Raw genomic sequence first — 72,089 nt, 5'->3', positions numbered from 1 at the left:
GAAATAGCAACAGAAACACACACAGTGTGTGTGTCTGCAGCCTCACATATGTTGTCCTTGTACTGTGAAGGAAGCATGACATCATCAGCGTGTGCCCAGCCTAATGTAATTAGTGGACGGCTCTACTAATTACGTTGAGTAATTGACTCAATATGTGTATTTTCACTTAATAAATACACATATTGACATGCAGAGCAAAAGGCCATTTGTCTATTCCTGCTTTTTATAGTTGATAAACACATTCCTAGTTCAATATTTCTCTCTGACCCACATTTTCTGTCTCGCGTCTCTCCAGGGTTACCTGCATATGAGCCAGGTGCAACCAGCCCAGACATCCAATCAGACGACTGCTCGTGTGTCTTGTGGTCTAGAGCGCGCTTCAAGCTGCTAAAAGAGAGAGCTACTGGTTGATAAGAGAGAATAATATATAAACATGTTTCATCTGCACATGTGACATTTGAAGCGAATACTCAGGTGTTTACTTGAGAAACGTGTCAGTGAGTCTTCAGAAGTTAACCTGACGGTCACAGACGGTAAGTGTGATGTTGTGGTTCTTACTTAATACTTATTAAACATGCCATCCGTGAATGAACAGAATCTTTTTGTGATGAATGAAAAATAAAAAACAAATAGCAAATCTTCAGTATTGGGGCTTTGGACATTTTTAGCATTGTTTCTTTGAAAAAGACTAAACATTAATCTCTAAGAAAGATGCAACCAACCTTCTGCTAACTAAATGGTTTCACTCCGGCTACGGGCTTCATACGCAGAAGAGGATTCACTCTCTTTACTTCTGCATTCAAGATGTCACTTCAATAAATACGTCTGGAGGGAACCAATCAGAGCAGAGAGGGGCGGCGACCTTCTCCTGACTGTGGAAACATAAAAAAACAAAACAGTGGCAGAGCGCTGCATGTCCCAGCATGCCCTCTGATCATAATTAGATGCTTTCGGTAGACAGTACGTCAGGACCTGGAGCAGGTGAGGAGCAGCTGAATGCAACACTACTATTTGTAGCATGAAGGTTAGTAATTAACATGTTGCTCAACCACAAAAAGAGCTTGAGGGCTCATTTTACACGTAACACCAAATTAGACTGGCAGCGGATCATCTGAGAAAAGTTTTGGTGAACTTTGTTGAAGTACTTTGATCCTTGTGTTTCACAGGCAGACAGTGTCAGACCATGTCAGTGTCAGAGTATACTTATATACTTCTATATACTTCTATACTTCTATCCAGGATGCTGTGAATGTCAGGAGACAGAGAAGAGAAATCCATTACGGAGCCAGCTTCAGCATTCATTAGTTTGAATCTGACAGCTGTCCTCCAGGAGTGTGTGTGTTTGTGTGTGTGTGTGTGTTTGTGTGTGTGTGTGTGTGTGTGTGTGTGTGTGTGTGTGTGTGTGTGTGTGTGTGTGTGTGTGTGTGTGTGTGCGTGTGTGTGTGTGTGCGTGTGTGTGTGTGTGTGTGCGTGTGTGCGTGTGTGTGTGTGTGCTAGTTTGGGTTGTAAGTTGGATGAAAAAGTGAAGAAGAGGAGTCTTCATGCTTTGAGCAAAATGCTAACGCGATAAAAAGCACCGACTGACAATGATGTCATGTTTGTTTCCTGAAACTGCAATAACATATTTATTTATTTATTTTTATTTTGTATTATTTATTTATTTTTAAAAACAATTTTTTAATGAATATCAGTCCCGCTGATAATAATTTTAACCCTTGAATTATCAGTTTGTTTACAGAATGCACTATTGTATTTTTAGTCGGAAACACACGCAATAATTATTCTTGTGTTCTAAATATTATTATTATTCTTTTTACTGTCTTTAATATGTCAATTAGCAACAAGATTTATTTTTCTATGCATTTCAATTTTTTGTCCAGATAACCTTCTGATGCTTTTTAAAAAAAATTTTTTTTAAAGATGTTTGATCATAATTCAAAGTATTGGTGTTATGAAAAAAAAGAAAGTTATGAAAATAATCCAGGATAGGACACGACAATTGAAACCCAAATCAGTTGGACCTTGAATCTTTGTCAAAGATAAATGAAAACCTTCACATATTCATACGCGCTAAGTGAATTCACAGGTTGCCATCAATATCCCCGAGACGTCAATCCATCCTGAAGTTGACCTTTTAGCCTCCGAGACCAAAGTTGTGGAGCAAACAACTTCATCTCATCTTTCATCTGTCCTCATCTTTATGAGCATTATCGGGGGGCTGAAAATCAGGAGGAAGCCAGAATCCTAACAGATGCATGGAAGGAAAGGTTTTATGAGACTTTGCCTGGATCATAACCTCTGCTTCCCCAGTTCACAGTTGCAGGTACTTACATAGTATTTCATCACTGTACACTCAGCCCCCCCCCCCCCCATGCTGAGTGTCTCACAAGACTCTCCATACTGCTCATGTAATGACCTGAGTGTGTCTATGTGTCTGTATGTGTCTGTATCTAAGAGTCTATGTGTCTGTATGTGTCTGTATCTCTGTGTCTATGTGTCTGTATGTGTCTGTATCTCTGTGTCTATGTGTCTGTATCTCTGTGTCTATGTGTCTGTATGTGTCTGTATCTCTGTGTCTATGTGTCTGTATGTGTCTGTATCTCTGTGTCTATGTGTCTGTATCTCTGTGTCTATGTGTCTGTATGTGTCTGTATCTAAGAGTCTATGTGTCTGTATGTGTCTGTATCTCTGTGTCTATGTGTCTGTATGTGTCTGTATCTCTGTGTCTATGTGTCTGTATGTGTCTGTATCTCTGTGTCTATGTGTCTGTATCTCTGTGTCTATGTGTCTGTATGTGTCTGTATCTCTGTGTCTATGTGTCTGTATCTCTGTGTCTATGTGTCTGTATGTGTCTGTATCTCTGTGTCTATGTGTCTGTATGTGTCTGTATCTCTGTGTCTATGTGTCTGTATGTGTCTGTATCTCTGTGTCTATGTGTCTGTATGTGTCTGTATCTCTGTGTCTATGTGTCTGTATCTCTGTGTCTATGTGTCTGTATCTCTGTGTCTATGTGTCTGTATGTGTCTGTATCTCTGTACCTATGTGTCTGTACCTATGTGTCTATGTGTCTGTATCTCTGTGTCTATGTGTCTGTATGTGTCTGTATGTGTCTGTATCTCTCTGTCTATGTGTCTGTATGTGTCTGTATCTCTGTGTCTATGTGTCTGTATCTCTGTGTCTATGTGTCTGTATGTGTCTGTATCTCTGTACCTATGTGTCTGTACCTATGTGTCTGTACCTATGAGCCGGCCCTGTGAGGCCTTGAAACTTGAAATATCTCCGCGTCCATTCAGCTGCTGCTCTTGTTTTCCGCTGCGACACAAATCTTCGCCCCAGAGAAGCTCAGCGGGTTATTTTGGTCTTTCCGTTCACGGGGAGGAAATGGAATAATAACAGAGGGAGAGAAACAAATCATGCGTGACCCTCGGACCGACTTGCAGTCTGAGCAGATGTCAGGAGGCTTTTGTGTGTTTTCAACAAGATACCCATCAGCATGTTTTGAGAAAGACACACATTCATGCCCCAAAACACACACTTTCCTTTGCTGTTATTGTTCAGTGGTGAGCAAAGAGAAAGCAGCTTTTAAGCACTTTACTCAATAGACGCTCTGGCCTACTTTATGAGGAAACTGTGGAGAAACACAGACAGGAAACCGATGTCCATCACCTCAGCTCTCATGGCCCACAGGCTGATACATGCATCTTCTGTGTGTGCACGTGTGTGAGGACGTGTGTGTGTGTGTGTGTGTGTACGTATGAGTGTTTGCAGGTGCTTTCATCTGCTGACAGGAGGACTTGAGGCACCTGAGACTGAGAAACAAACACACATTTGATATCTGAGAACACCTTTTCCAGAAAGTGTAAAGTTTACACTGCCGTCATATATCAGTGTTGAACACAGGAAGTGGTTCCCAGCACTCAGAGGCATTGATGAGACAAATCAAACCTCCATTTGATTTGTCTCATCAATGCTGGTCCGGTGGTACTGGTTCAGTGGTACTGGTACGGTGGTACTGGTCCACTGGTACTGGTACGGTGGTACTTGTACAGTGGTACTGGTTCAGTGGTACTGGTCCGGTGGTACTGGTACGGTGGTACTGGTTCAGTGGTACTGGTCCGGTGGTACTTGTACAGTGGTACTGGTTCAGTGGTACTGGTCCGGTGGTACTTGTACAGTGGTACTGGTTCGGTGGTACTGGTCCGGTGGTACTTGTACAGAGGTACTGGTTTGGTGGTACTGGTCCGGTGGTACTTGTACAGAGGTACTGGTTTGGTGGTACTGGTCCGGTGGTACTTGTACAGAGGTACTGGTTCGGTGGTACTGGTCCGGTGGTACTTGTACAGTGGTACTGGTTCAGTGGTACTGGCCTGGTGGTTCTGGTTCGGTGGTACTGGTTCGCTGGAGGCTGAGTGCAGCATCTTCCTCCATGAGCGTGAACATGTCGACGCTTCTCGCTGCTGCAGAAATAAATCACTGAGGTCCAAACACAGAGTTCACTCGTCCTGCTCACTATTCATTTCTACTATTACTAGTTTAGCCTCTTTTAAATCCAGTTTACAAACATAACAGAAACGTCTTGCTGGAGACGGGCTCGCCTGTCGACACTTGTACTGTCCTGTTTGTTACTCTGAACAACTTCCTCATGTAACTTTACGGGTTGGAACAAGCCAAGGCTGCAAAGCTAAAACTAAAACTAAATAAAATAATATTATTTAAGGATGCCGAGACTGACTTGTTATTTATTTACCCACATAAGTTCTTCAACGCATTAACATAATATTTACATTTAAGTAACTTGATTAAACTTAATTTAAGTTTGTGATGTGCACAACATGTAAATAGCTTTTACAAAAACTAAAGTATCACATTTGCATATTAGACATGTTTCAGATTTCAAATCCTCATATTTAACCATCTTGCATCGTCACAGTCTGTTCTGAGGTAGCAGAAGTCGTGTTTCCAGCAGCTTCGTGCTGCTTCACACCACATCACCTTCTACTTAGCCAGATGGCAGCTCATCTCCTCGCAGCCTTAAAGCCTCTTAAGACGCAGCCATGAGCTCCAGGAAGCAGCAGAGCGACCTCGCTGGACGCTCGGCCGAGCTGTAATCTCAGCCTCCCTTCAACTCTGTCTCCAAGGAACAGCAGGCATGGAGTCACAGGAGCGACAGGAAGCGCTGCTCGGCTGCTGCTGCTCGGCTGCTGCTGCGCCGCGTCGTGGCTGTTTACCTGGAGATGAACCTTCAGGTGACAGAACGAGTCCTCTTGATGGCTGCTGCTTGCTGTTAGTGAGATACTTTATAGATTCTCCTCAGTTACTGGACAGAAGTTCAGTCAAGCCTGTTATTGCACGTCATGCAGCTGCAGCTTTTCTTTTATTTCATCCCCTGTTGCTGCTGCCAAGAACATAAAACACATCACTTCCTGTTCACTGGGGGATTTTTCACCTTAAACTGGATGCTGAGAGCAGCAAGTCTTCCTGAACCGGACTTTGTGTGGCATAGCCCCTCAGAACATTTCCTCTTGGTGTAAGCGTGACTGACTTTATTTCTGTTAGTACATTAGAACCCAAACTGATCATGGTGTTGTAATCTCCATCTTCATTTAGTCTGTCCTTGGTTTTCATCCACGTGGCACAACGTGTAAAGTGATTGTCTCACAGAAAGTATTGTTCTGTCCTTGTGTCACACATCCATCCATCCATTTTCCGCAGCTTATCCGGGTTCGGGTCGCAGTGGCAGCACCCAGCAGACCGACCCAGGCTTCCCTCTCACCCGCAACATGTTCCAGCTCGTTCTGGGGACCCCGAGACGTTCCCAGACACACACAAGATGAAAAGCATTATGTCCTAAAACACACACACACACACACACACACACACACACACACACTCATGCATACAGTATCCCCAGAACCCAGAACACAAACTCATGGTTTTTATACATGTCATACATGTTTTCATATGTTACTGCTATCCTAACTTTCTGTTGCCAACATAATTTTGTTGTATGTTTTTTTTACAATGACAATAAATATATCCTTATCCACACACACACACACACACACACACACACACACACACACACACACACACACACACACACACACACAAACTAAAACAAGATGTCAGCTCTGAAGAGCTCGCAGGCCCGAGGGGGAACATTGTTTTTCTGTTCCAGGATGATGACAACGGGTCCTGGATGCCTTTGTTTCCCAGAACAGACGAACTCAAACAAAACAACATTGTTGAGCTGAAGATAAGACAGACATTTCTTCAAAAGTGTGTGTGTGTGTGTGTGTGTGTGTGTGTGTGTGTGTGTGTGTGTGTGTGTGTGAGTATGCATGAGTCCTCACACACACACTGACATACGCGCATTTGTGTGAAAATATGTGATAACGAGCATAACAATGACATTCCTGCAGTGACCTTTGACCCCGTTCTGGTGGCCGGTGTTGTTTCTGTGTTAATGTCCTGAACGTCTCTTCTCTGGACTTCTGTCACGGCACAAACCACAGAAACATCTCTGGTCCACTTCGATCCAGCCAGTCTGGATGTTTGTCATGTGATCAGAGTTTGTCACGATCAGTGATCAGTGATCAGTGATCACTGATCACTGATCACTGATTGGACTCATATGCTGCCTCGCTCTTAAGCTAATGTGCATTAAAGCTTTATATGGCAACACATTTGCAATAATCATTTTATTTGTGCATGATTGATCAGCTCCCAATCCAAAATGTCTCTTCCAAGACGGGAATATGAAAATATGACAAAATGAATGCTGTTATGAAGTTTCTGCTTAGAAAGAAATGAATGCAAAGTAAGTATTAAGTATAAGTATTATAAACATTTCAGACAGTTGCAATTTAACTTTTGCTGTGCATTCAAGTCGGATGTGTATATATATATGTGTATATATATATATATATATATATATATATATATATATATATATATATATATATATATATATATATATATTTATATACGTCATGTGTGTTTATATCTTCCCGCATCCTTGTCCGGACACATTTTTCCTTTTTTTTCTTCCACTTGTCTTTTGTCTTTTTTTTCTTCTCCCTCGTTCTCTCTCATTGTTTATCATCCTGTGTCTCAGATCCTGTGTACCCGAGTTTTCATCACAGTCACAACAACAACACGCTCTGTGTGTGTGTGTGTGTGTGTGTGTGTGTGTGTGTGTGTGTGTGTGTGTGTGTGTGTGTGTGTGTGTGTGTGTGTGTGTGAGTCCAAGTTTCCATAGAGGACGACAAAGGGAGAGTGGCAGTTTTGTGGTTTCAGAGAGCAAGCCTCCGTCATTTCCTTCCCGTTTCCTTCTTTTAATTCTCTGGTCCCTTGCTGCAAGCTGCCCCCTCTTTCCTCCACCTGCAAACACACACACACACACACATACACACGCACACACACACACACACACACACACACAAAGAATCCAACACGCCACACAAACAAGCTCACAAAGTCATTTTCATGCACATCGTACTTTGCCATGCAGGATCTTTAGGAATATAAATCCAGACCTCGAACAACGTCCACTCATGAATATGAATACATTAAATCCATATCCATGAATATGGCTTTAATGTATTCATATTCATGAATATGCTTCTACATTCAAATAATGGGTACGTACATGTGGATGTTTTATGCTTTTTAAGGTTTGCAGTCACTGGACTGGATGCAGAGCATCAGCACATCGCTCTGCTAGCTTCAGCTTATGAACATGAAATTAACAGATATGTTTGCTCTAATAAGCAAATCGTACTAACTCTGTGCAACAGGAATGCACCCAGTCAGGATTCTTGTGATTAAATGAGATTGTACAACCCTGAGTGTGTGTGTGTGTGTGTGTGTGTGCGCGTGTGTGTGTGTGTGTGTGTGTGTGTGTGTGTGTGTGTTTAGGGCGTGCTTTTTCAAAAGAAGCTTTCACAAACCTATTTTTGAAGCAACCTGAAATAAAGCACAACAATAAATTGTACTATGATTTTACTTTCTTGCAAAAAAAGAAAACCTCAAAAGTTCCCAAAAAAGTATAACTTTAAAATATGAGTTTGTGTTGTTCCCGTCTCCTAAAACATGTGTTTATGCACACATGATGTGAAAATAGAGATTATGTGTGTTAGTGTAATAATTTATATTGAACATATGTGCAAAGTGCTGATGCAAAATGTTCACGTTGAAGGTTCTGCGTGCCGTGTTAATACCAGTAATATGTTAATATCAGTAATATGTTAATACCAGTAATATGTTAATACCAGTAATATGTTAATATCAGTAATATGTTAATACCAGTAATATGTTAATATCAGTAATATGTTAATACCAGTAATATGTTAATATCAGTAATATGTTAATATCAGTAATATGTTAATATCAGTAATATGTTAATACCAGTAATATGTTAATACCAGTAATATGTTAATATCAGTAATATGTTAATACCAGTAATATGTTAATATCAGTAATATGTTAATACCAGTAATATGTTAATATCAGTAATATGTTAATACCAGTAATATGTTAATATCAGTAATATGTTAATACCAGTAATATGTTAATATCAGTAATATGTTAATACCAGTAATATGTTAATATCAGTAATATGTTAATACCAGTAATATGTTAATACCAGTAATATGTTAATATCAGTAATATGTTAATACCAGTAATATGTTAATACCAGTAATATGTTAATATCAGTAATATGTTAATACCAGTAATATGTTAATACCAGTAATATGTTAATATCAGTAATATGTTAATACCAGTAATATGTTAATACCAGTAATATGTTAATATCAGTAATATGTTAATACCAGTAATATGTTAATACCAGTAATATGTTAATACCAGTAATATGTTAATATCAGTAATATGTTAATACCAGTAATATGTTAATACCAGTAATATGTTAATACCAGTAATATGTTAATATCAGTAATATGTTAATACCAGTAATATGTTAATACCAGTAATATGTTAATATCAGTAATATGTTAATATCAGTAATATGTTAATACCAGTAATATGTTAATATCAGTAATATGTTAATATCAGTAATATGTTAATATCAGTAATATGTTAATACCAGTAATATGTTAATATCAGTAATATGTTAATATCAGTAATATGTTAATATCAGTAATATGTTAATACCAGTAATATGTTAATATCAGTAATATGTTAATACCAGTAATATGTTAATACCAGTAATATGTTAATATCAGTAATATGTTAATACCAGTAATATGTTAATACCAGTAATATGTTAATACCAGTAATATGTTAATATCAGTAATATGTTAATACCAGTAATATGTTAATATCAGTAATATGTTAATACCAGTAATATGTTAATATCAGTAATATGTTAATACCAGTAATATGTTAATACCAGTAATATGTTAATATCAGTAATATGTTAATATCAGTAATATGTTAATACCAGTAATATGTTAATATCAGTAATATGTTAATACCAGTAATATGTTAATATCAGTAATATGTTAATATCAGTAATATGTTAATACCAGTAATATGTTAATACCAGTAATATGTTAATATTAGCAATGTGAAAACTAAAGAATGATTCATGTTGGTGATGTTTACTTTGTTCAAAGCACTAAACGCTTATCACGGCACAGAAAGGACTGTCTGTAATATTCTGACCTGGAGGGACAGAAGATGAGATGGTTACCTTAAACCACAAGTTCAGCCAGGGTCAATAATAATATAATAATATAATGATATTAATGATAATCTTTCTCTCCTTCTTCTCATCCCCTATGAAGGCTGAACGCTGCCGTGGCTGCGTACGAGACGAGGCTCCTGCAGAAGAGTCCACCGTGTCCAACGTGTCCAATGTGTCCACCGTGTCCACCGTGTCCAACGTGTCCACCGTGTCCACCGTGTCCAACGTGTCCACCGTGTCCACCGTGTCCAACGTGTCCACTGTGTCCACCGTGTCCAACGTGTCCAACGTGTCCACTGTGTCCACCGTGTCCAACGTGTCCAATGTGTCCACCGTGTCCACCGTGTCCACCGTGTCCAACGTGTCCAACGTGTCCACCGTGTCCACCGTGTCCACCGTGTCCAACGTGTCCACCGTGTCCAACGTGTCCACCGTGTCCACCGTGTCCACCGTGTCCAACGTGTCCACCGTGTCCACCGTGTCCAACGTGTCCAACGTGTCCAACGTGTCCACCGTGTCCACCGTGTCCAACGTGTCCACCGTGTCCACCGTGTCCACCGTGTCCAACGTGTCCACCGTGTCCACCGTGTCCAACGTGTCCAATGTGTCCACCGTGTCCACCGTGTCCAACGTGTCCACCGTGTCCAACGTGTCCACCGTGTCCACCGTGTCCACCGTGTCCAACGTGTCCAACGTGTCCACCGTGTCCACCGTGTCCAACGTGTCCAACGTGTCCAACGTGTCCACCGTGTCCAATGTGTCCACCGTGTCCACCGTGTCCAACGTGTCCAACGTGTCCACCGTGTCCAACGTGTCCACCGTGTCCAACGTGTCCAATGTGTCCACCGTGTCCACCGTGTCCAACGTGTCCACCGTGTCCAACGTGTCCACCGTGTCCAACGTGTCCAACGTGTCCAACGTGTCCACCGTGTCCAACGTGTCCAACGTGTCCACCGTGTCCAACGTGTCCACCGTGTCCACCGTGTCCACCGTGTCCAACGTGTCCAACGTGTCCACCGTGTCCAACGTGTCCAACGTGTCCAACGTGTCCAACGTGTCCACCGTGTCCAACGTGTCCAACGTGTCCACCGTGTCCAACGTGTCCAACGTGTTCAAGGTGTCCACCGTGTCCAACGTGTCCACCGTGTCCAACGTGTCCAACGTGTCCAACGTGTCCACCGTGTCCAACGTGTCCAACGTGTCCACCGTGTCCACCGTGTCCAACGTGTCCACCGTGTCCAACGTGTCCAACATGTCCACCGTGTCCACCGTGTCCAACGTGTCCAACATGTCCAACGTGTCCACCGTGTCCAACGTAATGATTGATTTGGAATTATGAATATTAATTACCAAATCAATACATTTAAAATGTATTGTAATATAATTATTTTAGGAATAATGCATGACTGCGTTCTGCGCCCATAATAATCTGCATGATACACATGAAGCTGATGAATGACATAATGAATACCAGCAAGCTCTCGTATTCATATGGATGTCACATTTGATGGTACAAAAAGAGAAGTGTGAAAAATAATCTAAACAGTCTATCACAGTTTGATGGATACATGAACAGGGATTCAACCTAATTGCAGGATTCACACATTTATTGGTGAAAATATGTCTTGGGGCAGTTACCTGGACCGGCAGGTAACAGGTAACCACAATGCACCCTGATGGCTGATGGAGAGCAGGTGGGCTGAGAGCAGGTGGGCGGCCATGTGATGAGAACAAAATAAAATGAATATGAATTTTATTGAATTTTGCTAAAAACCGGACGAGCATGAAGCTGCTGCTCTGAGTGTTCCCTGAAGACTTCACAGCGTTCTATTGTTGAAGTTCATGGTCTGTCTTCATACTTCTGGTGGACAAAAATAGCCGTCACATCGCTGTAAACAGGAAGCAGGACAGAGGTTTTAACTATGTGCTCTTTACGTAAGTGTGTGTGTGTGTGTGTGTGTGTGTGTGTGTGTCCGTTTTTTCAACTTCCTCTCGGCCACCTCTCCTTCTTCATGTTATGTCTCAGTTTATTTGCCATCTCTCACACATTCGTTGCTGTCACTGAGTGTAGATAAAGAGTGTGTATGTGTGTGTGTGTGTGTGTGTGTGTGTGTGTGTGTCTTGACCTCCCTTCCTCCCGACCTCACACACACTGCTGCAGCGTCAGCTCGATGTGGCGCGATACTATTTGGATGTAAAACATGAACTCTCACGTTGTGATGCACCGACGAGCTTCAGTCAACAAGAGAAGACGATGACTCAGGAACTGATCTTCAGGATTCTTACGAGTCGGGTTCCTGGAGAGCAGCCAATGAGGAAGTAGTGAAGGAGTCCAAAGAATGTGCTCTGTCTCGTCCACACGCATGTAAAAGGAGTGCTGCTGTGCACACACTCAGACAAACACATGACCAGATGAAGCGGTGTCCCATCTGAAAGCTCTGTGTTGAAATGAAACCAAACATCACATCTGTGGTGTCCGAGCATAATTACACCGTTTTATTGATTAAGGTGTGTTAAAGAAGAAAGAAGTTGACTCGTGCCACTCCGATGTCTCCTGTCCCCATGTGAACACCGAGAGAAACGCCCACATGGTGGTCTGGCTCCTGTCCCGCCTCCTACTTTGTCTGATTAGCGCCCGGCTGAGGAAGGAGGAGGAGACGACACCGACGGCGCTCTGCATGTCTGGGCTATTTCCAGCCGCCGCCTGCGAGGCCTCAGGATGCGGCTCAGAGCGAAAGGAGAGCAGAGGATCCGACTGTCCTCTCGGGCTCGAGTCCTGGCTGTTTGAGTCAGAGAAAAAGAAAAGAAACATACACTTTTATTAATCCCCTTGGGGAAATTCTTCTCTGCATTTGACCCGTCCTTGATGAAGGAGCAGTGGCCCTGTGAGGCGCCGGGGAGCAGCGAGGGGTTAAGTGTCCTGCTCAGAGACACTTCCACATGTGAACTGAGGGGGGACTGGGGATCGAACCGGCTACCTTGTGGTAACGGGACGACCTCTCATCCCCCTGAGCCACAGCCGCCCCCGAAAGAGCGTCTTCTGAACACAAGAACCTGGCCGTGAACTTTTATGGTTCAACTAATATGAAAAGGACGACGTCTGTTTCACCTCCTGTTACTCGTATTTCCCTATTTTACTTACAAGTTTACTCATTATTTTCCTTTGAGTTTGACACCCCCACACTCACGTACACACGTACACACGTACACACACACACATCAGTTCATCAGGATGTCCATCGTCACGAGGCAACACCTGCAACACGCTTTAAACCGCTGTGAACAACAATGACGGCACGAGGAACAGGCTCTGCTTCGTGTCACTTCACTTGTTTCCTGCTCTTCTTCTCACGGAGCAGAGTGACTCGACATGTCAACACTACGCTCTGGTTGCTGTTGTGACTGTTAGCATGTGTTCACCTCCTGCTGGCGACCAGGACGCTCTGCTGCCTGTAAGAAAAGTCTATGATCAGTGTGACTGGATTCAGTCGGTGGCAGCGTGTTTGCTGCTCAGCAACACACTGTGTCATCACCGTGGCAGCGAGCGGCTCGGTGAACCTTCCTCACAACACAGTCGCTGCCACCGCTAAAGTTATTGTTATTGCTACCGCTAAAGTTATTGCTACCGCTAAAGTTATTGCTATTGCTAAAGTTATTGCTATTGCTAAAGTTATTGCTATTGCTGAAGTTATTGCTATTGCTGAAGTTATTGCTATTGCTAAAGTTATTGCTATTGATAAAGTTATTGCTATTGATAAAGTTATTGCTATTGCTGAAGTTATTGCTATTGATAAAGTTATTGCTACCGCTAAAGTTATTGCTATTGCTAAAGTTATTGCTACCGCTAAAGTTATTGCTATTGATAAAGTTATTGCTATTGCTAAAGTTATTGCTATTGCTGAAGTTATTGCTATTGCTAAAGTTATTGCTACCGCTAAAGTTATTGCTATTGCTAAAGTTATTGCTACCGCTAAAGTTATTGCTACCGCTAAAGTTATTGCTATTGCTAAAGTTATTGCTACCGCTAAAGTTATTGCTATTGCTAAAGTTATTGCTATGGCTAAAGTTATTGCTATTGATAAAGTTATTGCTATGGCTAAAGTTATTGCTATTGATAAAGTTATTGCTACCGCTAAAGTTATTGTTACCGCTAAAGTTATTGCTATTGCTAAAGTTATTGCTATGGCTAAAGTTATTGCTATTGATAAAGTTATTGCTACCGCTAAAGTTATTGTTACCGCTAAAGTTATTGCTATTGATAAAGTTATTGCTATTGATAAAGTTATTGCTATGGCTAAAGTTATTGCTACCGCTAAAGTTATTGTTACCGCTAAAGTTATTGCTATGGCTAAAGTTATTGCTATTGATAAAGTTATTGCTACCGCTAAAGTTATTGTTACCGCTAAAGTTATTGCTATTGATAAAGTTATTGCTATGGCTAAAGTTATTGCTATTGATAAAGTTATTGCTATGGCTAAAGTTATTGCTATTGATAAAGTTATTGCTACCGCTAAAGTTATTGTTACCGCTAAAGTTATTGCTATTGCTAAAGTTATTGCTATGGCTAAAGTTATTGCTATTGATAAAGTTATTGCTATGGCTAAAGTTATTGCTACCGCTAAAGTTATTGTTACCACTAAAGTTATTGCTATGGCTAAAGTTATTGCTATGGCTAAAGTTATTGCTATGGCTAAAGTTATTGCTACCGCTAAAGTTATTGCTACCACTAAAGTTATTGTTACCGCTAAAGTTATTGCTATTGATAAAGTTATTGCTATTGATAAAGTTATTGCTATGGCTAAAGTTATTGCTATGGCTAAAGTTATTGCTACCGCTAAAGTTATTGCTATTGATAAAGTTATTGCTATTGATAAAGTTATTGCTATGGCTAAAGTTATTGCTATGGCTAAAGTTATTGCTACCGCTAAAGTTATTGCTATGGCTAAAGAGAGCGCGGCCGCAGGAACAGTCACAAGGAAACAGAGTCTGACGTGATTTGCAGAAGCCTGGCGTTTGTTCCAGTAACTCCTCAGAACGATGACGTCGTCGTTGATTTACTGTCGGGTGATCATGAGCAGGCCTCTTCTGCAAATTCCAGCTGGCTTTCTAAGTGAAATTGATGTGGAGGATTTCCCGGGTTGCGTTTATTTTTGGCCATCAACACCAGTTTGACAAATACAGAAAAATAACCTGTTTAATCTGCGCCTGTGAGAATACCCCATGTGTTTCCAAGACTTTTATTTTAAAGGCTATTACAGAAAGAGTATGGATCCATAACATCCACGTGTGTCTGTGGTGCTTTGCTGTAACCTCTGATATCATCATCATCATCATCTGTGTTCTTCTAACAGCAGATGTACACCCTTAAGACCTCCTGCTGTCTTGGAGTTTTCTGCGTCACTTCATGTTTTATTTTGTGGATACGATGATGAAGAGCGTTTCATGAAACAAACAAGTGATTTGTTGTGTATTCATGATAATCTGATCCTGTGATTCATTTTCAAATAATGCAGGTGAATAAACAACTTAAAGTATTTACATGTAGCAGACAAAAAGCTACTAAATGATGTGTTATAAAGTCAAATTGTTTTCTGAAGCAGTCGTGTATCTTCTCATGTTTTTGGTCCTCAGGCTTTTTTAAATGTTCTGATTCAGGAACTTCTTTTGGGAAAGAGGACACTGCAGTTCTGGTAACGACAGCGAGGGAGAACAGGTTGTTCTGATATCAGTAACTTCCAGAAATGTCACGTTTGTTGACACTTTGCTGCACATCCCACTTTTACTACTTTTACTACCAAGTGATGGGCTGAAGATCTTCTGAAGTTCAATAATAGGGCGTCTCTGTCTTTCCTCAACACGGAGGAAATCAAAATATAGCAGACTGTAAACACAAAGAGGCCTGAAGGGAACCTGCAGACATGCAGACTGAACCTTGAAGGAAAAGTGAAGGAATGAAGCTGAATGAAGACCAACACACACACACACACACGCACACGCACACGCACACGCACACGTACACGCACACACACACTGTTATAAATAACCACACATTAAAATAGCTTTCCATTCATATTGACAAAGTGCAAAAAAAAGCTTCCAAAGAGGATGAAGTCATCTTGAAATGCAGAGCATGCAACAGCCAAGACAATAATATTTGTTTACAGAAAGATGGTCGTGGTAGTTTCCTGTTGTACTTTTTCCTGTTGTACTTTTTCCATGCTGACAACCTGCTGAAGCAGCACAAAGTTGATTTAGTTTCTCACTTCTGTTTGTGAAGCCGTCCTGGTTGAACAGAGAGGGAGCAGCTGTTCTTCCTCTCAGGAAAGCAGCAGCCGATCATAACATCTTCTTTTTTCATCTTGATTAGCAGATTGTGGACGCTTCATTTCTTGTGAGGTTTTTTCTTCCAGAGAATCACCAAATACTGTAGTTCTTCTTCGTCCTGTCGGTATATAAATAGAACGCGATAGTTTGGTTTACAATCACAGCTGAACAACCTTGTTACACCACAACATATTAGCTTTAGTGAAAAGAAGACATCTTTTCTTTCCAGAAAGACATTTCAAATAATCCTGTTGCTTTCTTATTGTGGGTCAGCAAACAACAGGACACTTTGTATCTGGGTCAACACGTCTGCCATAACAGATGTGCAGGTGAAGGAGGAAGATATATTATAACAGAGGAGATGTAGGTCAGTGGGGAATGGAGGTCCAGAAATCTCTTTTCTGTTCTACCCCCCACAAATCAGATTGTATTTAAAAAATACAATTTCCTGGGTGAATGCTAAAATCAAGGAAACATTGAAAACTCTGCGATCCTTTCACTTTGACATCGACTGGACTGAATAAGACAAGCAATGCTTTAGTTTAAAACACTGGTGACTCTGATTTGTTGTATTATGAAGTGTACAGATGAAGTCCTTGTGGACGTTTCAAAGAGTTTTATTATTATTATTAATAATAATAACAATAATAATAATAATAATACACGTTACTCTTTGATGCACGGATGCTGAGCTGCATCCACGCAATATTTAGGGTCAGTGGGACTTCCCATTACCAGGGTCGTCATCTCCTCGTTGATGATGTTTGATTACTCGTGTGCAGCGACATACAAACCAAACCTCCAGCTGAATGGAAAAGAAGAAGAGAGACGTCGTTACTTTCTCTAATTATATGTGTGTGTGTTGTCCAGGACGTGACAATAGAAGCTGATTGAAGTGTACCTGTGTACACGGAGTACTATTTCTGTGTCCTCGTCCCATCTATTAGCCCACCGTCACATCCTCCATCCCTCCCTCTCTTGACCCAGAAACCTTCTCCATTCAGAGAATGAACATGGTGGGTTCAGTGTGAAGTCACAGCTCCTGTCTGTCTGTGTGAGGGCTGAGAAACTGCTCTGGCTCCTCTGTTTTACATTTTCTGCTATAACATATATATATATATATATATATATATATATATATATATATATATATATATATATATATATATAGATATATCTATATATATACACATACGCACGTCGACATATGCTGAGTAGAATGGGAGAGAGGAGGACAGTGAAGGTACGTTAGCGTTAGCTACAGGTAGAGTCATGCAACTTCTCCTGAGGATGCTACGGGGAAACAGTGAGAGGGTTAGCGGTGCTGCAAAACACACAACATTCACAAAACACACAACACAAACCCATTTCCATTCACTTATACTGCTGTGTCTTTCTCAAATATACATGCACTCTATGGAGTACACTCAATACGCTCTTCTGCACAATGTCCATTCAGGAAAGATGGACCCAAAGACAGAGTCCGGAGATGTCAATCAAATGTCCATAATTAAAGTAATCCACTTAAAGGATGAGTCCAGAGAAATGCTCATGAGGGGATGATGGAGGGTGTGAATGTGTTGAGGGTGGCAGATCCTTTCAATGAATATAGTGGATGGAAGGCAATATGAGCAGGTTGATAACAAAGAATGAAAGGAAATATTGTGAGGATGATGTTTGGAAAAATCCTCGAGACGTATTTCCCCAACGTCTAAAAAAAATAAACCACGTGAAAACTTTTTGTTCCCTGTTATTACCTATGGACTCGCCACCTGTAATAATAATAATAATAATATAAATAAACACAGGTTTGTTCTCTTATGATTTGACTTGGTTACTTCTTTATTTGCCCACATGTTGTATAATTTAGTTCGAAGTAAATCATTTGTGTTGGCAGGTTATAGATTCAATTAAAATATATATTTGTTTTAAACGATGATAATGTAGTTAATATATAATATATATAATGAAATATTGGATAATAGGTTCCAGTATAAGTTAAGTCTTTGACCCCGTTCTGACCCGCACATATCAAACTTAGCATTTATCCATCTTATTGATACTGATGTCTTCTTTCTTTACACTGACGAGTGTTCTTGAACGTGATCGTCTCTTCATCAACGTCATCCACCAGAAGTCAGACGGTGGAGGAAACAACTTCTGGTTGAATGTTGGTCTTTTGCTTCTTGATGCTTTTGCTTCAAAGCCGTCAGCGATCTCCTTCATGACGTCTGAGATCAACAAACGTCTCTTCAGGGCCAAGATGAGGGTTTCTTCTTCATGGAGGTCCCGTGGATTAATGTTACGATTCCACTTCAAGTGAGTACTAAACACAAGCTATGAAGCATGGAGGGATCCATTAAAGACATGTCCCTTTGCAGCCTGCTGCCTTTCAGACAAGAGGCTTCAGGTATTTAGATGTTTTCATGAGGTTCAACAAAGGGCTCGCTCAGCCTTTTCTAAAAATGAATCACAGAGGGAGGGAACTGCTTCTGATGGCTTCCATCCTGGATCAATACGCCGGCTCTCAAAAGGCTCACATTGACCGGACGGTGCGATCACAGCTCCTGCGGGATTTCAGAAAGACAAGGTCACCTTGCACATAAAAAAACAGCCTAAAAGAGGCCAGAGCCAGTTTTCTAACAAATCCATCCTCCTAATGTTTGGCCTCTGGCAGATTTAGACCTCACTGCTGCTCAAGGACTTCAGGTCTTTGGTGAAAAAGGACAAACTGTCACAGCTCTGCATGCTTGCATACACCTGTACTGTATGCACAAGTATTAATAGACATTGTGAACTATTCATAATGTTAACCGTGTTGACTGCACACTAATGAACACAATGGGGCCAGACTGTTCTTCCTCCTGTAATTACAAGCCAGGAATAGTTGTCCCTGCAATGAAGCATCCTTCAGTTTCACTTATATCATGTGGTGCTTTTCATCAATGCCTTTAGCAAACTTTAAAACAATTCCTGTCTTAAAGTGCCCAACATAGGAGATCACATCTCTTTCATGGTACTATAACATCACATCACTCCCTCACTGCAGGAATCGATATTAAAATCAGCTGCAGATTAGACAGACAGCATCATCGGCTCCGTCCACAGATGATGATTGTAACCCAGCTGTGATGTTTTTTTTTGTCCACGAGGCGTTCCAGCCTGCTCGCTGAGCCGCTCGTGAGTCAGACGTGTTGTCCTGCATGAGCCCAGCTAGAGACAGCAAAGTCCTTCTGGAAGAGTCTGCAACGCTCTGATCTTATGAAGAAGCAAAGAGAAAAACGCTTCATTCATCAGTGAAGTGACAGAATCTGAAGTCTTACTACTTTTGCAACGTTGAGAGACTCTGTGAAGAGGAACATGTTGATGGGATGTTTCACATCATAATAAAATAAGGTAATTGAATAATTGAGAAAATAATAAGCAGATTAATCGACAAAGAAAATAACTGTTGCTGCTTGAAACTGAACAAAAACAGTGACACATTCTTAAAAGACGTCACAAAACACCTGGTCAAAGTTCAACAATCACACGCGTGTGCGTGTGCTCTTGTGCAGGCGAGTGCACACGCAGCTGTTTGATCTAGCACATGCTTATTAAGAGCACTTGACTTCTTGACATCTTATGACTTATTAAATCTCCTGGCCGCTCGAGAGAGATAATCCCGGGGAAGTGGAGTCGCCCTGCGGGAGAGAGAGCTTCTATCAGTCGGAGCCAGGCTGCCGTCCGGCTGCAACCTGCAGGACCTCCTGCAGCTGGAAATGAGTCGGGAGGAGGAGGAGACCTGATCCAGGGGATCTAGCGGTTTCCATTTGGCCCTGCAAGAAGCCCGCAAGGTCATTTCCAGTGAAGATGATTCCACACAGCAGTCCACGAGCAGTTCAGCTGCGAGGAAAGCTCCGACGTGATGAAAGTGCTCTTTGGCGTTCTGAGACGCAGATGAGCCCTGAAGTGGAGGGGAAGTGGAGTGAAGTACTTTTCTCTTAGAAGTGCCAAGAACAGAATTCAAATAAGTGCGAGAACAAAGAGAGTTTAACTTCAAGCTTTCAAGGATTTTTCCAGGATCTTTAGCTCTGGCCTCGTGTTTCAGCACTTTGAGGTCACACACTCCACACGGAGGAGCTTTCATGAACAACATACAACTGAGAATTTAAGTGATTAAAGGATTGAAATGAAAACCTGTGGCTGATCATTGTTTTGCAGGTCAAAATGTAAATGAACAAAGTCTATGTGAGAAAAACACAACCGTCATGGAAAATAACATGCATAATATTCTGGGCTGAGCTCCCTGATAAAGCCTTGAAGGTGACATCATCTGAAGCTCGGGTCACATTCTCCACAACAGTAGACGTACAATCACAACATGACTCACTTTCATAGCATTTAGGTCGAGGAGCTGACTTCAGATGTGGACTGGACGTCATATACTACATAATATACTAATCAATAGACTAACTCGCTGGAAACAGATGCCTCTGGTGACACAACTGAGTCTCCTGCATCAGTATCAAAGAGACAACTTTATTTAAATAAAAATGAATGTGCATATAATAACAAAAATGAGTAGCATTAATATTGTAAATTGATTGGTAAATACATCTTGGAGTGTTTCTCCGTGGAAGATAATAATTTAAATGTTTTTTTCATTCTTCAATGGAGGGAAGGTTTCACAAACAATCCTGTTTGTCATCAGTATGAAGATGAGTCATATTGATATTTGGGAGCTGCCCTGAATAACTATAACTACATATAACTATAACCCTGAATAACTACATTCCTCCACCGGTCACCACGAGTCATGGATCATGTGACCAGATGGTGTTTTCAAAACATCTAGACTAGCATCCTCCATAATAGCTGAAGTTAAAGGATCTGTATTAACATTCAGAACATTAATATATTATTATTATTATTATAGTAGTGCAGTCGTGCCGCTGCTCTGCGCTCACATGGCGGCTTCAGATGAAATTGCAGGTCGCAGGTCACGATGCCCCGGACCAGAATCCTCTCTGCTCGTTCAGCTTCTGTCAATTATGAACTGATGGAAAAGTACTTTGGAAAAGTACTTGGCTGAGTTTTCTTCTGGCACATTGGCCAGATGTTGTGTTCAATATCAATTTACAACATGAGCTTAGACATGTCTTTCATTATATTTTACCCATGAGGCTGCTGAAGGTTTTGCCATGTCATGGTTTAATGGTAAAATAAATGTCTGTATGTAAGATGTAACAGAGAGAGACTAGTTAGACTAGTTAGACTAGTTAAACAGCTTCAGCGGCTTTGGGTGTCACTCCAAATGGTCCTGCTAGAATATTGTATTAAAAACAGGAATATCGTTCCATAAAAAAACTGTTTTTATTAACCCAGATGTTCTGACAATCTGCTGCCAAAAGGGAAAATCTCTTGAATGTCTCCAGTTTGAAGGAAGTGCTGACAACATCATCGTGGAAGCAAAAAGATTAAACAAGGTTTTATATAATAACTGTGTTTTGGTTTTAGTAAGAAATGACATATTGGTGACTCGTCCTTGCAAAGTTATTCTGCGATAAAAATAATTTTTAAGGTTTTGGGATAACTGAATCCTGATGTCATGATTTTCTTTCTGAAACCAGATTGTTACATATGACAGGAAAGAATGACGATCTTTTTATCATTTTAACTGCTACAATCATCTAACATAACACATTTATGAATACCATAAAGTTAGTCACTGCCGGGACAGAGTGTGTGTGTGTGTGTGTGTGTGTGTGTGTGTGTGTGTGTGTGTGTGTGTGTGTGTGTGTGTGTGTGTGTGTGTGTGTGTGCATGTTGTGTTGCTCCAGAAAATCACAAATGACAAATATTCCTCAGAGCTTTTCCATCTGCAGAGCAGCGTCTCTCCCCCAGCAGCACAATCGAGACCATGTGACCAGAATAAACAACACATAAATAATTATTGTGTAATGTTTTCCAGGCGGGTTGATGTGACCTGTCCAATCATCTATGAAAAAACGCTTCTTTTATGGCCTTATTTCTACTGAAACGTGATCACTCAAGAGTAAACTCATTATGACAAGCTGGAGGTCGTCTTTTGTTGCCAACTGTTACCTTGACCCAAACTCCCACAATGCATTACTGTGTCTACAGTATAATTGAGCTTTGTGTTCCTACAGACGCATTAGCTCGCTAACGATGAGCTGCTGACGCTAATTAGACCCGCGAGTCGACCTGTGTTAATGTGATCCTGCAGAAACTTTATAGAAATATGTCCAACCAATTACTGCGAGCAGTAAACTTGAACAATAGAGACTTTCCTCCTGCGGAGAGGCTCTTCTGCCTCAGACGTGTGGTGGCTTCTCATCCTGTTGATACAAACAGGAATCTGCTCAATCTAGCGCACGGCTCGCCAGATGTATTTCTGAACCATATGAACAACATCCACAGGGCTGTCTGGAGCCTTTGGAGGCCCCTCCCTCCATTTGTCCTCATGGTTCATCACAAAGAAGTACCGCTGCACCTCCCTCAGGTGTCAGCGAGTGAAGATAGATGCAGTCCCTCTTTATTTGCACCATGCATCAATGAATAATGACGAGCAGCTGTCATGCGCCCAACACGTGGCGCAGCGTCACCATTCAGTCATCACAAGGGAACCACTGCTGGCTGCGAAGCAGCAGGAAATGTTTGTTTCCAGAAGGGAAGTTCTAGTTGCTCGAGTGCTTTCAGCAGGTTGGTGGAGAACAACCAGCCGTTCTCAAGAGTTTACAGGAGCATTAAAAGTGACCTTCATACTCTATGAGAACAGATGTCATATTGTCCATTGATGATTGAAACCAGCCCACAGACAGGCTCAGCTTTGTGGTTTAGTGTGTAATAACAGAGAGCTTTCTATTTTAGCAGCCCTGTGTCATTTCTGAACAACGCTAAACGGTTCCCTGCAGAATGAATGTTGTATTTTTAGCCTCACTATCAAATAAATTATCATCCAAGGCCACATCCGATTACTTTTCAATGTCCAAAGATCAATATTGCTGTGAGAAATCAGAGGTAGGAAAGGCATCGGATAAGTTTTTTTCCATCCAATGTAGTAGTCTGATTACTTAAAAACCTCAGATTACACCCACTTCAACAATACAATAACACTCCCTCATGCAAACCTTTTTCTAACCAGATTGGCAGATCTTAGTGTCATGAGTTGTGTTCCTATCTTGATTTTGCAGCTGTTGAAAGCAACAACTTTATAACTATTTAATAGCTTGAAGCTTAAATTTCGAACAGGATAATCAATGCTGTTTTCTACACTTGCAGCCGGAGTTTGGGTTGAAATATTGTGGCTTCAGTACAAGTATGTACTTTAAGAATCCCGCTCGTACATTTCCGAATAATCAAGTTTCTCCTTAAGAACTCTGTTTATCTGGGTTTTCCTAATCCTTCCAGCTGATGAGGGACCCGGGTCGTGTTGCTCATCAGATGTTGTTTCACAGATTTAGGCAACAGCTAAATGCATCAAATGATCGTATTACTTAAGCGCATGTGAATGCAGCTGTGTGTGAGTGTGTGTGTGTTTACACATGTCTTCGTGTCCAGTAGGAAGTCATGGTGTCTTTTCACAGTGCTGAGACGAGTCTGCAGATGTTGTGTTGAGGGATTCATCTGCACTTCTTCCTGCTCCTCGCAGTGAGTTCTGGTCCATCAGAGTGTTAAATCCTCCACAGTGGGTTCCTTGTTTCATGATGTAACTAAAACCACAGCCACGCATTCCTGACAGCGGCTGATAGCAGATCGTCGTCCCGATGCCTCTTTCCCCAACGAAATATAGACGATTCAGATGCATGGATGAGCCGGTCTTGCTTGTGTTTAAGTATTCTAACATTTCTGTTCAACCGACCACGATTCAGACGGGCCGAGAGATAACGTATAAGACGTGGTTTACGTTCTAAGAAGTTCTTCTGTCTTACATATTTATTTGCACATATTTAGCTCTTTTAATGTTTCGGCAGTGGAACATGTGAAGCATTTCTTTCATTCCTCTCACCTGAGAAGGTTTCTTTTCTCTCCTCTCGCCAGAGCTCACTGACGAGATCAGCTTCGAGACGAGAAACATGAGAGAACACCCTCCCATAAATATTTGAAGGTCAACTCACAACCGCACACACAACCACACACACACACAACCACACATACAACCACACACACACACAACCACACACAACCACACACACACACACACACACACACACACACACACACACACAACCGCACACAACCGCACACACAACCACACACACAACCACACACACACACAACCACACACACACACAACCACACATACAACCACACACACACACAACCACACACAACCACACACACACACACACACACACACACACACACAACCGCACACACAACCACACACACAACCACACACATAACCACACACACAACCACGCACACACACACACATACAACCACACACACACACAACCACACACACACACAACCGCACACACAACCACACACACAACCGCACACACAACCACACACACAACCACGCACACACACACACACACACAGACCACTATCAGACAAAATAAAGTGGTTTCACATAGTCTCTAACCCTCAAACAAAGACGTACATCATCATCTCTCAGCACATTTACATCCTTCGTGACGTTGCTGCTGTGAAGAGTTTTCAGAACGTTGATGATAGAGACGCACCGATCAATCGGCACCGATCAATCGGCACCGATCAATCGGCACCGATCAATCAGCACCGATCAATCAGCTGTTTTATGTTTGGATCCATTGTATTTAACACACGTGTGCCGCCGCGTCACAAGATGGTTTGGACGACTTCTTCCGACACGTCTTGTTTCTGCTCGGTGCGTTAAACTGAGATCTCGTTGTGATCAAATGGAAACAGATCAAATTGTACATTTTGGTGAGAAACTTAAAGAGAGACAGTTGTTTAAAGAAAATGTTCCCCCAGCAACAGATCATATATATTAGAGAGGTAATTACAGGTAACTGACTAATTGAATAAAATAAGTGTGTTTTTCATCAACTTTTTCTAATAAATATTTCCCATCACTGCTGCCTCCCTTTATCTGCAGCGAGAGGGAGAGCAAACCGTTGTTCGAGCGTTATCCGACCGTGGTCCTTTACTTTTGGAAGATTAAACACCAACATGGAGCGAAGCACAATCTGTCATGGATTCCTCGTCACATGAAGCGTTTCCAGCGTTTAATGAACTCTGTGATTTCAGATCCCTCATCCCCGTCACCTGGTCCTCCATCTCACCTGCAGCCCGTTGCCTCGTTAGCCCTCGTTAGCCCTCGTTAGCCCTCGTTAGCTCTCACTGTTCAGGTCTTCTCACTGTGCCAAACTCTCCAGTGAAGCTTTGAGTGATCGTCCTGCCCACTTTGCATTCTGCTTCTTCTTGGATTTGTTTGGATGTTCTGGTTGATCTTTTGACTTCTGCCTGAAAACACGACTGAAGAACTTTGCCTGCCATCTGCCTCTGAGTCGTGCGTTTGAACTCATACCTGCTGAGCCTCACAGAAAAGAAAAAAATGTGAATTTTTTAAATTACATCTATCTTTTTTCAATAACTTGACTTTTGGTGTTCAACCCTCTTGAGGTAATAGGACACAAGTCTGAATCAATCTTTGAGCATATTGGCTAAATTTAGCTTCCCCTCTCGTTGCCCTGAAAACAGAAAACGGCGTTTCAGGTTGTTTTCACCGCGGTGATGCAACAGGACAACAACACTGGCAATAAATGTCCACAAGTTGCCTTTACTACTGCACTAAGGTTGAGTTGTGTGTCCTGGGTCTTTACAACAAGACGTGTGTGTGTGTGTGTGTGTGTGTGTGTGTGTGTGTGTGTGTGTGTGTGTGTGCGTGTGTTTCAGTGCTATCAGCAGCTTCCGCTCATTGGTAAACGCTGCAGGCAGCTGTGACTCATTCTCATTTCATTCACACTCATCCACCTGAGAAACACACTCACGGGGGGGATTTAGTGTCACATTTATACTTGAGCATTGACAACACACACACACACACACACACACACACACACACACACACACCTGATCTTATTTTAATTCAAATAAACAAAACCTCTTGATTAAATCAGACTGTAAGGTGGTATTTTGTGCGTGAGCGGTCTGATGGTTCTATTAACGGATGTTTGCTGCTACTTTTTATTACCAATTCTTGTTATTATGACACTGGATTTTCTGATGCTGCAAAAGCCATTTCAAGGGAACCAAAGATTCCTGCAGAAAACCCCTGACAGCAAACCCTTATGTTTTTCTTTTAAGGGGAACATTATTGATGAACTCTTAGCTTTGTCTATCATGTGATGGCTTTCTGTTTTAGAGTTTGTTAGAATAGTTGAAGTGTGGAATTTTCATAGTCTTTTTAAAGCGATATTAGTTTACATAATATAATACCAGGGACTTTAATTTGTGCTGGTGGTTCATACTTTTTATCTGTTGATATCTTTAGGTTTTATATAACTCATTATGACGAGTTGAATACACATCCCACCTTGCAGAGCTTGTTCTCCTCGTGCAGAATGAGAGATTAAAATCCCTGCTTTGTGATCCTTATTGAAAGTTACAACTTTAAGTGACAAACACTTCTATAAGAATAACTAATAATGATGCTGATGGAGCAGACGTTCGTGCTGTCACACAATATTTTACTCGTATGTTGCTACCGACCTAAAAATTGTGAAATTCGATATATTTTTATGCTTTTCATTCCATTTTTCGGCCGTACTTTTGATTTATTGAAGGGTTTTTTTCCTGAATAAAAGGACAGCACGGTCCCATTTTAATAATCACTTTGACACGTGAAAGCACTCAGTACTTGTTTTAATCTCCAGATTAGATGTTCACCTGCTGAGTGCATCACCTTCATCCCCATCTAAAAATAATCCCTTTGCTGCAGTTTCTCAATAACGACAACACTGATGGAAAGCATTTACATAATTATTTTGATGTTTCGGACATTTAACTGTCAGGTTTCTAAAAAACAAGCAATGAGTGAAAAACGTCAGTGGCGTGTTTAAAGACACTGATTGGTAAAGGATTCCTTCCCCGTGTGGATCATGTGACCCGTGTGCTCGTTCACATGGAGCAGCACAAAGAAAAGTCAAAACGAGGAGCAGAACAACTGTTTGCAAAACAAAGCGGAGGACCCGGCTACCGTCTGATGAGTTAGATATTAAAATAGTCACGTAAGCATAGAATAAAAGCTTCTATTGAGAACTTTGATTTGTCCGAGCCTCACTTCGTTTGTGCCTGCATTTAAATGTGGTTTTGAACTGTAAAAAATATGGATTAAAGAAGAAGATGTCGTTAAATAAAAACATGTTTTGAAATCTGAAATGTGTGTGTATATATTTATAATAACAATATAGATGTAACTGGAGAAAAGCAAATACCGTCTTGTGTGGTGCAGTATCATCTTGGTACAGAAGTATCTCACACACACACATACACACACACACCCACCTCGTCACCTGTTAGCCACACCCACCTCGTCACCTGTTAGCCACACCCACCTCGTCACCTGTTAGCCACACCCACCTGCCGAGACCTCGCCTTCTTCCCCTGAGCGTGAGGACTCAGCGTCGTCCTTCTCCTCTGACGACTTGATGCTCCAGCGACTGGTTTTCTCCACAGGCGCTGATCCGAGATGCTCACCTGTCGTCTTCTGCCCGGGGCGAAGCTGTGTTCCAGGTTCCGTTCTGCTGACATTATTTTGACCCAATCGCTCTCATTTATTGCACAATGAGCTCGTCAGTGTTTAATCTCAGGGCATTAGTCTGAAACGCCAGCGTCAATAAACCAGATTGCATCCAGCTCCTGGATCAATATTCTCTGGAATACAGCAGAACCCCAGCGGACCGACTCTCACCACAAACAACGAGAAAGAGTCTTTCATCATTTTTTTATGAGCTCAGTGACCTCATTCGGAGTGATAGGAACTCCGATCCCGACCGTCTGTTTTATTAAGTTGGTTCTGCTTAATAGGACTTTGGTGAGATATCGTGAAGGAGCTTTGCGCTCTCTCTCTCTCTCTCTCTCTCTCTCTCTCTCTCTCTCTCTCTCTCTCTCTCAATCTTCTTCTTTATCTACGCTCTTTCGCTCACAGCTGAAATTAAATTACCCTCAGATGCACTGGTGCTACAGATTTACACCCAGCTGACCCTAATTGCTTCCCTTACTTGTTGGTATCAAATGAAGCTCCTAAATGCCTTCTGGCAATAGACAAAGAACAAATACACCGACTAATTCCCGAGGGGCGTTTGGCTTTGGCCCCGTTTACACGAGGGGAAAACGCATGTATCTTCATGCGGTTTTGACTTTCATTGACACGAAAACGGAGATTTTAATCACGGAAAACGATCATTTCGCAAAACTCCGGCCAAAGCGGAGATCTATGAAAACTCTGTTTTTGTGTTTGCGTGTGCACGAGGTCAAACGGAGTTTTAGGTCCTCAAACGTCACCGTAAGCGACTAAAAAGGCATCACGTCATATGAACGTCCTCTGTTTACGGTTTGCTTACTGGTCACGGCGCTCGGTGGCGTATTCATGCGGGTTCATGGAAACAGAAACTTTTTGGAAAACAATCATGTGTGTCCGACGTTATTTTTGAAAACGGAGGGGCAGAAATATTCATTTCCGTAAATACCCGGCTCCGTGTAAATGTGGCCTTCGTGCTCACACATGAAACCCCAACAGTCGCTGTTATGTAAGTGAACTTGGTGAGTTGTTTAAGTTCATGCAGTCGCATTATGCATGCTCTACAAAGCCCCGAACACAGCCGCATTACAGAGGACTGGCTTTATATAACAGACTCTAATTCTGTCGTAATAGAGCCGCTTATTTGTGAGCTCTTTTTCTCTTCTGTTGATCATTTATTCATCTGTTTTGTATCTACTCTTACAGGCACACGCATGGTGTGTGTTACAGGCAAACCCAAATGTACTCCTGTGATCGTGCAACATGTCACTCACACGCAGACACAGCGTCTTTGAGCAAAGCATGAAATGCTTCTTCAGGTTGTTCTTTGAGGATCCTGCAATCAGTCAACTGTGGGTGGATTCTGTAATAAAACCCAGAGCTCAGACCGTTAACCAGTCTCAGAAATCAGCCGTAGGAAAAAAAGGAAAACAGACGTTCAAGTGGCAAAACCTTCCAACAAAATGACTGTAAAACCACTGATGGCTTCATATTTGCTGCAGTTAGTCAACACTGGCTTCTTTGAACCAAATAGTTATTATTCTAACCATGACGGTGCAGATCCCCTAAACTGTTTGAAAAAAAAGACTGTTATTTTACCAAAACAATAACCTAATTGTTCTTCTGCCTGAAGCTTACCAAACCTGCTGCTGTGTGAAATCAGAAAAACAGATCATATCTGCCTATATGTGTCATTGTGGAGGATCATCTTTTATCATTTAGTTTGGAGGATGTTGAAATAAAGTGTATTAACTTGGTATGTTCCCACCAAAACGTGTCCCAAGAAACAGTGGAAATATCTAACCTCTGTGACCATAATCAGACTACGGGGAGTGGTATAAAGATGCTGTATGCGGCTCTACTCGGGTAGAGTAGAGAGTAGCTTGCACTACACATACCCTGCTTTTGGGCTTTCTTACCCTAAATGGGACTATACTTTACAAAATGAACATCACTCTGTATTGAAAAAGACTTAAAACACCATGAACTCATGTTTAAACTGTTAACTTGTGAAGTAAAGTCATTTTCTCGTAGACTTCCATACAATCAGACTTCTTTTTGCAACCAGAGAAGTCGCCCCCTGCAGGCCACGAGAGAAAATGCACGTGTAAGACTTTACTATTATTATTACTACTGGCACTTCATTATTATTCACTTTAACTGAATCTCAAGTTGAATACAGAAAAACTCACAATACAAGTCATAGAGTCAATACAACAGATGTCTGCCTCCATGTCTTTCATCATCAGCTGTAGCCGCATGCGCTAGCGGCATGCGCTAGCGGCTCCTCACTATCTCCAGACGAGGAGCAGCCGACTCCTAAATGAGACCATTGTGTCCCTTCATCAATGCTGTCTCACAACAGCTTCGTGTTACACAACCTTTTCGTGAACTTTGATCTGGTAAATTACATCTAGGAACCATAACGACCGCGCTAACCCGCGCACACAGCCGGCTTTGTGGTAATGTTACTCAAGCCTCCATCTCTGTAACGGCTCACAGACGCAGTTTTAGTACTACAGCAAACTAATGGGTGTGTGTGTGTGTGTGTGTGTGTGTGTGTGTGTGTGTGTGTGTGTGTGTGTGTGTGTGCATTTGGAAAAGCATCTAAATTGCAGCATGCTGACAAAACGACTGATCAATCAATGAGTAATCAATCCAAAGTTTGTATCGCTTGCATACAAAATCCACCTGCTAGCAGAGAAAAGAAAACGTTGGCTCTGACCTGGAAGTGTCATCCTGTCCTCGTGGATGTGTATTTCTGAAGCTTGTTACACAAAATGTGAGAACAGATTCTACACTGAGCGTCACATGAAATCAGTATTTTATTCTGCACACCAGACTCTTTCTTAAAGACACAAGCTTCAGTCTGATAGGAGCTTCAATGTCAAAGAACAGTCTTATACACCTCTATACATATTGGTGCACATTTACAGTTTTGATTACATATTGATGAAGTCCAGACCTCGACTCGGATCCCACTGGTTTACGCTCTGCTGTCCCCCAGATGCATCCTGGGTCCCTGAGGTCCTCCAGACTCCCTTCATGAGAAGAAATACAGGGTTTATTTGGGTAATGTTACCACGTTGTTGCCATGAAAAAGACACTCAGAACAAGTTGATTAGGGAAAGAATAGCAGGATTAAAAGTGAATGGTGAAGAAAGAAAGAGAGAAAAGAGAAGAATACGAGTTGAACTAAATGACCTAAACTAAAGTAACATGTTCAAAATGTCACTCAGCTCTTTAAAGCTCACCACAAAGCGTGCAAACCACAGGTTTGTGTGACAGTAGATATGTGATATTCCGTAATATATTATTCAGTTCAAGAGTTATCAATTACCAAAATAGTTTTTACATTTTTTAGTTTAGTTAAATTAACCCATTAAAAGTGACTCAAATAGCGACCAAACTAACAGCAACTACTGTTTTCCCTTCATACCAGACGCCTCATCATTATCCTGTCGAGAACCGTCCATCATATTTAATGGCACATGAGGTTCAGTCACATTCTCAGCTAATAATGCTCTGCTACCTTTCAGAGAGGATGATTGAACAAACACAGTAACACCCAGCATGAGACACTCACTGACTGATTTCCCCACGTGCTTCCAGGTATTGATGATGGACATCACAAGTGTCGATGGAAAGAGTTGATTAGGATTTATAGTTGAAATACAAACTGAACTAAAGTAAAAGCACCTAAATCTCTTTAAAAAAAAGTATTCCAGTGAGCTAGAAAAGATACTTCCGACAATGTAGACACTGGCATTCTGGAGGAAAACAGTAGACCGGCTCATGTAAATACTGGAGGGTCCATATATATCCGAACATGCGGATTCTTGACCTTCGACATAAGTGAAACCAAACAAATGTTCAAAAACATCTGCTCACTAACTTTTATACAGCACCTCACGGCCTCCAGCAAATATAGCGACAGAGCTTTGACTTCAGAGGCCTGTGACCTGCTTGAAGAGACCTCATGAGTCCTCTCATGAGTTTTAACAGTATATGGTCTCTTTTATATATATATATATATATATATATATATATATATATATATATATATATATATATATATATATATATATATATGACACATGCTGTTTTGTGAGCTCCATAATCCAAAATTGACGGTCAGCGCTCATGAAGGATTTCCAGTATGTTGATCCAAAGTTCTGTCCTGCGGCTTGTGTTGTGCTCTCTGCATGGGTGTGATCCCTCACGGTCTCATTGGCTGATAATAGAAGGCCGGGTGGATACCAGGTCACCAGAATGAGAGAGAGCTCTCCTGAAGCCTCACTGAGGATGGTAATTGGTGCTCCAGTCAGCCAGGGGCAGCGATCCGACTGTAATTGGGCAAAGCGGAGAGTTGGCCAGGCTGGTCACTCCTCTCACTCTGTCATAATTAGCTGGCTCTCAGTCACCACTTCACACGGACAATTTGACATGAAAGCAATAGAGTCAGATGAAAAAGAGTCAGAGAGAGAAAGGATTTTCAACTCAGCAGGACGGAAATATGCCTGCAGTTTCCAAGATGATAATGAAGTGCTAATTATGGTTGTCACTTTCCCCATGTTACATTATTAAGTGGCCCTTTTTTGATCTCAGCATCTCTCATTCTTTGCATCTCGTAATAATTTCCTCTAATCTGGTTTCTTCAATCCATGAGGAGAAATGGTAAAGTTTGGGTATGATACACGAGACGATGAAAGAATGAGAAAAACATTGTCAGTGAGGACAGAAAATCCACTTGAACAAAAGGTATAAAGGTATTGTCTGTAACCATGTGAAGGAAGGCTGAGCAGGCGTGCACGTGCACACGTGCGCACGTGTTCACATGTTGTGCCCAAATCAGTGAAAGCTGAATCTGGAAAATATATTAGAAACAACTTTTTTTTACCTTTTTACTCCCTTTTGATTTTCCTCAAACCGCATCATCATCATCATCATCATCGATGTGTGAAGCTTGACGTACTGAAGAGGAATATTTAGAATAATATAAAGTTGATCAGGTAGTGGGTTAGAGAAAGATAAGCAAAAAAGTAATAAGTCTAACCAGAAGAAGAAGAAGAAGAAGAAGAAGAAGAAGAAGAAGAAGAAGAAGAAGAAGAAGAAGAGTGAGTGGGCTGGACTATGGAGGACGAAGCCTGTTGAAACACAACTTATAAAACATGTGAGATTTTAGTTCTGTGGCCAGCTGGCTGCACACAAAGTGCTGCCAAGTTTTTTTAAACAAGGCTTTATTGTACATGAAAATGATGAAGAGGATAAAGAAAGATGAGTTCTCGTTGTTACAGTTGCACCACAATTGATTTGCATGCAGTGGATGTGCTCAAGATATTTTGAATAGAGAAAACATCCACCGTTTAGTAGCAGAGTTTTAGAGACGAGACGAGTAGAATAGACTACAAAGCAAATTACAGTTAATGTTCAGTAATAAAAGTTCATTTAAATACATTTTACAATTACATGTGAATACAACTGTATATATTACTGTTCTTGTAAAAAAAAGAAAACTGTAGAAGAAAATTTTGTGATTGGTTCAAAATTCATCATCAAAGTCTGACATGAACAAGCTAGAGGACACGTGGGGGGGGGGGGGGGGGGGCAATAGCACGTGTCATGGCCGCCTGCTGTGGCGCATTGATCACCTGCTGCAGAGAAGCTTCAGTCAGCAGCCATTCAGCACCACAGAGACTGAGGATGATAAAGGGAAGAAGACCGAGCTATATATATATATATATATATATATATATATATATATATATATATATATATATATATATTTATTAAGGACAGTTCCATTGAAGGAAGCATATAAAGTTAAAATTAATAAATTAATACAGCCCCCATCAGGATGTCACAGCCAGGAGTTACATCAGCTACAGGTGAAGGTGGAGAGACCAAAATATCTATTTCCCCTCGTCAGGTGATCCCACCTGGAAGGAGCAGTTGTGAAATTGTCAGAATACCCGCTGCCCAAAACGTCAGTGTCAGAATAACCCGAACCCGAACTTTAATCATGTAGGAATGTGTAAAACAGAAATGGGACGCTCGGTGTGGGAAACGGAACGAGAGGGAGACAAAGAGAGAAAACAAAGAGAAGGATGAAGAGGGAGGGATGAAGGTTTTGACGTTGTGAATGTAGGTCACAAATTGTGAAATGTATGTCAGTGTCGAAGGAGTGAAACTACTTTAGAGAGCAAATGAAACCTAAACAGCAGACGAGTAATGAGAAGGAAGAACAGGAGGATGTGAGTCAGAAGAGAGGTAAAAAAAGGGGGAAAGGAGACAAATGAAAAGAAAGAGAATCCTGCAATACACTTTGAGGGAAATCCATCACCTTTTTAATTATGTAAGGGAGCTGCATCGCTCAGGGATCACTGTGTGTAACCATGCAATTAACTGTTCAATACGACCCTCAGACACACTGTCAATCACATAAAGATAGGCTTTGTTTTAAACACAACTACGCACAACCTTTAAAATTCATTCAGCAGCGATTGGACTGATACGGAGTAAGATTCCTTCCAACAGAGTCAGTGATCTAAAGAGCTGCATTCATGAGCAATATGGCAGAGAGCTGACATTAAAACCAGCTACAGTTAAAAAGTGTCCACCACCTTCTTCAAATCAAGTGCTCTGTTGTTTCAATGCAAAAACATCTGCTCTTTATCTTTTCCTCGATGGAAACAATGAGCCTTTTACATGCATGACTGTAGTAATGAATGAACACTTGCTCCTCCGTGAAACTTTCAGTCATCTTTCTTTCTCACTGTGAAGCCCATCTATGTGAAGAACATAAAATAGCATTGGCCCTTTTATTTGAGACTTAAGTGTAGTTACAGGACCATCACCAATGCAGTTTACAGACATTTTACAAGAAATGCATGTTTACATCAGAAAACAAATGCATTGTCATAAGGCAAAATGGATTGAAATGATCAATGACTTAGAACAATGAGAGAAGGTGGTTGGTGATGAAGGAATGCCTGTCCAAAAAAAACAGGAGCCGTCTCTTCCAACAACATTTCAGCTCGACACATACACTGGATGCGTCTCGCTCTGCAGATAACACAAACAGCTATTACATCATGCTCCACTCTCACATTACTGGCTGGAAGAACTAGGCTGTGTGCATGTTAAGGGTTTGTCATTTCATAAGAAGCACCGAGTGCAGCAGTGCCTCCTATCGGCGCCCACAGGATCCGTGGAGACTATTTTCTGCATCGTGTGAACAGAACACAATGTACAGCAGAGAGAACTGCTGTCTGTTTCTGTACATCCTCTGGCTCAGCGCCATGATGTGGAAACAGTGTCAACGGGCCATCTGTCTGTCTGTCTGTCTTTCTGTCTCAGTCTGTTTGTGCTGTTATGACCAAAGTGATGCAGTGATGAAGCCGTAACAATAACTTCATTTTATTCGAGTCTGAATTTGTATTTTTTCTGTCTCTGTGTGGCTCACAAACCACATGAATAACCATGCTATGAATACATTATGGCTCTGCAACACTTCTGCCAATTTGCAGCCTCAACATAGTTCCTGAAATGATTACAGTTGATAATTTAGGGAAAATATGAAATATGAGATTTTCTGAGAACTTCTAGATGTAAATGTTTTGAAGAAAGGAGTGCACATCCTCCTTTAAGTGATGTCCAAACGGCCACGCAGCTTCCCAGCAGGCTGAGCGCATCCAACAAGAGACAAAACACACAACCGACGTGATGTTCTGACACTTTCTGACTCAAAAGCTTGTTGCTCAAACCACTGAGCTGGCAGGAAGTGGAAAGAGAGCAGCTGCTTACAAACCGGCATTGATAAATCAAACTTCCCCTGCAGAGGATCGCAGCCGTAATGAGCTGTGACCAAGTGATGTCACTCAATTCACTGGAAGCACGGCAGCTTTCAGAAGAGACAACTACGCTTGTAACTGTGCAGGAGCCATGATGGTCGTGGATGAGAACCTGTGTGTGCATTTGTGATGTTTGAGATGTCTTCAAATAAATAAGCAATAACACAGGTTAATGACAGCAGATCGTCTGTATTGATATTCAAAATAAGTGATCACAGATAATGCCAGAGGTGATTGAATCATAATGACTATTAGCTATCGTCCATCGGATTGTGTGGAGATTGTCTCTCAGCACCAGCACTGCACATCCCTCTGACCCTGGCAGAGCAGGACCACAACACACACACACACACACACACACACACACACACACACACACACACACACACATTGTGTGTTTCTGTAGGCAAGACTTTAGGGTTGTGTGTGTGTATTTTGCGGAGGGGAGTGGGTGGCTCTGGCTGGACGGGGTGTTGTGCTATCGGGTCATCGGGCTGGCAGCCTCAGTGGGCAGACGGAGGAAGCTGCTGTTCCCTGTGAGATAGTCTGAGTGTTTTGAGGCAAGTAAGACTTTGATGAAGTCAGATCCTCAGCAGATGTCCCTCAGCTATGACACTATCTGTTCCTGATAATGAGTCATTACTATAAGCAATATTTCAAGTCTTAAGCCAGATCAACATACGGGTTAAAGCAACGCAGCGTTACGATGATGAGAGGAGGCGAGAGGGGCAGTGGATCAGTGGTTTGCAGTGTTGCCTGAATCAGTGTGTGAGCTGAAAGGTGCTCCATGGTCGTGTGGTTTAAACACAGAGGCTGGAGGAGACAGTGTGCAGATGGAGGATTGGTGAAATGAAGCATAAGCCACAGAGACAGCGGGTACAGAGAGAGACACACACACAAAGACAGACAGAATGAGCGATACAGTATGTTCAGCATCACCACCCACACCTTTTAATTCACTGCAGTAGAAGATATGTGGTTATACAGAATACACAAAAACATCGGATGCACATTAGCATGCACTGGGAATCCTCCTTGATCCAGTTGAGCCAACGGTATAGCCCAGTCACACCAGTATTTAATACGCCAATATGGTAATGTCACCGGTGGGACTGAGTTTTTATTACCGCAAAGAATTATTTATCAAGATATAATTCTTGTTGTTCTTTTCTTGCACTGAAGTTTCTGTGCATGAACTGTAAGGCAGGCTGTTGGAACTTGTAGAAAGCAAGTTTAGTTTGTAATCTAATCTCAGTAAAGATGAATAGAGCACAGAGTAAAACATATTGAACCAAAGACTAGAACGTACAAAAAGTGCTGTTGTGCTGTGACTGCATCATCATCATCATCAACATCAGCAGCAGCAGCAGCAGCAGCAGCAGCAGCAGCAGCAGCTACTGTTCAGTCATTATGATGAGAGCAAAGCAACAGTTGTCGATGGACGGACAGCTGGAACGTGACTGTAGTATAAAGCCAGTCAGTGTTGTGCATGAGATTGAAGGAAAATCTGTGACGCCACGAGTATGTCGGGTCACATTCATATTAGGAATTGAGACACACTTTGCATACACACACTAATACACACGTACACATACCAGCAGAGCATCGACAGCTCAGGAGACAGACCTGGGCAGCGTTTCAGAAGACACTGTTGCTTTAAACGTGAACGTGTGGTCTAAATTCCTCATATGCACCAAGGTCAGCTGTGTCCAAGCCAGTTACAAAGAAGCCCTTCTGGGTGCATTGTGGGGCTTTTCTTCTTGGAACAACATCTTCCCTGAGCAGAACGCTGCATGGATGAAATCGCTAAACATTTAAAGCAGTGTCAGTATTTTGACCGGCACCTCGCGGCTCTCTGAAGCACAATGACCTGATGGAGAGGATTTATTTTCATTAGTCACCTCTGTTGTTACCCAGCAGGCTCACATTTGATGAAAGACATAAACACAAAGAGAGAAAGAGGAGTGAGATTGGAACAGCAGGCGCTCTCGTGTGTTGTTTGGACACTGAATATGGGTCAAACTAGTGGAGGCAGCATAATGCCTCTATACCTGCCAGGAGACTTTCATCTGTTCTTTAGTTTTTACATCTTGCAGTGTGCGTTTGTGTGTATGAGTTCAGCACACAAAGACATGGCTCTGTTTGCATCTGCTCATCACCTGCTCCCTCTCTGCGTCATTCACAGCTTTCATGTCATTTTGGCATTTCTGTTCCCTCTCTGAAATTCACAAATGTCCTTTCTTCATAAAGGGCAAATGAAATCAACAAACTCATGAGTAGCGTGACCTACATTGCTGTGGCACTTAAACTAGTGTTTCAAATGTAAAACGCATTCTGCTGAGCAGTTATAGGGACCATTTGCTATTTTACCAACAATAATAATAATAAACCTCGCTCCAGCGAAGTCTGTGTGAAAAAGACATTATTTTCTCATGCAGCGTTTAATAACTACAGTTTGTTAAAATAGTTCTTTGTGTGACTTGTATCTGTGTCCAGTAAATGAACGTAATACAAAAACATGATTTTGGTGGAAAGGAAGCAGTTGAAATCTTCCGGTAATGAATGGTTCGGTCAACAGTAATCTCTCCCAATATGCACCATGTGCTTGTTTCTCAGGTGAAGGTGGAGAGTCAGTCAGCATCTTAACGGGCAGACCTTCACTGATCACTCATATTTCCCATGTTGGCGTCGAGTGCGATCACGAAGCCTCTGAGATCAGCATGTGCATCAGCTGAAAGGATTTGACTCTTCAGTTTGACATAAATGCCAGTGAGTCATCGCCGCTACTGCTTTGGCAGCGACGCGCGGGGTGGACGCCATCTGGGCCGAGGGGAGAGGACGGCGCCGTGGACACACAGAGTGCCTGCAGGGCATGCCGGCTTCTGGCGGTGGCTTCTAACGGCGGCGGCTTCTAACGGCGGCGGCTTCTAATGGCGGCGGCTTCTAACGGCGGCTTCTTCTAATGGCGGCTTCTTCTAATGGCGGCTTCTGGCAGCGGCTTCTAACGGCGGCTTCTTCTAATGGCGGCTTCTGGCAGCGGCTTCTAACGGCGGCTTCTTCTGGCAGCGGCTTCTGGCAGCGGCTTCTGGCAGCGGCTTCTGGCAGCGGCTTCTAACGGCGGCTTCTAATGGCGGCTTCTGGCAGCGGCTTCTAACGGCGGCTTCTAATGGCGGCTTCTGGCAGCGGCTTCTGGCAGCGGCTTCTAACGGCGGCTTCTAACGGCGGCGGCTTCTAATGGCGCCGCAACAAAAGAGGCTGCTTTTATTGCTATGGCAATGTGCAGGGTTTGTACCAAGCATAAAGTCCAGGAACTGATAATTGATTTATGATTGATTGCTATTCAGTGTCAAGAGAGTCACAGAGCAGAGAGAGTCACAGAGCAGAGAGAGTCACAGAGCAGAGAGAGTCACAGAGCAGAGAGAGTCACAGAGCAGAGAGAGTCACAGAGCAGAGAGAGTCAGAAGGGCAGCAGCTCACGGCCCTGGAGCTTCCATACAAAGCCTTGGTTGACTGCTTCATCAGTAATTACGCCGTCCGAGGAGCAGAATTTATAATGTGGAAGAAAATATAGTTGTTGAATTGATTAAACAGCTGATCTCTGATGAATCTCCCACAGAAGGTCTCCCAGTACATCCTGAGAGGAAGTGTCAGATTTGTAATATATGCAGCGTTATGAGTATTAATCACTACTGAGCTTCTCTACTGCTCGCCGGTTCCATGAACTACAAATAGCACACTAACCTACTTACGTGCTCTGTGTCCTTAAATATAGAACGGGCCCATATATAATAATATAACCTCATTATCGCAACCTTTTCCTCTGGTTTTCCTCTGTGACGCTGGGCCATTTCCATCAAGCAACTTGTATTGGATAAAAAAATGTGTGTGTGTGTGTGTGTGTGTGTGTGTGTGTGTGTGTGTGTGTGTGTGTGTGTGCTTGACTGTGTTGGCATACCAGTAAGAGCTCCATCATATGTGTCATGAGCGAGAAAGGGTGATCACAGTATAATAATTTAATACAGGAACAGTAAAGTTGTTTCGTAAGCACGACGATGTTTTAGCAGTCCGATCAACTCCAACACACACACACACACACACACACACACACACACACACACACCGTTGGGAATGTCTTCTTACAAACTGCCATGAAGCCATATCTTAGGGGTATGGCATATCTTGTACATAGGGTACACATTAGTCATGTAACTGGCATATTAAGCATTGAGAAGCAAAACTAGCATCATAAAGCATCACCTAGGTGTCATTTCTCAGAGATACACTTTGGTTCAACACCAATAATCATCTGTGAGAGGTCTTACTCTTTCAAATGGAACAAAATGGATTCATTCTACTGACCAATGAAGCATCTCAGGCGCTTTAAGATGTGGGTCATTTGAACCTTGATGTCCTGTTTTAGTTGTCTAGATTCTGTCTTTGAAGATTATTTAAGGCCAACCAGGTTCTCTTAACTGTTGCTTTTAGTTCCTATAGCGTCTTTTCATCAAATATATTGACTTTACAGGAGAGGAGATGGCCCAGTTTAACTGCTATTATCTCAATCGATTATTTTACTTCATTAATCCCCAAGAAACTCAATGGGAGATCCATGTTCTGCTCAATTACTTCCTCTATAGCCTTAGGCTTTACTGACAGTACTTAGAGAGTCCAGCAAAGATAGACGATAGAGAATGTTTTACCTGATTACATTTACACCTGGTATTAGTGTCTACAATAGTTTATTCAGGGTGGTGCTAATTTTTTGACCAGCTTGCCTGAAACCACACGTTGACCCAAGCGTCACTACCGGCGGGTTCAACCCCGATCACAGGTGTTCCTTCTGTGTGGAGTTTCCGCGTTCTCCTTGTCGCAGCGTTGGTTCCCTCCTGGTTCTGTCACGGATTCCCCGTCATATGAAGTGTTTCCAGCCTGTCTGCCAGTTTAATTAACTCTCCTGTGATTTCAGATCCCTCATCCCCGTCACCTGGTCCTCCACCTCACCTGCAGCCCGTTGCCTCGTTAGCACTGTTCAGGTCTTCTCACCTGTGCCAAACTCTCCAGTGAAGCTTTGTGTGATTGTTCTGACCCCGTTCTGCCCACCTTGGATTCTTCTCTGATTTGTTTGCACAACTGAAGAACTTCTCCTGCCATCTGCCTCTGAGTCGTGCGTCTTAACACCTGCTGCACCTCACAGGTTCTCTGGTCAATTGGAGACTCTAAAACGTCCCACAGGTGGGAATGTGAGCGTGAATGGTTGTCTGTCTCAATATGCGCTCTGCGATTACCTGGCCACCTGTCCAGGTGTAGTCTGCTTCCGCCCAATGTCAGCGGTATGGATAATAAAGGGAAATTATCATTGAAGAGAACAAACATGTATTTTGTCCTCATGAATAACTGATTCATGATTACGGATTCATGGCACATGTTAGAATAGCTTGATGAGGCTGATAATATAACCTTCCAACAAAATAATGTGATCAACTAATGTTACTTAGGTTATTGCAAAAACATCTTTTCAACATGAGCCCGAACATGATTGAACTCCATTTGGAGCATTTGGTTCAATCCAACTCACCGTCTACAACAATAGTTCACCGCCTCAGATTTAAAACACATTCTGCGGCTTAATACAAGATCAGACGTTAACATGGACAATACGGTGAAGTAGGGCGACACAGAGCCCTCATTTCTGCTGGATACAGACATTTGTTATGTGGGTCAGTCTCCCGGACAGTTTTCACAGTGTGCGTCCTCTCAGAGGCGTTGTGACTCCATATCTTGTGAATAAATGTCTGCAGCTCTTGAGACGTCTGTTCATATATCTCCCTGTCTGCTCATCGTGAGACGCCGCTGATTTCACACGGTTAATCTGGTGTTTTCCACATCAAGACCTGAACAAATGGACATATGATCGAAACGGGCTTACATGTCTTATGGGTCGTTGTACTTACTGTTGTACTTTCACTAGACTATGAACAATAATCCCTTTGAGGATCTTTGGTCGCACATTATTTTACAGTGGCTTTATACCATACTGGGTTCAATATTTCTCAACCTTACTTACACTTTCAGCTCTAGTCTGTGAAAGTCTTCACAGTACGAAATGTACCTAAAGTGACTCGACAGAGCGTTTCCCAACGTGTAAACTTGCACCCCGCTAAGTACATGATGTATGAGAGATTATCATTAAACGCTATTTTGTTCTCCATTTCCTGAGTTGGGAGCTCAGTTAGTGCCGTTTAAAAACACTTTGACCAATCAATATGAAATCAAAGTGGGAGAATAATGCACCCGAAAGTGAAAATTCACAGAAATACAAGATTACAAGGACTATATTAAAACGCTCCAAGTAAATCATAAACTTCCTTTTTAGCCTAACTTCTTCAAGATAAAGGTTTTGCCCACTTTCAACTGCTTGACGTCAGTGAATGTGGGCTTGAATAAAAGCGTCTCATCAGTGTGTATTCCATCACCCACATGATTCAGACCTGCAGTTTACTCAAACTAATGAGCAGCAGAAAAGATGTTGACACTCAGTGGCCCAATTTTAAGCCATTTCATTTTGGGTGATAGGCCCCTGTGATGTCATCATAATCTTGCCTCTTGTTTAGAAGTTACAGCTGCTCTGCACTGAGAAGTGGAAAACAGAGCAATCCCTGAGGAACACAGATGGTGTTGGTGTGTGTGAGTGCATGTTAATTTGTGTCTTGTTATGCAGATGCACACGTTTTGGTCTGAAGTAGGAGCATGATAAGCAAGAACGAGACAGAAAAAGAATTTCTTTAATGGCAATAGCAACTGCACATCTGCAGAAATGAAATGGTTCTTCATCTGTACTGTTCTCTCACGAATACGTTATTCTGTTTAAAGGTGCTGATCCAGCTGAAAGATCATTGTGAGTCCCTGTGTGTGGTAACACACTCTCCACCATGCTCCCTCCACCATGTTCCCTATATCATGCTCCCTCCATCATGTTCCCTCCACCATGCTCCCTATATCATGTTCCCTATATCATGTTCCCTCCATCATGTTCCCTCCACCATGTTCCCTATATCATGTTCCCTCCATCATGTTCCCTCCACCATGTTCCCTCCATCATGCTCCCTCCATCATGTTCCCTCCATCATGCTCCCTCCATCATGTTCCCTCCACCATGCTCCCTCCATCATGCTCCCTCCACCATGCTCCCTCCATCATGCTCCCTCCACCATGCTCCCTCCACCATGTTCCCTATATCATGCTCCCTCCATCATGTTCCCTCCACCATGCTCCCTATATCATGTTCCCTATATCATGTTCCCTCCATCATGTTCCCTCCACCATGTTCCCTATATCATGTTCCCTCCACCATGTTCCCTATATCATGCTCCCTCCACCATGCTCCCTCCATCATGCTCCCTCCATCATGTTCCCTCCATCATGCTCCCTCCATCATGTTCCCTCCACCATGCTCCCTCCATCATGCTCCCTCCACCATGCTCCCTCCATCATGCTCCCTCCATCATGTTCCCTCCACCATGCTCCCTCCACCATGTTCCCTATATCATGCTCCCTCCATCATGTTCCCTCCACCATGCTCCCTATATCATGTTCCCTATATCATGTTCCCTCCATCATGTTCCCTCCACCATGTTCCCTATATCATGCTCCCTCCACCATGCTCCCTCCATCATGCTCCCTCCATCATGTTCCCTCCACCATGTTCCCTCCACCTTCTCCCTTCAACATGCTCCTTCCACCATGCACTCCTAAAATTAGCAATGGAGGTAAAAATATGTACAGTTCATGAAGAACGTAGTGGTACAGAGTTTACTTTGGCGGCCGCCATCGTCTGAGTAATAAATGGGAAACGCTGTATTCAATGTGTGGAGGTGAGTCAGAGGCTTCAGGCGAAGACAATCGTGTGAGAAGTGGCACACAGCACCAGGGATTCAGACCACAGCTTAACACAGCAAGAAGGCCACTCATTGTTCAGCCTTTTGCTGAACAGCCTGCCCCGAGGGAGGAATGGTGGGGAGAGACAGACACAGAAAGAGAGAGACCAAAAGAAGAAAGATTACTCAGGAAGATACACTGACCTACATTTTGTCCAGTGGAATACTGTGTCAGCAGCACACCACAAATTCATCTGTAAACCACAGGAACGTATACTGTAAAAATCAAACGGCTTACACATTGTCAAACAGATCATGTTGCACTCAGGGCATGAAAATGTGTTTCAGAAGTCACAAACAGTGAAAACAATATATATTTCAATTAGTCTGAATGTTTCAATTGGACTGGATGTCTGCAGAGTCTGTGACATTTCAATTTGTTTTCAAAAGCATTTTTTGTCTTCTTTGTAAAGATGTTTTCTGCGAGGCATTTTGGTTTCTGCAGATGAGCGTAGGCATTATGGAGAAGACATGCAAAAAGGCCCCAAGGCCTGAAGCCAGGATGTTTCAGTTATATGGCTTGAGCTCTACCCCTCGACTGCCGAGAGGCTCTGTCGAAGTTGGAGATACTTATCGAAGGTGTGGGTGTCAGGAGAGCCGTCAAAATGGACTTGGAGAGACTCATATCTTGAGTCTGTCTCATTAAAATGTGTATGTGGCAGTCGTCAGTGTTTTACTCTGACTGCAGTGATGATGACAATGAGCCAGAGCTTTAATAGTCCTCTAGCACCAAGTGGCCCCCAAAAATTGACCTTAAATGCCAGTGCATATATTTGTGATTGAGGGATTTCCTCCACACGGCTCTCAACATGGTGACGAGCCGCTAGCAATGCTAACAGCATGAACAGTGTAAATACTAGCAACAGTGTGCAGCTGAGGGTTCAACCAGAGGGTGAGCGCTGCACTTACTTCTGCGATGCCGTTGTAGGTCGGGTAGCGTCACCTGCAGTCATGTGCAGAGGTCATGTGCAGCAGTTCTGTGCAAGTCATGTGCAGCGGTCATATGCAGCAGTCATGTGCAGCAGTCAAGTGCAGCAGTCATGTGCAGCAGTCAAGTGCAGCAGTCATGTGCAGCAGTCGTGTGCAGCAGTTGTGTGCAGCGGTCATATGCAGCAGTCAAGTGCAGCAGTCAAGTGCAGCAGTCAAGTGCAGCAGTCATGTGCAGCAGTCGTGTGCAGCAGTTGTGTGCAGCGGTCATATGCAGCAGTCATGTGCAGCAGTCAAGTGCAGCAGTCATGTGCAGCGGTCATGTGCAGCGGTCATATGCAGCAGTCAAGTGCAGCAGTCATGTGCAGCAGTCATGTGCAGCAGTCAAGTGCAGCAGTCATGTGCAGCAGTCGTGTGCAGCAGTTGTGTGCAGCGGTCATATGCAGCAGTCAAGTGCAGCAGTCATGTGCAGCAGTTGTGTGCAGCGGTTAGCGGTCATGTGCAGCAGTCGTGTGCAGCAGTCAAGTGCAGCAGTCATGTGTCATGTGAAGCAGATATGCAGCAGTCATGTGCAGCACTCGTGTGTGATTGGCCTTCGAGGGCCGTGCAGGCGGCGATTATCAAGACAGTGGGGAAACAGAGAGACTCACATGCACTACAACTGAACAACGAAAAGTTGTTTGCTGCTAAATCAGTACTCTCATATTCTCATAGTCAAATTGAGCAATTTCAGTGTTGCTATTATGAATTGACAAAAGTGGAAAATGATTTGCAATGACGATAACTGTAACTTTACAATTCATTTCAACATGTTTTGTTTTTAGCTTGTCTTCAAGAAACACCGTCATCACTATTGCATTATAGCAGAAGTGTCCCATTGTCAGCCAGAACGGCCAATGAGATCATTGAAAGGAAATATTTTGGTATTAAGATGAAAAGTACAAGAAAGTGAATGTGTCTGTGCTGTCTGCAAGCAGTGCCAACGTCTAAAAGTAAATAGTAGGTTTCAGTATGCTCAAAGCAACCCTGTCAGAAACAAATGGAAGTGGTTTTCAGACAAAAAGCAGGTCAGTCGATCGTCTGTTTAAACAACGTTTTTGACTTGTTGCCATACACACACGCTTTGTTCCTCTGCCGTTCTCTTTCTGTGAGTCTGTATGAGTATCGTCATCATGTGATGTTTCTGCTGGCTTCGAATGCGTCCCTGACTTAGTGAGTCATCTATGATTGGCCGTTACAGCAGCAATAGATTCTGCAGAGCGTTGTCTTCACTTCATTGTCAATCTGTTGGAGTCTCACTGAGCTCTACATTGAGCTGTTTGTCTTTCTTGGAAAATACATCAATGCTGCTGCTGCATCCAATCTATACCGGCCTGCTGTTTCTGCTGCTCGCCTGAAGGTCCATCGCAAAGTGTCTGGCGATGAATCCAGGCTGAGGGGTTTTCAGAAATCACAGGACACTGAAAAGCTACTTACCCCACGTGTTTTATGCCCAGCCCTACGAATATAACTTCATGGGTGTAGAAGCTGTTACAGGGTCAGACACTTGAACTTCAAAGTGTAAAACACCATTTTGCTAAAGGTGCAGTGTGTTTTTGCAATATGGGATGAATAGTTGAAAGTTGTTGCTTGTTTACCTGCTGCAGAAATATCCATGCAAACATGGGTTATGCCTTATTACACCATGACTCATGAAATTCCTGAGAAACTATATCTGCTGTCAAAAAAAAGCTCCAAATTCGTGAATCTGCCTTTTCCAACAGTCTACTCTATATCATTGTACCTTGCACTAGTAAAAACAGTAGAAAAGCAGTAAAAAAGCAGTAGAAAAGCCAGGCATCCATCTCAACATACATTACAACAAACAGACAAATAGAGTAACATGATAAAAGCACTCAGAGCTCCAGGTCCCCTGTGTGATGGCTGCTGGAACAAAGCTGGTTCATAGCGCTTTGTTCTGCGTCGTGGTGCAACATGCCTCCGTCTGGAGGGGAGAAGCTGGACCTCCCTGTGCAAAGGGTGGAGTCGTCCTTTAAACAAAGCCGGCTGTCCGTTCGAGCCGTGTGGTGTTCAGGGACTCTGGACTGAGTCGTGTCTCACGATCAGCCTGCTGGTCCGTTTCACTATCTGATGCAGAGAGTTTCTGCTCTTTGAAGACAGGTTTCCAAAGAGAAAACCTGAGAGAACACTTGTTGTTTTGTTGAAGAGCAAACTCATTTCAATGCAGACAAAACCAAAAAAGATGTTTTATCATACGCATAATGCATTTTAGCTTCAGGTGTAAATTGGGTTATTTTATTGTCAGCACATTGAGAGGTCAAGGCAGATGGATGTGTTTTCTCTCCATGGAGTGTTTGCTGCCTGCGTCTGCAGAACTGGGTCATGTCCAGTGCCGACCAGACAAACCAGAAGTCACAAATCTGGATAACGAGAAATGCCAGCGCACGCCATTAACATGCATTGTTTTGTCTACCACCTCATAATCCTTAAGTGACTAAAAAAAGCGTTTTCAGCCCTCTAACTGATGTCTGCAATATTACTGCACGTAAAACAATAACATCTTGAAAAAAGAGTGACATTATCATATCTTTTATTTAGGAACGCAGATCACACAAAATAAACAAATTGTCAACGTTGTAAAATAATGTAGAGACAAACATCTAAAAGAAACTGGAAGCTTACTGTATTTCTGTCACAGGAATGTGGCTCTGAAAGTAATTTAACATTCATAAAAAACATTTGGCTGCTTTCTCAAGCTGATCATTCTCAATAAACACCATCCTGAATCTCCAGTTGTCTTCAACTTCCCAACTTATTAACTGCTATGTTGGTGGGTAAGAATAACAAAACAATGGGTTATGCTTTTTCAAATGTAATTTATTTCCCATCATTTCTCATTAATTTCAAAGGAGGTTCCTAGAAAGAAACACAGATATGTTAATTTGAAACTTCTTATCATTTTAAAACATAGTTAACAGTAAAAGTACAATGTTCTTCAGCAAAGTATCCTATCTTGGTCCTCAAACGCACCACTATGAAGAATTGCTGCCTCAAGAGTGAGAATCAGTTAAAAAGAGGTCTTGAAAAAAGAACAAATGTGCAATAAAACCGTCATCGGTCTAGTCAACTGAACCCTTGATGATAACGATTGTGTTTTGAATTTGTAAAGTGCAATTGGAAACTCAGAATGGAAGTTATTGTTCAATATTTACCACAACTCAATGTGTCCATGTGTGTTTTAGAGCTGTAGAGATGGTTATTCAGAAAAAAAAATATTGACCAGCTTTAGGGTGAATTCAAGGGGAGCGCATTGATTTGCAATAATCTTCATTCTGAAGCGTCGGCGGCCCGTCTTTGACTCCACTGACGGTGAAGGGCGGGCCATTCAGCTGCTTCACCCGCAGTATTAAGTGTGCATCGTCTCAGACAAATTCCTGACTGATGAATATTGAGTGTTGACATTTCTTTGAATCCGGGTGGCAGTTCAGTAAGCACAGCAAGACAAACTTTAAAGTAGGTCAGCGTCTGCTCTGCCGCTTCACTCTTTCCGAAACATGCTTGTTTGGCCTCAGACTGCAAACACAAGCAGCCGCATTCGTTCACCATTATCTTCCAACCTCTGTAATCCTCACAGCTCCCTTTTTCTACCTGCGCAAAGATGCGTTTGAAAGGAACTGTGGCAGTGTTTTGTACCCTTGAAAGTCGTATTCATTAAGGTGCAGTGACGGCCAAACGGATGCAGGAAGCTTACTTTGTAACGTGATCAGTGTATTCCTGCTAAATCTTGAAGTTGCTGGATACGAACTTCGTAACCCATATTCCATCCTTTCTATAGCTGAAGAGATGCGTGTTAACTATGGCAGCTCCTTAGTTGAGGCAACTTTGTATGGGCCCCATGGCCAGCAGGGGGCAGAGTCTATGACGACGCTAGCATTATGTGATCCAAAAAAACACAACCCTGATTTAAAAAGCAGGAAAATGGTTTCCCCTGAACTATACTGTAGATGTCACAGCCTCCATTTTGGTTTCAGTCCGATGCCTACATCAGTCATCTGGTATCGGAGAGTTACAGTTTCCATGGTAGATATAGACAAGTCCATTACAGCGATAGTACATCTGAAACACGTCTCCGTATCCGTGGTCCCGCCACCAGGTGCACAGCTGCCGGTTCCACCCGCAGGCCAACGGGTAAAACAGTTCGGGGTGCTCCATGCCGATCATGGTGAAGAAGTCCTGGTCCCCCAGGTGGCCCCTGAAGCGATACTGGTCTGCCAGTTTGGCCACATTGCTAGGCTCCAACAATTGGTTATAGAGTGCCGAGTCCCTCATAGCACCGAGGTCCAATAACATCACGCCGCTGTTGAAGCCCGGGAGGCCGTCGGGAGGAGGATCCCCCACTCTGGTCTGAGGGTTCTCCTTACGATACTGCCAGAAGGTGTGTCTGAGGAAAGACAGAAACGTGCCCACAAACAAGGCCTCAAGTCAGTCCTCAAGGTGCATCCATCTTTTGAATAAACTTTACTTATTGCGCGGGTTAGCGATGGAGCGAGCCAAGTTAGCTTGCAAACTGGCAGCTTCATTAGCCACAGTAGCTTGCCGGCTAGTCAGTACCAAATTTCCAGCAGCACCTTTAATGCAACAACACATGAATGAATGAATCTTGTGTCCTCTCTTTCTGGCTCACAGACAACCAAACCCAAGGAAAAAAGTTGCACTACCCATTTTATCAAGAGATTTATTCAAGTGGTTACAAAACATAGGATGACTGGAACATGCAGTTGTCAAGAATAACGGACAGCTCTCTAACACACAAGCCCTCTCTTGTGTTGATTAAAAAACGCGTCTTTCTCATCCTGCACTCATCCCTCTGCAACGTCTGGAGCGTGTACATCAACAGTTAAATGGCTCTCAGTATGTTCGGGCTGTTGCACGTCAAAGAAAGTGAGGGTCAACCCTGTTTCAGTCCACATTTGCTGAACAAACAGCACTGAACGAAAACACGCTGTTCCAGGAGTGTCAGAGCGTGCTGAAGTGCCAGATGCTTGTGCCAACTCGGTCCTGCCAACACACCAACTCCTCAGTAGCTCCATGACACACAGCGCTGCATTCATCAAGCATTTGGATGCACAGTAGTTACTTGCATCTCCAAAGGTAAGACCTTTTGTGGGATTTATTCATATTATTATGTCATTTTAAAGTCGACCCTGGTGAGGAAAGTTATAGTTTAGTGGTATGGATGGCACATGCTTCATGTTATGCATTACAAGTGTAAGAAAGGATCTTTTTTTGGGGGCAGACTTGACTGGCTTATGAGCCAGTCAAGTCTGTATTTGCAGGTTGCATGGTCCATTAGATTGAGTCAAGTTACAAAATATGGGAGCTTTCTAGAGTGGAAGCAGATGTTCACAGTTTATTTGTCAGAAGTAGAGTTGTGAGAAGGATAATGAAGGATAAGGGATTGCGTTACCTCACTAAAAGTTTCCGTACATTCAAATTAAATATTTTCTGATTCATGAAACCTTGCGCTCACCTGCCAGTGCAAAATCTATTTTTATAAATCCCAAATCAACCTGTGAATGGACACCGCTGGTTCAGCCGCAGAGTCACCCATAAACGGTTAATGCAGAGCACCTCATGTTGAGTGTGAATGCATAGAAACGAGCCTGCCGATCAATGGGTCACGGCTGGTTTGCCAGTTTATGTTAACGAAAATATATAAGTGCAAATTAACGTGTGATACGAAGTGAAATTAAATGTGTGAGAGGCATCATTAAACCCCGAATGGTGCATCTCACATTGCTTTTCGACAATCTGGCTTCAATTTACCACCTCAACTCCCGTCAAATTAGTTAGCTCATAACTTGTGCGTGGGAAGTGGCTCCTCTCTCAAGCGGTTCAGATCCCAGTACAGTTGACCCAAGCTGGGAGAATATTCCCTCTCCAGGCACTGAGTGTATGTTTGCATATTCAACCCCTGATGTACGAGTGTGTATTAGTTATTTATCTCTCAAGACAAGGCGATAAACCCCATACGGGAGAACTAACAGCACTTTCATGTTGCTGTGGTTCTAATACTTAGAACAAGTCCACCACTCGTTTCTGAGCTGTGGGTGTACTATTTTTATTTTTTGTACAAGTGAAGTGCTTTCTGTATAGGACAGGATTCTTTATTGCATGTATGTATGATAATATTCTTAGTACTGGCCAAGCCTGAATAAATCTACTGTAGATTAACACGAATGAATGGAGGAGTTTGTCGTCTTAAAACACAAGGAGATAGAAGACAGACCGAGCTGTTGCAAGGCAGGCAAAAAACAAGGAAAGGGAATCACCCTTTAAGTCACATGAATAAAATCAGCTGTATGCTCCTTTGATGCAGATACACACATGTGGGAAAGTGTGTAGAATAATTAGGATTCGTATTGTCGAGGGCTCCTCTCTCTCTGTGCAGCTCGATCAAATCTCGTGGGAGCAAAAGATTCTCTGAGTCATGCTTTGATATTATAGCTGACCTACATTCAGCAGCTGTAGCTTGTCCACACAGTTTTACACAATCTGTTGGTTTGGTAGCTGGAGTCTTGTGGCCTCTGTGGAGCGTTTATCATCTTGAAGACGTACACTACGTGCCTAGAGACACATTCAGGGTGAGTAAGTCAGCAAGGGAGCGTTTACACAGACTTTTCCATTCGGTTCCACTTTCTTATGTCAGAACAGCAGAATAGTGCTTTGCTTTTAAGTGTCACGGTGTCATAAGACTGTCATGTCTCATGACTACTAAGCCAGTGCTACTGGACCTATGTAACGTGTTTCTGGTTTGAAAGTAAGATCATTTACAAATAGAGACACAATTTACTTTGGTTAATTGATATTAGGTATTTGTATATTTTTTACAAACAACACTGCAGCTAGCTTTTGATAGACCCGATAATAAACATTTTAATATCTCCACCTGGAGCAACATGCAAATCAGGCTAATCTTCCATTCTTCTGCATGATATTTTGGGGTGACCAGTTATGGCTACACGCCCAAGGACCAGGAGGGGTCCTTTGATTCCTTGTTTTTTACTGCCATTGACTGCCTGCTGACGCGTCACTCAACACACGGGATGACACAGCTGAGTGCATCGCCACCCCCGAGAAGCCGAGGGGTAAAACAGCACCAGAAGTTCTGTTAGCTGTTAGCCACTCGGCTCAGTAACCGGCTGCTGCTCAGCCGCTGCTACGCGAGCAGGAAGCAATGGAAATGTCTTGTAATTTTTTCCATCATACTTTTTAAAGAACTGCAGGGTCGATACACAACGGCACCAGTTTACAATGATTTGCTTAACTACATCTGTCTCTCATATCAAATAACTCAAAAAGAGTCTGGCGAAAAGGACGATAACTTATTGCAACTTTCCGTTGGATCAGCCTCAAGTGGTGCAATAAGATATCTTTAATATAGTGTTTGGATCATTTTTAATTAAATTATCAAACTGGACATTAGTAAAAATGTTCAGCTTTTGAAAAGTGGTGAGATTTGAATGGCAAAAATACAAAATGCCTCTATGTTCTTTGTCACAATGACATCAGTTGTCAAACAGACTAGAAGGGTTCTGCTTCTGAGCTGCACAGATGATGACAGAGCAAAACTTGAGAATAATTGCGATGCGTGACACAGCGGAGACGCTGCACACAAAACAAAAAGTGCGACTTGCTTCTGGATAATGTCTCTCATTGTGCGTTTGTGGTTTTGAAGATGACACTTGTGAGCGTGTGTCTCGTCTCTGACGTTTTTAAAACATTATAAATGCAGCTTTTGGGGAAAGACGTGACATTTTTCTAACGATGAACTTTTTCTGTGCAGGATGCGTTGTGAATGCGGCTGGTGGGAGGAAGCAGCACAATGCTCCATCCATTAGCACCCAAACAGTGTGGGAGCTGAGAGACCACAGAACACAGGAAAACACTTCAGGTGAGCGGATTGCACACAATACTTGACAAATACCAAGTTTGAAAACTAAAATATAACAAAGTCCATTGACCACAGGCTAATGGTTTACAAGCCCGCTCACTGGACTCTGGCCGCATCATCTGCTAAAGAAACACTTCATGCATTGGCAGTGTCCATGCGGGCGTGTTTTAGGTTGCATTGCAGCAGTAAAGACAGATCTCCGTCTTTTCTCCAGTTCATTTCCAGCCAAATCTCCTATTGCTTTGAATAAAAGACAATCCTGATTATAAACGGAAAAATACTACTTCCATTAAAACAACATAAATCCCACATTCAGTAAGCGTGTCTCTCGGTCACATAGTCTCTCCGGTGAGGCTACAATTTATAACGGCTTCACAAAGACTGATATGAACAAATCAGAGCATGTTATACTTTTTATCCATCAACAACACAGTCAACATTCTAATATGCTGGGAGGCGAACCAGTTCTTGTCCTTCATGACACTGCACTTGGTGGTCACACACACACACACACCCCACTAATAAGTATGACATTTGGATGCATGACACTGGAATGAGCATCATTCTGTGGATCATTAGAGAAGCCACGTTGTTGCTCTCAGATACTGCATTTCTTTGTTTAGTTGGAAAATGACTGATGTGGCAGTTAACACTGCTGAGGATCTTGTGAATCTGAGAGACTTCAGATGTTCTTTCTCACTAAGAAACTGTGAGAGAAAATCACTGTTAGTGTGCAAGCGGGGCCAATTAAAACGACAAACAGCTCAGCAATAACCTTAACCCATTAAAACAACAATCAGCTCTAACCTTAACCCATTTTTATCACAAAGTATTTTGTGTGGTCCTGATGAATGTGCATCACTAACATCTGCCGTGTTGTGCCACACTGCCTACCTGTAGACTGGCTGCATCTCTCTGGTGATACCGATTACCGCTCCTGGTGGAAACTGGTCAAATTCTTGGAAAAGGTCCCTGATGTTGGTTTTGTATTTCAGGTCCAGGTCCAGCTGCACGATGCGCGTCAGGCCTGAGAGAAGAACACGACACGTTGAGAAGGCAGCATCAAACTGAAAAAACATCCATGACTATTCTAAACATGTGTAAACTGATTGCCGGTTGACCGCTTGCTCCAGTGAGTGAAGGATTAATGACAGTTCATTTTTAACCAAGTTTGCGAAATGACCAACAAAAAAACAGCGTGTATAATTATTGGAAGCGTGGCGTCGCCTCCAGAAGAACTATAACTTATAATATAACTAGAACGATAACTTCTCTCTTTTCTTTCGTAATTTATTTCCTCAATCAAAAGCAGGTAACAAGCGCTGCAGTGGCAAAAGCAGGAAGTCGTCCAGTCAACGCAGGTTGAGCGTCTAAAACAACACCCCGAACAGCCGGAGGTTCAGCTCTTTAATACACGGTTTTCCCTCATCAACATATCAGCAGCAAAGTAACATTGAATTGTCAAGAGGAGGAGAATCACATGTTCTCATCTTCCCTCACGGAAAGGGACGAGCGAATCTGCTGCCCTAATGTCAATATCCTGAGAACAGGTGTGTGTGTTGAGGCGTGCAGGCGTGTGACTGAGGTTCCCTTGAGAACCAGACACTTCTAGACACAACCATCTGCATAGCACATCGGTTGCTGACCTCGCTAACCCAACCTGAACTTTACTACACATGAATATGAAAAGCATCTACAGAAATTTAAGAAGCACATGATCAGTACTGTCTAATCACTGCTTCCAGGAATACACGGCAACATGAGACTCTGACCAGACCGTTGACAAGCTTCACACAATTAAGTGCTCAGTTTGTGCAGCGACATGTCTAGAAATTTGGGCATGACTGTACAAAAACCTAAAACCTCCTGACAGCTGGGAGTGAACATACAGTCAAGTATGTTGTGTGGATGAAAGGGTTGCGGCAGTATCCAGGATATTCAGGCCCTCATCTGTTCATTGTTTCAGTTTCCTATGTTTTGCTGGTAGCCAAGGTGACGAAAAGGTTGGGAAATACAGGAACAACAACATGATTATTGAATTGATGGAAACATTTGTCAGCTTTAGGCAAACTGTCAAATACAACAACAACAAAAACATGTAATAGCAGAAGACTGCAGAGTTGGTACACTGAGGAGATGAGAGAACTTCACTACATGGGTTGTCTGCATCGTGGCCTTCAGAGCTCAATTCAACATCATTTGAGTTTCAGTCCTTTAAAGCCACGGTGAGATCCAGCCACCAGCAACTGTAGCTTGTGTAAACCAATAACAGCTGCACACAATGTGTATTCACAATGTTACATTCTTTATTCCAGTGTGTAATATGTAATCATGAGAAGGAAAATAAAGAAACTACACTTCAAAAACAGATGATTAGCTATCAGTTTAATACATGTGCAAACAAGGAGGAAGTCTTCGTGGCAACATGTGAGCCTTTGCTCGACTAATCTCCATGCTAATGTCCATCTTTACGTTGCACTGCTAATAAAAGTGTATGTTTCTTTCTTTTCTTTATCTACAACGTTTTGCAATGGACACCAGTGTTGCTTGAAAGCCATTATAAATAAGCACAGCATCTATGTCTGGCTTCTAGAACTTTGCATCTGTAAAACAAATGGTGTGTCCATTGGGGTGAAAAGAAAAGAGGTGTCCAATGCAGGACTGTACTCAAAAGGGCCAAATATCACAAAGAAACATCCTCATTTTGGAAAAAGAAAACACTCAACAAAGCCAGATGAAAGGTATGAATGCAACTCTGGGCCCATCAGAGCTACACATTTGCTGCAAAGGTATTCGAGTGGCGGTTTCTGTTGGAACAAGTTGTGGAAAAAAGAAGACTCAGCAGTGCGACGGCAACCTGCTTTCTGTGCTCTGCAAACAAGGAAGCGGCCATCACAATGCCTCCATGCACTGTGGCAACACAGGGGCTCGGGCGGGTAATCTCTGAGTGGCCGACGCTGTTTGTTTGTACTAACGGGGCTTAACTGGTGGCAGAATAACAGGAAGAGTGGACTACTGTTGTTACAACGCTGTGGTGTGCTGGGTTTCATGTTCAATGACTCAACAGTCCTGAGAAGGTGAAGGCAGTGTTATGATTTCAATAAAAAGGGGATTGAGTGGACTAGAAGACTCCGTGTTTGTTGTACTTTTTCACATCATTCATTTTGCCTTAAGGCGATCGCTCTCCTCTAAAGATGTCCAATTATGTAGCATATAAGAGTTCTCCTATAGTAAGAATAAGCATTTGCTTCTACAATATTATCTGCCACTGCAAACATTTAACAGCCAGTTGTTGATGTTGGGTTTTGGCCGCTTTTATAATAATTTTCTCTTTTTTTTTGAAGCAATTTGCCTTGTTGTATATTTGTACACGCCGACTCCTGTTCGACCCTCGCTGACAGTTTGTCTCAATGAATCCACGTGAAGAGTTGTTATCTCTGTGTTATCAGCTCTGGGGAAACAGGATGGGAGGTCTGATTATAGCAGGTAACTCTTTGGTGCTTATCTTGGAATTCCAAGAGGCACTGATGGCAGGTGAAACAGATGGCTGTCAAGAGGCAAATCAAGATAGAACCTTAAAGCTATTGCAATAAATCATCATATTTTATATCCATCTGTTGTGAGATTTCAGGTCTGTTTGACAACAAATAGTTGAGCTACTAACTCACTTTCTCGTAACATCTTTCTCACTGTAGCGGAGCGTTTCACGCATCAGCGGCGCCACGCCGCCTGAGGTGGAAAACTGAAGTCCCAGCATGCCGAGCCCTCTGGAGGGGAAAGTGAACATGGAACAGCTCTCCACCAACAGCAACACGGCTTCATTCATTACAACGTTCACAACATTTCCATTGTGCAATTTCATTTTCCATCCTCATAAGACAGATGGTGTAAAATAGTTTTATACTTTTTTATCCATTTGTCTAGTGACTGCATATAAATGCATATAAATGATGTATTCCTTTAGTAAAAATATAGTATTTTTGTATTATATTATTGATAGCTGTTGTGTAATATATAATAGCTATTAGCTTCCATACAAATATTACAAATAGACTCCATAGGTCTAAACTAAATAAACACCACATATCTCTAACTTATAATAAACAAACACTTTTCTCTTCGGGCTGCATCGATGGTCACTGCTGACGATTCCCTCAAGCTTTTTCTTCTCTTTTGACAACCAAATCAAACTTGCTGAAATCAGAAAGTTCGCCCACTTCACAAGTTAGAGGATGTTAAATTTCAAGCTGATATTTTTATTTATGGACATCACATGCGTCTTCAAATCATAAATGATGTTCTGTGTCTACTGTGATGTTTTCTGAATGAAGAGTTTTAGGAAAATTGTACCGCCGCTCCCTCAGTTAAGACGACCCCGTTGTGCCCTTTGGAGATAAAAGAGATTCTTTAAATAGAAGCGTGTGACCACTTGGACACAAAGCAGACGGCTCATGTGGTTGATCGATAAGCATTTCAGGGACACGTGAGACACCGTTTCGGACCAGCCGGCACCCTACCATGCGGCTAACCCTTTTAGTGTTTGACTTTCTACACCAGCCGAGTCACATGTACCCATCCCACTTCCTGCTTGGATACCAGTCCAGCTATACGCACAATACATATATACATACACATACATACATACATACATCCACATATACATATATACATACATCCACATATATATACATACATCCATATATATATATATACATACATCCATATATATATACAGACATCCATATATATATACATACATCCATATATATATACATATATATATATATATATATATATATATATATACATACATCCATCCATATATATATATATATATATATATACATACATCCATATATATATATATATATATATATATATATATATATATATATATATATATATATATATATATATATATATATATATATATATATATATATATATATATCCGTTATGTTCGGGGTTTTTTTTAGTCCGCCTCTTTGTGATGATTTAAATTCCTTCATTGTAAATGAAATACTTTTATTTTACCAATTCCAAATATTATGCTTATACTACATAATACTATTCTATATATTGCTTACGCGAGTGAGCTGCTCGTACCCGACACCATCGGACAGACTCCTCCAGCGTACAAGAGAGTACTCTGAACAAATGTGTGTCATTCAAACACAAGATGCCACACTGGCAATATGTTTAGCTTCACCACAAATTACTTTTCAGAGCTGACAGCCAAGAGAAAATCTCACCCTGAATCCTTTTCTCACCAAGCACAATATTTAATTTCTCATCCTGTTTTGCTTCAGCAATCATTTCTTGATTTGAACCGGAAGTGACAGCCTGTTTTTCTGAGTAATGTAAATAGCATACTTTGATGTGTTGAAACCTGAATTTGACCACAGGGGCTGACAAGCCATCAAATGTGGACATGCGGCATCTGTCTTTGGTGGAAAGCTAAGAAATAAAGAAATGCAGCTTCCAGCTCCAGCGATTTCTAATACCAACCTGTTTATGAAAATACTTTTTTATGCACAAAACTGCTGAAAAACTCTTTGCTTCAGAGTGGAAAACTAACCCTAACCCTGCACCTTCTGTTCATGAAACGTGAAGCCCTATTATATTCTTTTTTATTATTATGCATAAATCATAACTAAAAATATGATGGTGTCCTGCTGTCTGCTAGACAGAGACTTTAGGTTCCCTATGTGTGCCTATGACAACTTTTTCTTCAAAGCGCATGTGTGTACGTGTCCCATCCTGCACATCCAGTGAAATAAACCCCGACAGAGGAGATGGCTGCATCCGTCAGCACCAACACGGGGGGCACTAATGTGGGCAGCAGCGACAGAACACATCCTGCCTCCCTCGCTCCCCAGGGCCTCTGCAGCATGCCACGTGTCGGTTAGATACCTGCCCAAGCTGCTGTTTCCAGCTGTGCAGCAGCAGTGCCAGGATAGAAAAGTGAGCAACTGAATAACCTTAAAATATGGTCTACCAGAGAAGAATAAGAAGAATCATAAAGCTGTATTGAGTAGCATACAGCAGTTATGCAAAAACAACCTTGCTTCTCTTAGATGTAATATTTAGGTCAGGCAACAGTTTGACGTTGTTTTGTCTGGAGATGTTTTATCTCATGATAGAAAAACTCAAAATAGAGTTTAAAAAAACAACAACCCACAAACAAGTCACCAGATCCCATGAGGCCACCTTTGGATTGACTTAAGACACACGTAGATCAGCCATAGTTTTAGATCCAAATATGACAAAATATGCTTTTTCTTACTTTCAGGCATGATGTGATGCATGGCAACAGACAGGAAGAAGATGGCGTCGCTGTAGTAAGCCCCAGAGCCAGCGCTGAAGTGCTTCTGCATGGCCTCCACAATAGGGAATAGCTTCTTTGTGAGAGCCGACACGTCATGAAAGAACACCTGCAGATCAACACAGAGGGATTCATGTTAGTACTGCAAAGTCCCATCTGCAAAGCGCTGGGAATATATGGAACTTTAAAGATATTCATGAGGCCGTTGGACCATATCACCCTACAGGAACATGTTCTGATAGCACTATGTCCACAAGTTGTGATATACACCAACGTTGGGAATGTTCTTTGAATTAAGCTTGCCAGCGAACAATAAGTGGAGTTACTCCTTTGCGCGTTTCCGTTCATTTCAGAACAAACTAAAAATGACAAGCCGTGCACAGATGAAAGGAAGGTAACGTGGGAAGTGACTCAGAGGAATCTGACACTTGCTCTCAGGGCATTACAAACGACTACTTGCCCCGTGCAACTTCTCAAATAAAGCTTTCAATGTCCACCATTAGTAAGAAAACCATGGTGCAATCAGAAAAAGGTATTTTTAGAACATCCATAAAAAATATGGAAAATATGCTTCATCTTTTTACAAACCAAATTTCAATAAATGCACGACAGCTGTGAGGCGTAAGAATCGCGCGACACAACGAATCGATGATGAAATTTGTTGCCAACTTTCTTAATAATTGATTTATTGATTCGTTGCTGCAGCCCTAAACGTAACATTTTACATTTCAAACATGACAACATGCATCGACACGTCAGTGCTCTCTGGTGGGCAAAGGTACGTGATGGAGACACCGTTTCTAAAGGACCTCAAGCCTAGTTTGGTATTACTGTACATTCATTTCTTGCTACTTTTCAGCTGACATGCACACAAATAAAATATCAGCAATATGATCACAATATGCCTCACAGTCAAATTCAGTATTAGTCCGGCTGTGCTATGCGCTACAGGCTGAGGTTAGTAAGTAAGATTGAATATCTCACAATATTTACACTGTATTTCCACAGCAGCGCTTCTAAATCATGCTTTTGCTGAAGTTTAAGTTAATACAACAAAAAAGGGTTTCTTATTGCCAAAAGGTTTGGACAGTCCTTTGTGAGGCCTTTAATTAAGGACCCTTGCAATTTGATTTCTTTGCATTACTCTTCGACCTCCCCAACAACTTGCGAATACTGCCAATAATGTGTACTACACATTTTACAAATGTGTTTTGCATCTAGGCTAACTTTGTTATGCACAGAGCAGTTACTCGTAGTGGCTGAAAGACGTGGGTGGGGAGATAATCCCTGCATCGCCGTTTGGACTGTGTTCTTGAGAAAGAGACCTTATCTGGTCCTCTAACACCCTGGTGTAACCAGTGTTAACAGATCTGTTTATTATTTGTGTAGCAGGTCTCACAGTCCTTCACCATTTGTCAGATGTTGTCAAGTATTATGCATCACTCTCTTCAGCTGTGCTCCTAGAATACTTTCAGCCTGGAGTACAGAGAGTGAAATGAACAGGAAGCAGTCCGACCCACAGGCTCAAAACTGCCAAGATGCCAAGCTGAGCAAACCTCCAACCAACCAAAGCAGGCGGGGGATCAGGCTGAGCTACTAGAGAGCTGTAACAACACCAGATGTTGTAATGAGACATTGCTGAGAGAAGAGGCCTAGCTGGTGAGGAGGATTTGGGAAAAACAATAAGTAACTTGTAAACACGTTTATGACCTTGTGCTCTGTGACGAATGCAAAAGAAGAGAAACAGCTGACATTGCATGCAACACAAAGAGCAATAGAGAGGGGACATGATCCTCTGCTTTGGAAGAGGCCACCGAGAAGCTGAGCAACACGCTCATAAGAGAGGGATTCCGTTGGCAAGCCAACACTGCCCCCATGTGTTTCAATATTAAATAGCACATCCAGTAATGTTCTTAGAGCTCAGGTCAGTATGCAAGTTCAGTAACTTTAATAAAACTACAAACTGCAACGCATACCCCATCCATTCAGCGATCCACAGGCATGTGGAGTTGTGAAAAGCCAGCGGGCCGTTTAAACTACTCACTCAAGCTTTTTTTTTAAAACATTTTTTATATTCTTTACACAAAAAAGAAAATTCTACGAAACAACACCATGAATTTGTTCCAGAAGAGGCTGTCCTGAAGTGTTTGCCATTTCCCTTATTCATTTGACTGTTGGGTCCCCATGTCTGTGACATCAGACCTGAATGAGTATTTTTAAGTTTAGTATAAACCTAAATGGTGTGTGTAGGCAACAAAAACACTCATTTTCAGAAGTTATCTTGACAACGCTCTTTTGCATCTGACTCGGAAGTGTTGAACTAATAAAAAACATTTGCATTCTGTAAGAAACTGTAAGAAAAACCAACCCACAATCTCAATGGTATCAAGTTATTTCAATTCACAAAAAGAAAAATGAATATATATTGAAATCAACAGATAACAGACCCACGGTGCAAACACATTTTTTTTTGACTGCCTACCTCATATTTAAATGTTGCATCAAGGAGAAACTCCTGCAGCATCCTCTCTCCCAGTTCTTTGCTGGCCTGGTCGCTCACAAAATGAAGGACCAATATCTCTCCTTCAGCGAAGTCTCCATATTTTACCATAGACAACATGGCCACCCTGAACTTGTCCTGCAGGCTCCGGCTCTTGTCCACCTTGGTGAACATCATGAGTGCGTGGTAGCGTTGGTCACCAGAGTCACCGCTCTCCCTTTTCCTGGACCCCTCACTCTCTCCTACATCTCCAACTTCCTCTCTTTGCTCTTCCAATCCAGCTGGGTGTGAAAGCCTGGTGTCTACAGTTAGGTCAGCATCATTTCTGTTGCCGTTGTGCGTGGCATGGGTCTGCTTGATCCTCTTAGTGGTACTGGAGAAGTTCTGTCTCTCGGAGCCAAAGTAGTAAAAAGCTACAACAGCAAGTGCAGCAGCCAGGAGAAGCACAAACTGGTAGGACCTGAAAGTACTGATCCTACCCATGATTCTGGCTACTAGTCTGATGAAGCCCATATCTCCTTGTTGGTGTCATGAGAACGGGAGTGTACAAGGGACTACTTTCATTATGTGTCGTTCCAGTTCATAGTTGTTTTTGGTACGTTACCAACATGTTCCTGTAAGTGAAAGAATGCTCATGTTAGTCTTGATGCACAGAGATGACGCTGCCAGCCCAAAACAGTGATGAAGGTTTTAATCGTATTTACTGACTTCTGGCATGTGACCTTCACATTTCGCTTGTAAAGCTCTAATTCCTTATTGTTGCAAAGTACAAAACACATGATTTAGCAATAATAAAAAAAGGACCGAAGGGCCGCCACTTGCCCGTCTCGCCTCATAAATGGCTGCAGTTCCATCTTGCAGCCGTGTTACTAGATGCTTGCGTGCATGTATCGATGCTAACGTTACACTGACATGTATCGACTGTCATATAATACAAAAATGTAAATACCTGCAGTCACAAACACTGCAGCAAACTGTTGGCATGCCAACTGGTAGCGAGGGTGCTACGTTAGCGAGCAACGACTTTGCGCCTCACGTGATGACGTGTTATGGAGCGCGTCGAGTTGCTCTACGAGGCTGTTGGTTTAAACCGACCCCAAAGCCACCAGCTGTTTGATTGTTTAAACTGGCTGACGTATTTTTTGCATACATGTGCCGTTCTTTTATTACGGCGTCTGTATTGCTGTGTTATTTAGATAAGCAACACGAAATTAATGCTATTTGAAGACCACAAGCTAAAGTTAGCAGCCAAGCAGCAAACGCTGTGACACATTTTTAGCCACACCCACTTTGGCTTCAGCCGTATTCAGAGCCGTGCTGTGTTTACGTGTAGTAGGAAACGTGAGTCTTAGCAGCGAAGGAATTACATTTCCATGTTGTCCTGACACATTTCTTAAGCCTTTATTTTTTTGTGATTGTATATTTAGGATTCCACAGTTTAAATAACTGGATATTCTCTAACAATTCTTAAAGTACATCAACAACTTACTAGTGGAGTTGCAGAAATGTGTCAAATAGTTTCTACATCAGCAATTATACTATAATATATTCACAGTATGGTTAAAATAAAACATGATAACATACACAATAATTCCTAATAATATACTAACTATAAATTAAAGTGCAGAAATGCCAGACAAATGTTTAGGTCATTTACAAAAAAAGTCTCTCATATGTTAATTTTTTTTATCAGAGAGTACTGACAAGTGGACTTTACAAATGTAAAATAACCTTCAGTATGTAAATCTAAGTGATGTATCACGTTTTTTTTTGTTGTTTTGTTATGCGTTTATGAATAATTATAACAATGTTAAATTCACCTATATCTCAGTATCTTCCTTTAAAAAAAACAGTACCGGTCAGATATGATGTAAGAATATTTTTGAAATAGTAGTAATGCCGCTCATATTTTTTTCACCATTGGAAAGTCGGAAAACAACCAAATACATCATTTTACGAGAATGGGATAATTCGCGTAAAATCCATAAATCCGTGTTTACAAACTGCATGTGAACGCGCCAGAATCCCTGCCTCGCGACATTTTCAGCAGCGGCATTGTTGTTGCTCATTTCATACGGTCGTCGTCGATCTGCCACTAGCAAACGTTAACCATCTATCTATCTCCGTGAAGAAAATGCACGTTTTTGCAATCGCCTAAGGTTGTTTTCCTCGTAAACATTAGCCTGCTCGTCTTTTTTTGTTATAAATTCAGCCCCGTCGCTAGCATACAGCTAACGTTAGGTAGCTTGATTAGCAGTCTCGAAAATGAATTCCAGCACCCACGTCATTCAGGTGACGAACGTCTCCCCGAGCACGACGTCCGAGCAGATGAGGACTCTGTTCGGATTCCTCGGAAACATCGAGGAGCTGAAACTTTTTCCGCCTGAGTGAGTATTGCTAACTGTAAACTGGTAACTGGTTGTCTTACCTAGCGTACAGAGGCTCCTGAGGCCTGTGGCGTCGGCTAGGCCTCGCTGCTCGCGCGAACGTTTGCCCGCGCCTTTAATTACGAATACAGCAGCAGCAACTCCCCTTAACGACGTGAGGGATACGCGCTCGTCATAATTATGTTGTGTGCATACGTGAGGGATTTATGTAAATTACATGTCTACCACAGACACCGAGACGGAACCACACAATTAACAGACATCGTCTTTGATAATCGATCATTCTTATCACGCCAACACGGCCAGGCTTCAACTATGTGTTGTGGTTATTTTGCAACAATCGTTTATCCCCCAAGTGTCTTTTATTCATCAACAGTGGCCACTGTAAGTAACTATTATATTAGTCAAGTTGAAATACCCAAAGAGTTTTAGTTTGCAATGATATTATGAACATGAATGTATATATTTGTGTTTAATACATTATTATTTGATGTGAATAAATTGACTAATAGTTTCATCCTGATCAATGCTAGACATTAGCCTTTGTCTTTCTTCAGCTTTACATAATTGTTACTTTATTAATTTCGTCATTTTCTCTTTTAGCCCCTCAGAAAATTTATAGACAAAACAATTATTTTAGTTATCGGAGAAAATAATTGTTCGATTTATCAACATTTTAAATCAACATTAGTTAAAACCTTGGATGTATCTGCTGCAGCATCTTATTAATGTTGTAAATGCTGCAGAGGAACAAATTGACACAACTTGGTGCCAATATTGTTAGTTATTGACTTCCTGTAGGCAATCCATTGGGTTCCCAGCATCTCACTTTGAATGTTAATGAGCTACTGCAATCAAAGTGTTTTAACATTGACTATAGTAGAAAATAATTTTTCTCTGCTTTGTATCTTCCTGTATTGAATTACACATGACTTCTCAGCAGGTAGGACATGGGGAGGACTGTAAGCACAACAAAGGTTCAAAGTGTCAGTGATTGGCAGTGATATTTGATTCCCAAAAATTGTCGATGAGCAATGTGCTTATTTCAACATGTTATAAGAAAATCTATTAAGATATTTTCTTGATCGAAGCAGAGTATATATAATTCAGAAAGTGTGTGAGAGTGTGCAGCCTGTCCATTATTATTATTATTATTATTATTATTATTATTATAGGTATAATATGTAGCATTGTCTGTAAACAAACGGCATCCTATTTTGAGATCATTGCATCACTTAGAACAAAGCGGTGAATCTGAGCAATAAAAACGTAAAACAGAAATCCGCACCTCTGCACCACACTAGCTGGGAAGGTGTCAAAAAGGGATTTAAGATTGTTTTTTTTAGAAAAATGCTGCATATTGTACCTCCTTTTGTTAGTTGTCCCAGGGGACAAAACCTAATAAATCAGGTTGGTTTGAAGAAGACATGTTGGGTCTCCTTGTTTGTATTCTTTGCACAACATATCTGTATTTTCTTCCAGTGACTCTCCCTTGCCTGTGACTTCACGTGTCTGTTTTGTAAAGTTCCTTGAGTCTGAGTCGGTGGGAGTTTCCCAACACCTGACGAACACCGTCTTCGTGGACCGAGCTTTGATCGCGGTCCCTTTTGCTGAAGGTGGGTGTTCATTTATTCTTGTCTCGCTCACATGACTATCTCTGAATATGCATCACAATGTGTAGGTTGTTTTGGTATAATTGCAAAACACTCTGAGCCATTTATGAGTTCTTTGTGGCCAAGCGAAGTTCGCTAAGCTTTTCAGTGCTTGGCATTTCTAGGTTAATAAAAGGGAAATGTACATTTGTGTCCATGTTTGACAATCTAGCTGTAAACTTCTCTCTCTGTTATTTGTGTTGTGGTTTTCATAGTGGACAAGTCATTTGCAGAGAGTCCCTTCCTTGCTGGCTGAAAGTGGTCCTCTGCTGCCATCAGGAGATTAGAAAAATAATGGCACCAGGCTCGCAAGCCCCCCCCCTCTCTCTCTTTCTCTCTCTCTCTCTCTCTCTCTCTCTCTCTCTCTCTCTCTCTCTCTCTCTCTCTCTCTCTCTCTCTCTCCTCTGTGCAGTCAAATATTAACTCTTTATTTTTATTTTCTCTCTCTGTTCAAGGCATTGTTTATTAACAAAATGAGCCACACAACTCTTCAGCAAAATAGGGGTATGGACTTCAAGCTTGAACCATTTCTGATCCTCTATTTATATTTGAACAGTAAGCGCCCTGGGTAAGCCTGCTGTAAATGTCCCACTGTGCTTAAACTAATAAATATCAATATTGCGTTTCAATTCATGTTATCCACACTGTCAGCAAATGTCAGCGAGGAAAGATACTGTAGGTTAATTGCTTTGCGTCAATTCCAGCGACATCTTTTCACGTTTTGTACACTTCTAACAAAGTTGTTTAATCTTGGGAATACTATATCATTTATTTTACCCAGCATACATGTCGTTGATTTCCGTAAAAGATCCGTGCACATTCATATGCAATGCTGTAGGAGACCATTGAAGATGCTTCATGTACAACATGGGGTTTTCAGTTTGTTGTCTCGAAATATTTATAGGTTTAACTTGGGCAGAGCTATGTTTGGAGTATGATTAGGTAACCAAACTACAGGTGTAAGTTGCCCCCCCCCCCCCTCCTCCCTAACAGGTGCAACAAAATCTAGCAATAGAGGGAGGGCGATATCAATCTAGGACAGTCTTGCAGGTCCACACAGTTATCAGAAGAGGTCTAATCAGCCAAAGCAGCCAAAACTTTACCTGTGTGAGTCTTCATTGTGTGACTTTGTTTTCTTGATGCATAGCTGTTCATCAAACATCCAAACTGGATTTCCTTATTAAATGTTATCATGGCCTGGTTAGGCTATTGGAGTGCATTACAAAGCAGTATATAAATACTGGATCTGGACTTGGTATTGGCAGAATGCTGATATTTAATGGGTAAAATGTTCCGGACAACCTACACCAGCACAGAGCATGCAGATGCTGTGCATGCTAAGATAGATTTTGAAGGTGTGTGTGTGTGCCGTCAGCTACACAATTACTTTAAAGTTAATTAGCATATAGTTTAGTTATAATCATGAGAAGCACACAAACTGGCGTTGGCATTTACTTGCTCTTATTTTACATTGTGCATCTGTATTTCCAAATTCACAAACACGGAAGAGATAAAAGTAGTTTTAAGCCTCTACTTGATGTTGCAGTAAAAATGCTTTTTATTGATCCTCTCCACACATAACTCTGAAAGAGTTGAGTGAATCTCACATTTAACAGTGGTGTTTCTTTTGTTGTTGTGTTTTACAGTTCTTTTTCCTGGTTCAGCCAGCCCTATATACCAGGCCCTGCTGAAAATGCCACCAACAGTTTTGTCTTCTGCAGCCTTATCCTGTTTCTCAAGTGTCCTTTCTGTTTTGTGTGTGTGTGTGTGTGTGTGTGGGTGTGGGTGTGTGTGTGTGTCTCTCTCTTCCTCTCTCTCTCCCTCTCCCCTTTTTAAAGATGTAAAATGTCAGATAAAAAAATAGCCTGTTTTCAGATTGCACCATGGATGATCATCTCCATCAGATTTTCCCTTTTGAATTTACTGTTTGATTTCTTCAGCTTTGGCCACATTTGTCATTTTATCTCAACTTTTGCTGGAAATAGCCCTTAACTGTTTAGTGCAGTTTATTTTTTAAATTGTTTAGTGTTTTTAGTGACATACTGTTGGCCAAAACCTTGCAGTAGTGTAGCTTCTTAGCAATACTTTATTTGGTAGGTTTTTTTTCTTCTTTTTTTGCGTGGAATTGTACAAAGTAGCCACCAGCAAAAGCCCAGAAAAGGTAGTATGTCTGAACCTTTTCTGTTTTTGTATTGGTAATGGTAAGTAATGTTGAAATGTACCCTTGTCTACACCCAAATCATGAACTTTGTTTTCTGTATCTCAATGTTTTTGTGTGCTTTATAGCGAAGCAGCCGGCACGAGTCGCTTGTTCATAAAACATCTAATGAAAGTTGAGAGCACATCCCACGGGACAACCGGCTGTGCTTGCTTACGTTTGGTTCATGACTTAAAAAACAAGTACAGGTGAAAAAATCTTGGCAGTGTTGATCACAGTGTGTATTGTGACTTATAAATCCATAGCTGCTAATCATACAATCATACTTTCACACACACAAAACAATCAGGGATCAAGATTTACAGAAGAGATTAAAAAAAAGTGCATTTTTTAATTTCTTTTTTATTTATTCATTATTTAAATACAGAGTAGTTGGACAGAGGTGGCTTGTCAAGTCTTTTTTAAGTGTGCATCAATGTTTGCTTGGAGCGTGGACTGAAATGTTGTTTTTCTCCAGGAGTCATTCCTGATGAATCTAAAGCTATGTCGCTGCTGGCTCCAGCCAATGCCGTGGCAGGAATGATGCCGGGGGGAGGCCTTCTTCCAACACCTAACCCTCTGGCATCAGTGAGTTTTGAGATTAAGTTTGACTCTAAAGTATGCATTATGTTTAAGATCATTTTGACTTCCTATCTTTTTTCCTTTTTCCATTGTAAATAGGGACGGTTATCTTTTTTTTTTCCCCCGACATTGGCGCTAAACCAATACTTTTTAAAACAAAACCGGTGCCTGAACCAAATTCTTTTATTGTAAAGGCAATTTTTTTTTTTCTCATGAAATTGAACAATATATTAACTCTTTAAAGTATATTAACAATAAATACATACAAAACACTTGACTTGAAACTACACTTTCAAACTTAAAAACTTCAAACTTGAGCCCCGATGAATGCAGTGGCTGCGCTCTGATTAGTGCTATTTTAATAAAGTATTGATACTAAAAAGATGCAAAATCCAAACGTTTTTAATGTACAGGTACTGCGCTATTTGTTTTGTATCAGTATAAAAAAAAGTATTTAAATTGGCTCGGGCACCAAACTCTGCGTTGTGTTTGGGTCCGGTCGGTCCCGGACGTCTTGGACCCAAACCCAATGGTCTGCTCCGCTTCGTGAAAGTGACAGATTCTTCTCTCTTTTTAAGAGGACTTGTTTGCCTCTGGATGACTTGATCTGCAATGATTATGTAATGGTCCTCGTGGGATTGAAATCAATACTAAATGAGTCTTTTGAACTGAAAACAAGATGCCGTCAATAGTGAAAGCGCGTTGTTGATGAAGTAACACTAATTCAGTTTATTGAAACGCGCTGCTGATAATTAAAACTTGATGCTGTGTTGCGTCTGCTGGATGCTTGATTTGTCGTGAGTGCTGTTAATTTAGCTCTGCTTAAAGTGTAAGGTTGTCTGTGTTTCAGATGGGAGGGACACCGTTTGGAGGTCCGAGCATGGAGCAAATGGCTGCCATGGGAATGCAAGGCCATAACATGAACCCCCAGGTCAGCGCCTTGTCAGTCACATTCATAGTGGCTGCATGCGTCAAAGAAATGTCTTTCTAATGGTAATTTCCTCTTTATTTTTCAGGCTCTTTCTGCCGACTTCCTGAAGCTCATGCAGTCCATGGACCCCAAGTAAGAAACTTTGCACACTCTCATTCAGGTTATCTATTAAGCCTAAATACTTTTTGGGAAGAAAAATAAATAAATAATTCATGGCACTTGCAGACTTAATCCGTTAGCGGCCGGACTGAACTTGAATTCGGGGATGAAGAATGATGGCTCCAACAAGGAGATTGAAGAGGCCATGAAGAGAGTCCGAGAGGCCCAGTCGCTCATCTCTGCAGCCATTGAACCTGGAAGTGAGTGCTCAGTTTCCTGGTGTCCCCTTTTCCAGAAAGCCCTGCTGGTTTCATGGAGCAGTTTGTCGGTGTGGAAACGGGTCATAAAAAAACTCACAGATCTGATCAGCACAAAATATAAAAGAGAGAAAAGAAAACTTTTCGAGATCTCTGGCATAAAAAAAAAAATCATCGGGTACTAATTTCTAATGTCAGATACCGAGACAGATACATAGTTGTTTGAGTATAACAGCTACTAACAAGGCTAGCGACTATTTTGAAGTCAGTGTGAACACAACAAAATGTGAATGTTATCCTCTTCAGTGTTTTTATTTCACTTCATAAAAACACACAATTGAAATTATTATAAAATTATTGTAATTTATTTGTGATGAAAAACAATTCTGGTCATTAGTAGTTTTATTGATTAACTGCTTGGAGCTGTTGTAAAAAGGTCATAATTCCCTCTTTAATATCCATTTATGTTTTGAAAACATCCTGTTGATGCACACCGTGATCCGAGCGGTCAGTTTCACCACGACATTTTATAAAACATTAGTAATGAATTAAAAAAGCTAATGTTTTATTGAATTAAACATTGTGTTGGAATTTTTTCAGCGTTGCAGTATGTGTTCCATCATTTGAGCAATACGCCTCTACTACCCGGGAGATACTGAACCTTGTCATTGTTTTGCAGATAAAAAAGATGACAAGCGCAAACATTCCCGCTCTCGTTCACGGTCGAGGCGTAGGCGGTCCAGATCTCGCTCAAAACACAGGTGAACCCACTGAGTCTGTGCTCCAGCAATGTTAGATGAAAACAAAGTGACACACACAAGACATGAGCAATATAATTGATATCTGACAGTGATTTTCGATGTTTTAATATGTGATACTGCTTCATTTTGGCAGACGTTCAAAGAGTAGGTCTCGCCGGAGGTCCCATTCAAGGAACAGGAGGAAGTCCAAGAGTCCACGCAGGAGGAGGTCCCACTCCCGTGAAAAAAACCGCCGCAGTAAATCGAGGTCAGCATCTCCACTGTTGTCCTCGGTAGATAAATTGCTGCCTCATTAATTTACTTGAATGTATTGCCGACTACTACTAAGGAATTTTGTCGCTGAGTCTTTTTTCACTTGCAAGAGATAGCAGTACATCTTGCCTGTAAGGTGCTGCTGTTTGCTAATGTTGTTAACCTCGCTTGTGTCTTGATCAGGGACAGGAGGAAGGAGGAAAAGTCAAAGAAAAGGTCAAAGACGCCCCCCAAGAGCTATAGCAGTGCCAGGAGGTCTCGAAGCATTACCCGGTGAGTGTGAGAGCAGCGTCTTGATTGATGCTCTGGTGAATCACAGGCAGCCCGTCAAAACGGTTCATGGGTTTTATAGTCATAAAAGCCAATCATTTGAAAAGTCTGCAGTCCACGACTCGGTAGGAACGACCAAACCATTAACATTTATTTATCTGACTTTGTCTCAGGAGGCACAGGCGAAGCCGCAGTGCAACTCGGTCCCCCAGGAAGAGGCTGTCCAGGTCTCCGTCGCTCAGACGGTGAGAAACACTCTTTACATGCAGTGAAATAGAGTTCAACGACTGATACACTTTGTCATGTTAGTTCGACCACTGAAATGATCCATTTGTCCTATTCAGTCACAAGAAAGAGAAAAAGAAGGACAAGGAGCGTGAGAAGGAACGGGATAGAGACCGCCGGGAGGACCGCCGGGAGGACCGCCGGGAGGACCGCCGAGAGGACCGGGACCGGAGCAAAGATGAACGGGAACGCTCGGCCAGCAAGAAGAAGAAGAGCAAAGACAAGGAGCGAGACCGCGACCGCAAGTCTGATAGTGAGAAAGGAGATGTTAAGGTATGTTTAGAATATTGTTTTGAAATTTCTGGCAACTAACCTTTTGTTTCACTAATTAATGTAACTGTCATGTGTCTCTATCAAGTACAGTAGAAATGCCCCAAAAATAATCATTTTTTCATTATATCCTAATTGTCCGGACAGGTGACTCGGGATTACGATGAAGAGGAGCAAGGTTATGACAGCGCGAAGGAAGGAGGGGAAGAGGATGACGATGAGAGGAAGAGCGACTCTGACTCGGCGTCATCCCCCAAAGGCCAGGAGGAGATGGAGAGGTCAGAAGGCCTAACCCCCAAAAAGTCCAAATTGAATGGCGATGACCACCACCAGGAAGACATGGAGATGAGCGACTGAGAAAACAGCCCGCACAGTGTTAACTTTCCACTTTTATATTTTTAATATAGCCCACATCATGTCTGTGCCTGATCACTCGACGTTAAAAAGAATGATTTGTTGTCTTACCTGTAGAAGCATTTGGTGAAGGAGGTGTTTAGAAGGAAAGCGGTTAAATACTTTTTGGAAACAAGGACTAAAATATGAATAATGTAAGACGTGGTTTTAAATAGTCATTGCTGTACTTTTTTAAGATCCTGTTTATTTTTTTTTTAAATTGCCTTTTGTGTTTTGAACTTTGTCTTCCTGACAGTAGAATACAAAGCATTTCCCACTAAATTTCTGTCGATGTAAATATTTTACTTGTCGGGATACAGTCGTCTCTTCCTTCTGTGACTGATGAGTCACTTAACGCCCAGCACCAAGTTTATGGTAATGTTTTGGTTGCTGAACAATTTTGCTTTAACTGTAATGCACGCAGTCCTGTTTCAGATGACCTTACTATTTACAACATGTGGTAAGTGTACACTGTAGATCGAAATGTGTTGTT

The 72,089-nt window shown here is 41.9% G+C and overlaps 2 protein-coding genes and 1 long non-coding RNA gene across 7 annotated transcripts; 2 read left to right on the top strand and 1 right to left on the bottom strand.

Moving 5' to 3' along the window:
* Nucleotides 1-47,140: 47,140 nt before the first annotated feature.
* Nucleotides 47,141-63,798, bottom strand: xxylt1 (xyloside xylosyltransferase 1). Of its 4 annotated transcripts, none has more exons than XM_068604130.1 (5): nt 63,689-63,798; nt 61,243-61,874; nt 58,722-58,869; nt 53,330-53,462; nt 47,141-48,922 (listed from the first exon to the last, which is right to left on the bottom strand). In XM_068604130.1, the coding sequence occupies exons 2-5, from the start codon at nt 61,771-61,773 to the stop codon at nt 48,526-48,528; spliced, it is 1,209 nt and encodes a 402-aa protein (XP_068460231.1). In that variant the 5' UTR covers nt 61,774-61,874; nt 63,689-63,798; the 3' UTR covers nt 47,141-48,525. The 4 variants fall into 4 exon arrangements, with proteins under 4 accessions (XP_068460231.1, XP_068460230.1, XP_068460228.1 ...); XM_068604129.1 differs by lacking the exon at nt 63,689-63,798 and adding an exon at nt 62,210-62,296; XM_068604127.1 differs by lacking the exon at nt 63,689-63,798 and adding an exon at nt 62,083-62,214.
* LOC137804758 (uncharacterized) lies at nt 49,507-54,006 on the top strand. The gene is made up of 3 exons (XR_011080171.1): nt 49,507-49,632; nt 52,328-52,435; nt 53,431-54,006. It is a non-coding gene; the product is annotated as an uncharacterized lncRNA (long non-coding RNA).
* On the top strand, nt 63,279-72,083 carry LOC137804756 (serine/arginine-rich splicing factor 11-like). Of its 2 annotated transcripts, XM_068604123.1 has the most exons (12): nt 63,279-63,647; nt 65,130-65,263; nt 67,975-68,084; nt 68,929-69,009; nt 69,095-69,141; nt 69,235-69,368; nt 70,045-70,126; nt 70,260-70,373; nt 70,562-70,651; nt 70,822-70,893; nt 70,993-71,206; nt 71,351-72,083. In XM_068604123.1, exons 1-12 carry the CDS (start codon nt 63,526-63,528, stop codon nt 71,558-71,560), a joined length of 1,410 nt encoding a protein of 469 aa, XP_068460224.1. In that variant the 5' UTR covers nt 63,279-63,525; the 3' UTR covers nt 71,561-72,083. The 2 variants fall into 2 exon arrangements, with proteins under 2 accessions (XP_068460224.1, XP_068460225.1); XM_068604124.1 differs by lacking the exons at nt 63,279-63,647; nt 65,130-65,263 and adding an exon at nt 65,303-67,705.
* Nucleotides 72,084-72,089: the final 6 nt, after the last annotated feature.

The sequence above is a fragment of the Clinocottus analis genome, unplaced genomic scaffold, assembly GCF_023055335.1.
Source record: "Clinocottus analis isolate CAN_PGR_092001 unplaced genomic scaffold, fCliAna1.0.p SCAF_62, whole genome shotgun sequence".
Lineage (NCBI taxonomy): Eukaryota > Metazoa > Chordata > Actinopteri > Perciformes > Cottidae > Clinocottus > Clinocottus analis.
The sequence above is the reverse complement of the archived record's forward strand: the minus strand, read 5'-3'. Positions and strand labels throughout refer to the sequence as shown.

Excerpts from the sequence above, each read along its gene's own strand:
- LOC137804756 (XM_068604123.1), top strand. The coding sequence starts at position 63,526 with ATGAATTCCAGCACCCACGTCATTCAGGTGACGAACGTCTCCCCGAGC. Across the intron at positions 70,652-70,821 it reads AGGTCTCGAAGCATTACCCG|GAGGCACAGGCGAAGCCGCA; the intron begins GTGAGTGTGAGA and ends ACTTTGTCTCAG. Across the intron at positions 71,207-71,350 it reads GTGAGAAAGGAGATGTTAAG|GTGACTCGGGATTACGATGA; the intron begins GTATGTTTAGAA and ends TTGTCCGGACAG.
- xxylt1 (XM_068604130.1), bottom strand. The coding sequence starts at position 61,773 with ATGGGCTTCATCAGACTAGTAGCCAGAATCATGGGTAGGATCAGTACT. Across the intron at positions 53,463-58,721 it reads GCATCACATCATGCCTGAAA|GCCTGACGCGCATCGTGCAG; the intron begins GTAAGAAAAAGC and ends TTCTTCTCTCAG. Across the intron at positions 48,923-53,329 it reads GAGATGCAGCCAGTCTACAG|ACACACCTTCTGGCAGTATC; the intron begins GTAGGCAGTGTG and ends GTCTTTCCTCAG.